The sequence below is a fragment of the Cygnus olor genome, assembly GCF_009769625.2.
Source record: "Cygnus olor isolate bCygOlo1 chromosome W unlocalized genomic scaffold, bCygOlo1.pri.v2 SUPER_W1, whole genome shotgun sequence".
NCBI classification, from domain to species: Eukaryota; Metazoa; Chordata; class Aves; order Anseriformes; family Anatidae; genus Cygnus; species Cygnus olor.
The window spans coordinates 126,513-197,300 of NW_024429070.1; the positions used below are offsets into that span (position 1 = coordinate 126,513).

Below are 70,788 nucleotides of genomic sequence, written 5' to 3' on the forward strand. Positions count from 1 at the left end.
CCAGGCCCGCTCTGCCCCCTCGTCACAGTTGAGCTAAACCGCAGAACGCACGTCTTCATTTTTATTTTCATCGGTATTTACTACCCTGTATCCACCTCTCCGCCAAACTGGCTTTTGAATTGTCAGCCCCTGTGCCTTGCCTGTATTTAAATACTATTCCTAAATATCATCAAGGTCTTCCCTCCTCAGGTGAACAGGCGCAGGTGGAGTAAGCACAGCATGACACCATCTCACTGTGTAACCGAGGTACCTACAGTCCCTGAAGGAAACCAAGCCAAATGTTATTTCTTTCCTCTCAGTATTCTCTCGTTATGTCAACTCCATGGGCTTTTTCCTTCAAACACTGGCCATATCTTCACCGGTTTGTCTGCAGTGAAGGGATTAGGTGAAAAAGCAGAAACACGGTCAACTTACTGGTGAGACAAGGGGATGGAGTTTTACTAATTTCAGCTCCCTTGCATCAGTAGGGAATTTGGACCTGAGACTCAACACACGTGAAAATTAAACTCACTTTTCTGAAAATGTTTCCATAGTCTTGGTGATGTGACCCAGCCCTTCCCATGTATTTCTACCTTCAGAACATTGTCAGGAATTAATTTGCCCATGAACAAGCAGTGTTATTTAGTACCACAATTACCACAACACCTTGAAGGCCTGGAAGACCATTGTATTGGGCACCATGCAGGGAGCAATGCTGAATCCATCACCAGCTGCTCGTGGCTCACTGACGCCCATTAGATTGAGAGCAGTTTATTCTTTCTGTCACAATTTCCCAGGTGAAACTATTCCTTTCTAACAGGAAGGGTTGTCCAGCCAGCCGCAGCAGGCTGGAGTAGTTGTGCCTCGGTGGGTACCAGGGCACGAATGCCGGCACAATGGCCTGTCGGAGCAGTCGAGGGCTGCTGTGTCTGAGTTTCTTCTGTTCGTGAAGAGAACGGACATCGGCAAGGCAGACACCTTCACACTTGCGCAAGGCTTCATGCTAGCTACACATGATGCTGCGAACGCATGGGATTACGTGAGCCCAGCCTTACACTGCTCATGGACTGGTGATTAGAGAAGTTGAGATAAAGGAGGAATAAAATGAAAACAGACCATTATGTACAGGACAGGAAACAGATGTATGGACAATATATTTCAAACAGGACATTGGAGGACAATATATCTCAAACTGGGCATTGGAACACAAGATAAAGAAATAATTAGCAAAAACCAGTCCTTGCGGTTAGGAAGAAAGCAAACTCAGCAGAATCCTGACCAAGGGTGAAAAGTACACTGTGAGGAAGACTTATGGCCTTCCTCTCTGAGACCACCACCCACAGCCCGACGACCACTGCCCAGAATTGATGAGAGGATCTGCGCAGACGCAGGACACAGAAAACTAATTAGCATGAGAAGCGAGAGTAGGCGGGGTTAGATAATGAATATGTATAGGCGTTAATAAAATATTCATCACTCTGCTGTATAAATTTGGGATGGCTTTTCACTTCAGGTATGCACGATAGGCGGAGAGATCCCCCGTGCGTCCGGCGCTGCAATAAAGAATATACCACTTAAAGAAATTGGACTATCGATCTTTGAATCACTGGCACTTCCCCTCGTGAGCTAGCCCAGCCTCTGCTGCCCGACGCTGCATCACAGCCCTCAAAACCCACCCACTGGCACTTCAAGTCCCCTTGCCATGTCATGACCTGCAAGGTTACATGGCCTGTGGGTACATAAAGATCATGACAGCGGGTTCATAGGAGTCTGTAATACACAAGGATGCAGATGTCTTATTTCTTAAATGCCTTTATTACAATTACTACAAATTACTATTAGGAAAGCAAGTATACTTACTATTAAAACTACAAGTGTACATCAAGTTACTCCAAGGTACTACCAGAAGGCAAATATGTATTTCAATAGTAGCAACAAGTATATATTTTAGTATTACAGGTTACCACAAAACTACCATTAGTAAAGCAACAAACACAATTACTTACATATACGCACATATTTATATATCTCAACATAGTACTGGTAGGGCACTCACCAAACCAATCCCAAGGGTGGGGCCAGTTGATAACAGTCTTTCTTAAGTCTAACTTTACAGATGGTCTGCTCCACCAAGTCTCGAGTCTGACAGGCACCCCCAACAAGCATCCCGTCTTGTCTAGATCTCATTAAAGAGTTCATGCACGTGGAGGTGTTTGTTTTTTTTTTTTTTTTTGGGGGGGGGAGGAGGGGGCGAGGCTCCATGTTGGGTAGAAAGCAAGTACTTTTTATAACACAGGGGGCATAGGACACCACTACCCAGAATTTTTAGGTACCTCAGCTGCATTTCAGAGATGCCTGTTGCACTTTTTAAGGATGCTGCTGGTTCCCAGGCCAGGCTTCCATGCTATCAGACATCTTCTGTCAGTGTTTTAGCAGACTATTTCTGTATTTTTCCCATTATAACAAGGTCACCTTTAAAGCTGCCCCCATCAGCCCCCACTTTGCAGACGAGAAGCAAAGATAAAGCTGTTTTCAAGACACTAGCAATTAAAGCAAGGACTTGGTGACAGCCCTGCATTACCTCACCGATGGAGCTTTAGGTTCACGATTCGTACCTCTGATAGCGTGGAAAATGAGCTTATAGTTGCAATTCAGCTGACAAAACAATCAGTTTATGCATCTTACCTTAACCAGAAAACAACGCAATTACAAATAAACATTCTCTCAGAGGTAGACCCAGTTCTGGCTGTTATCGGCATCGTTCCTCCACGTGCACGCAGCTGCTGGTCCCTGTTGTCCATGCCATTCCCAGGGACTAGCATCTGATTCATGCACAAAATTGATCTGTTTTTTTTTTCTTCTTTTTTTTTAATAGCAGAAGATAGCAACAGCACACAGTATACAAGTGCAGAATCACAGCAATAACTCGGCACTCCAAATCCCCAGTTATTTTAACGGGCTCACACAGAAGGTAAATGTCAGAGGTTTTCTGCGACATTTTTTATTTTTGCAAACACATATTTGAACTAGAATCTTGTCTCAGGTTTTGGCTAAAAGAAGAGACATAGGTTTATAATGCTGCATGTCCATTATCACATTATTTGCTCTTTGGATGAAGCAGGAGCCCTTTACATAATACCAGGCAGTGGCTGTATTAACAATGGCTAAGCAAATATGAGAACACCATCAAGAGAAAGTAAAAACTGCTATTAGGTACAATAAGGACTGGGTAACACATGAGGTGATATCTGCACGAGTCTGCCTTCCAAGCCACACATACTGAGGACCAACAACAACCACTGTCAAAAAGCACTCTCTCTTTTTTCTGTGTGAGTGCTAGAGAAGTCTTTCACTACCTAAAAGCAGGAACATAGTAAAAAAAGGGCTCAAGAGAGGAAAATGTCGGGGAAGACAGCACCGCAGACAAGTCAAGAGGACATCGCTGACTTCTGGCATCAGCCAGCAGCTGACGTGCTGAACCTCTCTTCCCCCCCTGTAGGAATGCCTACTGAGTGAGATTTGAACCCTCAGTTAGAGCGAGTGCTTCCCTGGGAAACCTAACATTCTCTATAGAGTTTCATAAGTTAACATATATGTAGTTGGTTGTGTTAGTCATATTCTTGGTATTTGCACGTGCTTTGCAGACGGGGTCTTTATCACCGGCAATCCAAAAGAACCTGTGCTCGTGTTGCTTCAATAAACTACACCAGTCATTTACTAGACTGAAAGTGTATTACACTATTCGTGCATCCATGATCACAATAATTTAATCTATTGAATACAACCGGACTTACAGTTCCAAATTGGGCATCGTTCAGAATCCAAGCCCAGCCGCCCCCAGTCCCTCTGATATCTGAGGACAAGTTGGAATGCAAGGGGGTTTAGGTCCTGCCAAACGTCCTTAGCCTTTAACGCAACATGCTATACTAAACGTCTGCTACAATGGAGCAAATTACTAATGGTCCGGCAGGTTCTATCACCTCAGCGCAACAGGAGGTCACATCCTTATCAGCAGGGGTAGTTCAGAACCATGAGGGGTTAGACTGCATACTAGCATCCCATGGAGCAGTAGGTACACTACTGCGTCGGAGTTGCTTGCTTCTCTGTAGGTGAAAATCAGGTGATCGCCAGTGATGCCGTTGTCTCAAATCCTTCGTGCCCCACGCTGGCTGCCTAAAGAGACTGCTGTGGCTGAACCCCAGTAGGCAGCTGAGCACCACACAGCTGTTCTCTTACTCCGTCCTTGCGCCGGGAGTAGGGAGAGAGCCGGAGGGTCCAAAGTGAGAAAAGTCATGCATTGAGGTAGTGCCCAAAGAGAGTGGGCTGGCTTCTCCTGCGATGTCAGCCATTGCTGCGATGAGCACTGAGCCAGGGCCAGGGAAGGCGCTGCAGCTGACATGCGGGACAATGGAGGGATCAGAAGCAGCCAGCGTGGGTTTCTGAAGGGCTGGTCCTAGGTCTTTGTGCCTAAAAGCAGGACTCCGCAGAACCACCAGCAGGGGACAGGTATCAACCCTTGGGCTACTGGGTCCTCAGGGTTCATCCCCGAGTACTTTCTAATTCTGACCCCGAGTCTCTCATATGATTTCTGTGTTGTGGGTTGTTACTGTTTCAGTTGGATAAGCGGATATTTCTGCTCTATCGGAATTACTCTTGGGCTGGGGGGGTGTTAGTTCTTTCCCATTCTTGCATAGCTGCCTGGCAAATCATTCCCCTCCTAAACATTCTTCTCCAGTGAATAATATACTCAGGATTGACATTTCCCTCTCAGGAATACAAATTAGGCCTTAGAAACGGATTTGACTGTTCTGCTAGGCCCTCAATTAAAGGCTTCATTTCCTTCTTAAAACTCCTAACCTCTCTGCTGGTAAGGGGGGAGTGGCACCGGCCCCGGGTTGGCTCTGCACGGACCCGAGGCCCCACCGGGACCCCCCCCCCCCCCCCCGGCTCCACTCCTGCCGCTCCTCGCTCCCTGGCGCGACTTCTCCAGGGACAGCATCAATTGCAGTCCCTCTCTCCCCTCCTGGAGCAGCTGCCGCTGCCTCCGGTGCACTATTAGGATGATAGGGAGCATAACTTGATTCCTCCTCTGAAAAAGGAACCTTATTGTTTACATATAAATTTCAAGCCTGAATTTTCATCAGACCCGTATTTTGGCCAAAATACTGAAGCTCCTTTTATTAGCTTTTTAGGCCAGACAATTACACAATATTTAACCATTTTTAAATTATATTTTTAAAAATCTTCTTCCCTAGTTTTTGGGTTGTTTTCCAAATCCTTATCATTCTCTCCAAAGGGCTATCTTTAGGTACAGTCCTGGGGTCTCCAACCCCACCCTGCTGTCTCTTGGAACCCTTAATCCCCAGCTCTTCCTGATGTGCTGCTGTGGACTTCACCACCCACAGGGTACCACACGCCTTCACCTAGGATTAGGACAGAGGTGGGGTGTACTGCCGAGCACCTCACTTCACTGTGCTCGGGGTACCCTACACCTAGGGGCCCAAACCCCCGAGACTCTCTTTCGCTCTTCTCTCTTTCGCTTCATCCCTCTCCAGCCGAGGGGACCTCGTTCATCCCCTCGCGGGACTACAGAACCTCGCGGATCGGGACTCCACACTCACTTCGCACTAAAAGTGTGTCTCATTCACACTCCACACAAGAGTCTCCCCGAACCCAGCTCGAGGCAAGATACGGGAAAGTTTCCCTTACCTCGGTCCGTGCACGGCTTCCCGGTCCGGGTTATCAGCAGTAATGCCTGTGCCTGTTCCCGATCTGGGCTGGACTATGTCTGGGCTGTGTCTGTGTATGTCAGTGCTGGCTTCCCTTCTCCCCAGAGCTTCGCAGAGCCTGACTTCAGATTAACAGTCTCAGTCCTTTGTAGGCCATACCTAGACAACCCCCCCACCCCCCACGGGACCGCTGAAATCAGCGGGGTGCACCTTCCTGTCTGTGGTGGCAAGAAATCTTTGGCAGGCGACAAGATCCCAGACAAGCCCCCAGATTGTGAGAAAAAAATCTCAAATAATTTTCTTCAGACAGGGTCTTCTGCGAAGCTATTTTATTTGTGATTGCAATGGCAGGCATCCTGTCAATTAGGAGCACATTTTAGTAAACAAATCATAACCTTTTATTCCCTATTACCCGACGCCTGATCACCTCCCCTGTTTCCTCATTGGCTGAGTACTGCAGGTTCACGAGCTACCCGACGCTCCTCTATACCATATATGTACAATTTTTCTTTTTTTTCAACCCTTTAATTTCTCCTTTCTTATGTTTTGAGAACTTGTGATCTTTGTTTTACTGTTCTCACACTGCTCATCCTGTTTTTCTCAAGCTTCTACCTTATTTTGGAACAGTGATCTACTGTCCACTTATCTACTTAGCATTTCTCCTTATTATGACTACACAGCTACCTTTGAATACAGAAAATTAGTTCTCTACTGCAAAAACACAACTTAGTTTCTTACACGTTTGGAGAGAGAGAAAGTGCTGACTCCCTTGTGGAATGGGGATGTGAAAGGTTTGACAAAGGAGGCTGAGGGCTTCCAAAAGATTTCCATTGTGAACACTATTTCCTGGGAGCCATAGATGGGGTGGGTGTTGGACGTAGGGTCATGGTTAGGGTTAGGGTAAGAGTTGGGTTTGGAGAGAGAGAAAGTGCAGACTCCCTTTATTAGTGGGGTTTTGAAAGGGCTTCTAAAGAAAGTTGAGAGCTAACAGAAGTTTTCCCGTGTGAGTACTGTTTCATGGGAGGCCTAGGGTGGGGTGGGTGTTGGAACTGGGTGCTCTCCAGGGTTAGACTTAGAGGCAGGGGTAGGGTTTGGAGAAAAATAAAGCTCATACTACTCTTGTGAGTTTGGAGAAAGCTAAAGTACAGACTACCCTTATGCATGGGGCTGTGAAAGGGCTGAAAATGAAGTCGAGCTCTACTAAAAGACTTCCGTTGTGAGCAATTTTTCATGTAAGCCTTAGGTGGGGTTGGAATAATACCTGGGTGTTGACTAGGATTAGGTTTAATGTTAAGGTCAGGGTTTCTGGTATGGTTAGGGTTATGGTTTGGAGAGAGAGAAAGCTTGGGCTCCCTTTGTAAGTGGGGCTGTGAAATGGCAGCTAAAGGAATTTGTGGACTATGAAAAGCCTTCTGTTGGGAGCACTGTTAACTGCCATTTAACACTCACTCGCCCGAGGCGATCGGCTCCGGGGCAGATGTATTCTGCAGTGGAGTGGAGATCACAGCGTGCAACCCTCAAAGCAGCTGAGGGAGCCACCAGAAGCCAGCAGCCCTCACCAGGGGGCTTTGCTGGAGCCAGGAGTGCCCCCCTCTGTCATACAAAGGCAGCCCCTGAGGGGGGGTGGAGGGGTGGGAAGGCTGAGCTGTCCGGACACCAGCCCAGCGGTCAGAACAGCGCTGGGGGTTCTGTGCAAAGGGGAGGGTGGGACCGGCCTCTGTGGGCACAGAGCGGCCTGGCCCGTGCCCCCCCCGGTCTTGACGCCAATGCTGGCATAGTGACAGCGGCGCTCTGCCTACCTTGCAGATCGGTGCCAGCCCCTGGCAGCTTCTCATGATTATTTTCAGTAACATAGCTATGCTAGTAAGATGCCTGTTAAGCAGTTTGTTTTGTTAACTGCATGGATACAACTGCTGTGCCAAAGAAGTGTGTTTTTTTTTAACAAGTGCTTTTTTTTATTGGCCTAGCTAAGAAAGTAACTTAACTGTAGGCGAAAGAGAAGTCATTGTTCACAGCTAGCAGTTCCCTCCACAGATGACTGTTTTTAAATGCTGCTATAAATGATTGAGTCCCAAATAGGATTACAATCAAAGTTTACAATTTATTAAACAAATAGAGGCAAGCAAACAGCGCTGGGTGCGCCGGGAGTCTCTGCTCCACCAGGACGCACACCTGTTACGTAAGGTGGCTGGTTTTTATGCTCCTAGGCTAATACATATTCATTACTACTTCTAGAAGAGGCAGGGTTATTGTAATTGGTTTCTGGAATCCGAAACCCTCCCAGGGGCACCTGTGTATCAGTCTCTGGTGGTCTCTCGGGGGTCACTTGGGCTGAAGGCTGGTGGTCTTCCTCCCAGGCTTTTGTCCTTCAGTTGTTCTTCAGCTCCCCCTTCCTCCTTATTTGGTAGCCTCTGGGCCGGATTTCAGAAACTCTCGCAACATCCCCTGCAGTAGTCAGCAGTTTTCTCTAAAAACCCTCTTTGTTCTCTTATCACCTAGACTCGGGCCTCAATGTTAACCCTTCAAATCCCTTAGTGACACGAATTGCTGCACCATTCCTTACAATCCCTACTGTGTCAATAAATATTTCCCATGTATCTTGCAGTGCAACATATAGCATGATTTTATTTAGTAAATTCTATATTTTTTTTTAAGCCTGCACATCTGATTTGAGACTGTTTAAAAATCTGTAGCTAGCCAGAAGCACTAGAAGTTTGGACTATAGATGTTCCATTCCCTTTGTTATTTTCTGACTTGCAGACTCTAGCTGGTCAACACAATGTCTTGCCCGGAATTTCCTTACATTCTAAAATTAGAGAAGGATCTAAGAAACAATAGCAAATCAAGTCTCTAAATGTCCTGCTCTGGCTTGAGGCTTGGCTGTCATTTAGACTTTCACCTACTTCCTTTTTTCTTAAACTGATTTTACATTAGATAAACTGAATTAAAAAGAGCTCATGCTGCTCAAGATCAAACTGAATTTACTCTTCTCCTGATAAAGCTTTTAATACTCACAATGAAGTGATACACATATGATTTCTGTTAAGCTTGAATAAATCTTAGACAGCAACCTTTGCCAAGCGTCACAGCCTAAAGGTTTACCTGGCCTGCGTATGTGCAGAGACTGCAGCGGTGAGTTTTCAGGATTCTGTAGTACACAAGCACAGGGGAGCTTTCTTTCCTAAGCTTCCTTACTTCATTACAAGTTACTACAAATCACGAGCATACTAATGATTAAGAAAGCAGGTATACATCAACCTCTTATGAATTATTAACAGGGAAGCACACATATACATCTCTATTATCAATAGAAGCAGCAATCAATGGTAGCAGCAATCAGTAGTAATACACGAGAAAATACTCAAGGATCAATATTAAAGGTTACTACAAACCTATCCTTAGTAAAGAAGCGAATGTACTTATGATTGGCTACCTATACGTGCATATGGAATATACGTGCATGGAATACATGTATTCCAAATGTTACCGGTATCAGGTGTGATCAAACTGATCCCTCAAACCGACCTCAAAAACAGCCTAATTGAGAAAAACAACCACAGAAAAGGGTCAATGAAGAAAATGGACTTCAGAAGTGTTGTGGTTTAGCCCGGCTGGCAGTCAAACACCACACAGCCGTTCGCTCACCCTCCCCCCTCCCTCTCCGGGATGGGGGAGAGAAACGGGAAAGTGAAGTCTGTGAGTTGAGATAAAGACAGTTTATTAAGACAGGGAAAAGAATAACAACAATAATAATAATAATAATAGTATTAATAGTAATAACGTGTACGAAAAAAGTGATGCACAATGCAATTGCTCACCACCCGTTGACCGATGCCCAGCCTATCCCCGAGCAGCCGGCCCCTCCCTCCACCCCGGCTAGCCACCCCTATATATTGTTCAGCATGACGTCAGATGGTATGGAATACCCCTTTGGCCAGTTTGGGTCAGCTGTCCTGGGTCTGTCCCCTCCCAGCTCCTGCTGCATCCCTAGCCTGCTCGCTAGCAGGACAGAGCGAGAAGCTGAAAAGTCCTTGGCTTGGTGTAAGCACTGCTCTACAACAATTAAAACATCAGCATGTTATCAGCGCTCTTCTCATTCTAATCCAAAACATAGCACCCTGCCAGCTACTAGGAGGAAAATTAACTCTGTCCTAACTGAAACCAGGACAAGAAGGCACAACCCTTTTCCCCCCCCCCCCCCCCCCCCCCCCGAAGAGGGCCCAGGTGTGGCCCTCTTAAAATAACAAGTCTCATTTTGAAGATGACCTGCCTTAGGGAGTTCAGAGTCAGCCAGGTGTCCCTAGCGAAGGTCTAGTTTGTTTAGGAAGTCCTGGAGGAAAAGGGAAAGTTTGTGTGGCACGAGAAGTTCTTATAGAGAGAGAGGCTTCCTTTTTGGTCCAGACCAGGTCATTTTTGTGTCACAGAGATGTAAGAGGGTTTAGGACACCTCCTATTAGATCAGCCAAGAGATGCTGCTAATTTCTGTGATTTTTCACTGGCGACAACCAGTGATGTTTCCTATTCTCTCAGATAAAAATCTTACATTTGCCAAACTGCTTTCTCTTCTTGCAGCTTAAAGAGCCAATAGGGGCTGACATTTCCCCCTTTCCCAAAGTATTTTTCACTTTTTCAGACAATAAACTGCTGTTAGAGTTCCTCCTTTTTGCCCTTATCAGCTGGGGAGGTTTCTGCTTCTTAGGTACGCAGCTAAAGTTCCAAGAGGCCACTTGGGCCTTCTCAAGGATTAGCAGTTTGCAGGCTGCCTGGCAGTTGCATCTGCTGGTGTTTTAGCAGACCTTTTCTGTCAGAATGTCTCCCAGGATTGCCAGGTTACCTCCATGGCTGCTCTGGCCACTGAGAAGGAGAGGCAAGGCTCTGGCGTGCCCTTGAAGACAAAGGGAGGTCCTTCAGGCACACTGGCACTCTGGGACACACCACAGAGCCACAGGGAGGTCCCAAGAGGGTGTGAGGGCACACAGAGGCCTTGGGGCATCCAAGAGGACTCAGGTGCCCGGGCCTCACGCCCTCTGCCCTGGAGACGCCTTCCCCCTTCTGGCCCAGGTGACAAGTCACAGCAGGGCCCTTTGTGACTCGCCCCTGGGACAGCCATGACTACCCAGCACCAGCAGGGCAGCCCCACAGTGCCCAGGAGGATCACAATGGGACAAGGCAAGAGTTGTGAGGCTCCTGAAGATGCCCCAAAGGGCATTGAAGATCTTGCCCTGGCGGGGATGCTATTACTTGCCCCCAGGATCCTGATGGCTGAGAAGGGTGGCAGGTCTCCTGCAGATTCTTTGGGGGAAACCCATCTGCTCCAGGAGGGTAAGTACGCAGGCACCACTGGGCCCGTCCAGCCTGGCCCCAGTTGCCAAGGCTCCCCAGTAGGCTGGAGTCGGGGCTTCGCCAGGGACGAGTGCCGCAGCATGGCACTGCCATGCCACTGCCACAACTGAGGAAGCCAAGCGAGCAAGGGTCCGCAGCAGGCCGGACGGGACCAAAGTCAGCGAGTACACCCTGTTCTGCAGCACGAGGCCGTTTCCCTGGAACATCAGCAGTAGGGTACAGCCGGCGGGGGGCATGCCGGTTCCTGAAGGGCAGGGCGGCTGTGAGCCAGGAGCCAGCCCCAGCACAGCCTCCCCTGGCAGGAGGGGAGGCTCCCAGCGGGAGAGAGTGGAGGGGACCCAGCTCCTGATGCGGGGACAGGCAGCAGAAGGCTGCTCACCTGGCAGGAGGCTGCGGTGCTGCAGGACAGGGACCTTTCCTGCTCTGCTGCCAGCGGCAACCTTGAGGAGAGGGGGCACCGGTGCTCCGACCCAGGGCTTGCAGTTGGCAGGGCAGTGGGCACAGGGCTGAAGAGAGGGCACGGCTCTTCCCTATGCCTCCTGCCCCGCCTACAGCTCTGCCCACTCTTTCTTAATCAGACGCTGCTTCTGCTGCCTCCAGCAGGCCGCTGGAGGCCAAGGACAAGGAAGCCTGTGACTACTTCTGGGCTTTTCTCACTGGCACCCAAATGGTAACTGCAGACTTTGTCAGTGCATGAGGCTCAGCCTGCTGCTCCCAGCTGGGGGCCGCCGTGTTTGCTGCCCATGCACAGGCTCTTGGAGGGCTGCTGGCTGTGCTGAGCTGCTGCCCTCCTGGCCCCTCGTGCCATCACTGCACGCCCCACGGTGCAGTGGCCCTGCTGGCCATGTTGCCGCCCTCTCACCCTCCCTGTTTGTCTCTCTGCTCCCTGACTGTCAGGAAGAGGACTCAAAGCTGAAGTTTCTGGCCTCGATCTGCACCCTCTGCGGCGCCAGGCTGGAGGGGAGGTACCTGCCCAATGGCAAACTGGGAGCGGAGAAGAAGGTGAGGGGACACCCAGTAGGGTTGGGGGGGGGGGGGTGTGGTGGGGGAAAGGCTGAGCTGTCCGGGCACCAGCCCAGCGGTCAGAACAGCACTGGGGGTTCTGTGCAAAGGGGAGGGTGGGACCGGCCTCTGTGGGCACAGAGCGGCCTGGCCCATGCCCCCCCCGGTCTTGACGCCAATGCTGGCATAGTGACAGCGGCGCTCTGCCTGCCCTGCAGATCGGTGCCACCCCCTGGCAGCTTCCCGTGTCCCATCCTGACCATGCTGTCTCTCTCCAGATGCAACTGCCTAAGTCATCCTCTGCCCACCTGCACGCCGTGATGTTCCTGGGCTGGCAAGCTGCGTACGCCATCACTGAAAGGAGGTACCTTCCCCAGACCTTGGCTTGGCCAGGGCCTCTCCACAGCATGGGCCTGACAGCAGCAGGCTTCCCCCGTCCCGGCAGGACTTTGGTGCTCTGTCTTAGGGCCTCTGCTCTCCCCTGCACTCTGCCCATCAGTGGGACAGATGGGAGGGCAGAGGGTGCCGTGCCCAGGGGCTCTCCATTGTCTCCCTTTCCGGCTTTTTTCCCTGAAGGGAGAGGCAGGAGCTGGAAAGGGCTTTGGGCACTGCGTGTCATGACTGCCCTCTGTCCCTGGCTCAGCAGCACGGGAGAGGGAGAAGATGCTTCCACACAAGCCTTGCCCACCCAGTACGGGTCCCACCTGGTGACTTCAGGCCCTGACATCTACGGTCACCCTTCCAGGGCATCCGGGCACTGCTCCTAGTGCCAGCGTCCAACGGGCACCTTCTCTCCTCTCCTTGCAGCAAAGAGAACCTAGCAGTGCTGTCACAGCACCTCGGCCCCTGCATCAACACCATCTGCTCTCTTGCTCCAGAGAGGGAGAGGGGCAAGTTGGACACTTCAGTTTATGCTCAGGTAAGCACTGAGTGAGCTATAGAGAGCCTGCTGCCAGTCAGTTCCTGCGCACTTTTTCCTAGTTAGCTTTGGCTGCTGGAAGACCACAGGAGAAACAGAAAGACAACAGAGATCCTGAAACACCACCGGGCAGGTTGCTGGCACCACTGGGCAGCTGAGGCCTGCCTCAGGCAGCAGGCATTCAAGCCAGCTTCCCATGAGGAAAGACCAGCAAGAGAGCACCACCCGCTGTATCCTCCTTACAGATTCTGAAATCTCTGGACAGCGTGCTGGAAGTGCTGGTGTGTGCTTCGCCAGGCTACACTGCCACCACCTTGGAGATCATCTTGCAGGTCTGTCCCCAAGGCCGCGACGGGTCAGACCCGCTTTCCAGGCTCTTCTCTTGTTCAGGAGAAGCCTGGGCACATTGTGTAAACTCTGCCCGGCGTTTGGCAGAACTGCCGCTACGGGAGCTGCCACCGCATCCCAAGGCAGACCAGCAGCTTTTCTCTTCTCAGGCCCTGCTGCCCTTCACAGAATCCCAGAAAGCGGCAGTGCGTCGGTGTGCCGTGGGGAGGATTGTCAGACTGAGCGAGGTCCTGGTCCCCGCTTCTCTGGTGCAGGTAAGGAGCTGGTGGTTCAGGTAAACTCTAAGCATCCCCTCACCCTTTCCTGGTGTCTCAAGTGCACTAGCTCAGCCAAGCTACCGCTGTCCATCCTCTCACCCCCAGGACTTGTCCAGACACAGAGCGGGCACGGTCAACCTTTGCCCCTTCCAGACGAAGCCTGTGCCACTCCTGGGGCAGCTGATGGGGTGCCTCACCCTGTGCTGTGCTGAGGAGGACCACAACATCAGCTGTGCGTCTGCAGAGGCTCTGCATGCCATCCACAGGATCATGATGGTGCGACAGAGTAAGAGAGGCTGGGGTGGGCTGGCACCTTCCAGACACAAGGGCCCAGTCAAGACCAGGCATGGTGCTATGCCGCTTTGTCCGCCCTCCCCAGCTAGAGGAAGGAGCAGCACATTCCTCCAAGGGTGGAGCAGGGGAGCAGCCGTGCTGCGCCAACCCTAGGGGGCTCCCACAGCCCCTGTAAGAGCAGCAGGATGTCCCTTGGGGCAGTGGCTTAGTAGCACTCCTGAGAACCAGTGGACTGGAGAGCAGTAGCAGCATCGCAGGGCTTCTCTCCTGCTTCAGAGCAGAAAGCCGGACCAAACTCTCTGGCCTTTCTGCAGACTACGAGGCAGTTTGCCCTTCTTCCCCTTGCAACAGAAGACCCACTTCCTCCCTGGCATGTCTCCTGTCCCCACCCCCACGCCCCCACCCAACACAGAGTGCCCCTCTTTGCCAGACACAGGGCCCTGCCACAAACAGAGCTCTCCTTGATGTTCTCAGCTGTCTTCTCCAAGCAGCAGCTTCTCCATCATTCCTACCACTCACCCACCCTCTGTTTCCCTTGCTGCCCAGGCTACATGATGATACCTGCCCATCCAAAGCTCAGGCTGGAGGAGGAATGCCCAAGCACCTTCCTGCCCAAGGAGACTGCTAACGAGATGACGGTAATCAGCCCCTCCCTTGCTGGGATTCTTGGCTGTGAGGTTGACAGGAGACCTGGATGAACCAGTGCCCCAAGAATTGTAGGCAGGAGGCAGGGTCCGTCACGGCCTACCAACAAGCCGGCTGCAGGGTCCCACCATGTCTCAGCAGGGAGTAGCCAAAGGCTAGGGTCAGTGGCCAGCATCAGCACTGCAGCTCCAGCTGTCCTGGACACCCGCAAGGCCTGGCTGCCCACACACAGCCAAGTGTGCCCTGACCCTGACCACCACCTGCCTTCACCCTGCGGGACAGTTCCCTCTCCGCAGCCACTGAGGCTACAGTCACCCCAGCCCAGGCCAGCCCTTGCTCCTGCCTGTGCTGGGGGCACAGTGCCAGCACTGCCCTGGCTCCCTCTCCAGAGCTGCCCCCACTGCTCAGCTGCGCCCTGCCACCAAGGCAGGCTGTGTGACGTGTCTTCCCTCCCACAGGTATTTGGCAGCTTCCTCCTCCCCATCGAGAGGAGGGCCTTCATCCTCACCGTCTTGGAGGGCTGGGAGGGGACAGACCCAGGACAGCTGACCCAAACTGGCCAAAGGGGTATTCCATACCATCTGACGTCATGCTGAACAATATATAGGGGTGGCTAGCCGGGGTGGGGGGGTGGCCGGCTGCTCGGGGATAGGCTGGGCATCGGTCAACGGGTGGTGAGCAATTGCATTGTGCATCACTTATTTCGTACACATTATTACTATTAATACTATTATTATTATTATTATTGTTGTTATTCTTTTCCCTGTCTTAATAAACTGTCTTTATCTCAACTCACAGGCTTCACTTTCCCGTTTCTCTCCCCCATCCCGGAGAGGGAGGGGGGAGGGTGAGCGAACGGCTGTGTGGTGTTTGGCTGCCAGCCGGGCTAAACCACAACAGAGGGCATGACACACCCCAGGGTCGCTGACACAAAGGTGGTTGCCCGTGTGTTGGATATGATCACAGACTCACAGATGGAGGAGGTTAGCAGTTTGCAGACGGATTGCCCTGTGCTTTTGCCCTCCTGGGGGCTGTTCCCCCTGGCCTGTGTGCAGGGCTTGGGAGCCCCCGACAGCCATTCGGGCTGGCAAAGAGCCACAGGAGGGAAGCATCTGCTGGTGGCAGCTGGGGCCATGGCTGTGCTCCGCTCCATTCTCCCTCGTCTCTCCTCCAGGTGCCATGGGTCATGCAGATCATCCATGACTGCCTGGTGTCGGTCAGCAAGGAGTCACTCCTAGACAGCCTGAACAGGACCCTTTTCCAGATCACCTCCTTGGACCCTGAGCATGCGGTCCAGGGCCTGCTGGAGGCCTTCCCGTGGTGCGATAGGTATGGGGCCCACCCATCCACCTCTGGCACAGCTCAGGACGCCCAGGGCCGGCACAGGCCGAGGGGCGGTGGCTGGGGTGGCCCCACCGACAGCATACTTTGTCTCTGCAGGGTTGCCACGGCCATGTGGCAGACAATGGTCTCTGAGCCCCGTGTTGCAGAGGACGTGCTGAGAAGCCTGCTGATGCAACGCACAGGGCCTGAGCACGATGGCTTCGGCCCACACCACAGCTGCGTCCGTTCCTGGGCTGTGAGTTCCTGGACCAGGCCTCGCTCACCCCCAGTGGGGCTGCACTCCCCTCCCCATCCCCTCCTCCACTCTTCCCCTGGTCCCGAACGACAGCCTCCCCTGGGGCTCCCCAGTCAGGAGGCCCGGGAGCCAGAGCCCAGCAGGGCCACATGCACTGCTGGGGCCCCACTGCGCACAGGCACGCAGCCCGCCCCTGCACTGCCACTCTCCGTCCTCCTCCCTCCCCACCTGCTCCTGCCTTGCTGGGCAGCCCGGGGCACGGCGGCTCCCTGGCCCAAGCAGGCTGCAAGGTGTGGCCCAGGGAGCCGAGGGCAGCTGGCAAGACCCCCGGCGACTGCTGGGGCCTTTGCTCTGGATACGAAAAGCTGGCTTGCCCATGACACAAAGCAGAGCCGAACCCAGAGAGTCGCTGGGGCTGGGCCCCAGGCCAGGCAGCCAGGCAGCAGGCTCTGCCCTGGTGTCTCCGTCAGCTCAGAGCGGCGCCTCACCCTCACCTCCCCCACCCCCCAACCCGCAAGCTCTGACAGTGCTGCAGGGACATCCGTGCACTGAGAGCTGCGCCTGGCTGTTTTCTGCAGGTAACCAGTGCCATGCACAAGATCTTCCAGCTGCCCTCCAGCAAAGGCGTTGTGCAGTCCCTGTTCCACAAGTTCTACATTGCCGTGCTCTTCCAGATCTCCTTCATCCACGAGTGCACACTGCAGGACTTCAGCATGAGCAGCAGTCAGACGGGGGAGCGCATGTGGCCTCCAGGCAGCTTTCTCAGGTGCTCCATCCCCACTGCCAGGTCTGTGCCCCAGGCCAGAGCCCGGGCCGGGGCTCCACATGTGACGCACGCTGTGCTCTGCATGCAGGACTGCTGTGATGACCATGAGAGCGCTTTTCCAACACCTGAAGGGTGCCACTTTGGTTGAAGACATCCAGACGCAGGGTGGCTGGGACATGCTTTTAAGCCCTGAGACCTTCCACACAGGTGTCGCTGTGCTGACTAGGTGAGCGCCTCATCAGTTGCCCTTGTCTCCCCTGGCATTCTTCTCCTGGAGGTGGAGGGCCCCACACGATCCACTTCCTCGTGGCTGCTGGGGTGTCCCCAGGGGTCCGAGGGACAACGCTGACCCTCAGTGCTGGTGACTGAGGGATCTCAGAAGAGACCGACGGGGGAGTGGCCGCTTTGATCTTTAAGGTCCCTTCCAACCCGAGCCATTCTATGGTCCATTCTGTGATTTCCATGCCGCTGCCTCTGAGAGTTCCTGGGAGAAGGGCTGCTGTTGCCCGGTGCAAGAGGAGGACTCGCAGGACCTGTCACCTTCCAAAGCGCCCCTTCCTCGGGGACCAGCGGGACGGGAGAGTGCTGGGGCTGGCTCTGCAGGCAGTGCCACAGCCTGCACTGGCGCTGTGTGGCAGAGCAGCCGGAAGGGTGGCCAGCGAGCATGGGAAGGCCCGGGGGCCCGGGGATCCAAAGTGGTCAGGAAATGGCATCTGTTGGAAGGCCACAACTTGCGTGTAGGCAGGGTGTCTCTCAGTAAACCGAGCACATCTATGCTCGTCACCCTCCATGTTTGCAAAGGCAAGGTGTATGGCGAAGGGCGGGCGGCCTCTCCTCAAGCGAATAGCACCAGCTGCTGAAGCAGAGCGCAGAAATGCAAGCCTTGCCCTGGCCTGGCCCATGGGATAACAGCTAGCGCTGGCAGCGCAGTCCCAAGGAGGTTTGTTTGCCCAGCTTGGTGCTACCAACGCGTTCTTCCCCTGGCCAGGGCTCTGCGAAGCAAAGCACCACTCTACTGTGCCTCGATGTTTGAAGAGGCAGTCACGGGTCTCTGCCAAAGATGGAAGCACAAGGAGATCGTCGCCATGGCTGTCTTCACGGAGGTAGGGCCTAGCGGCAAGTGGTGCCTCTCCAAGGTGCCTTGAAACTCTGGGCTCTCTGGCAGACGGGAGGGGCCAAGTTGCCAGTCTGATGGAGCTGGGCTGGTGACTGCGCTCTCCTCCCAGTCACTGAGGCCTTTTCCACTGAGGGACCGGGCCTGAAGCATTTGCATTTTGTCCGTCCTGGTGGACAGCTCCCTGCACACAAGCTCTTCCGAAAGTCCAGGGAGCAAAAGGCTGCAAGTGGTTCAGCGGGCAGAAGCAGCAGGCGAGGGAGCTGCGCTGCGTGCCGCGAGGCAGAGCTGTGACTGGCTCCGGGGCCCTTGCCCCGAGCTGTGTGGGAGGGGTGATTCAGCGTACTGCCAGGAGTCCTGCCGGCTGGGCCAGGCTCTCACTGGGCTGCTGGGTGTCTTTCAGTTGCTGGACTGCGTAGACTTTGAGCAGCACATCGATGACTGCATCCTGAACCTTCTTGAGTCACACATGCACAGTCAGTCCTCGGTGCTGCGTAGGATGGCGGTCACAAGCCTCGTCCTGCTGTCTACGAGACCCAAGACAGTGAGTGGGGGCATCTGGGCCAAGTGGCGGCATCCACCTGGGGCTGGGCTGCAGGCGCTGTTGCCCGCAGAGGCTTGCTTGGACTTTGCCAGGAATCGGGAGGGGCGGTAGTGGCTCCACTGCTCTCACTGCCTTCTTCATCGGCCCCTGAGCGCTTCTGGCCAGCCCCTGGACTGTGCAGCACGAGGAGAGCGGCACCGGTGTCCGCTCAAAGGCACCTCCTGCTGTGCCAGGAAGAGGTCAATGCCAGGCCCCAGGCCAGCCAGCGCGGGGCTGCCTCAGCTGCAGGGGCACTCTACCCAGAGCAGTCATCCTGCTGAGGTTGGGAAGATGAGCCCCCACACGGGGCCAGGCTGACACAAGTGGCTGCTTCTGCAACCCAAGGCAGCAGCCTTCTGTCCCGAGGGGCCTCAGCATGCTCCGTGCTGGCCTGGAGACAGACCTCTGCCCTGGGCTGTGCCCGCTGTAAGCAAAGGGCTTCTGCTGGAGTGGTCCTCGGTGTTTCTGAAAAAGAACTGCTCTGTTTCATGTAGGCAGTAACTCTGCAAGGCCTGCTGCCAGAGGTCATGCAGCAACTGCAGGATGCCGACAGCGACATCAGTATGAAGGCCCTGACTGTCCTCCGCAACACACTCCGCCTGGCAGATGGGCAGGTGGCTGGCCCCATCGCTCTGCAGCTGCCTGAGAGGCTCCTGCCTCTCTTTGAAAACGTAAGGCTGGTGGGCAAGCGGGAGGTTTGGCTAGCGTGGCCACGGGGCACGTGAACGTGGCCTGGGGGTGGTGCGTCCCTCTCCGCGTGTCTCACTGGCCTGCGAATTCTCCTCCCACCACGACCCCTGGGCACGTGCTGGAAACGTTTTGCTTGGTGCTTCTTGGGCACTCCTGCTGGGGCAGTCCCTCCCTGTGCAGAGCCCTGCAGATGTGTGCTCCACAATGGCAACTTCTCCTCGGCCCCTTGCTGCCCATGGCAGCTTCTCCCCTTGCCATGTGTCCCCTTGCCAGCCCCAGGGTGGACCATCTGCAACCCACTGCCTTGCCCTTCCTGCGTCTTGAGCCATTTTGCACTGCCTGCACGGCCGGCCTACCTACCACAGCTCACTGCAGAGTGAGAGCCAGGAGCGTCTCCCTATCAGCCACACCGACCCCTTGCTCACTGCGAGCTCGGAAGAGCCTGGACTGAGGTCCTCACGTGTTCTGTCTCACCAGGAGTCCAGCTGCGTGAGAGAGCTCTCCATCCTTCTCTGCAAGGATGCCATGGAGGTGGCAGAGGGCACCCATGAAGTGGAGATGAAGAAGCAAGTGCAGAGCACCCTCCTCCCCCTCTTCTTCCACCTGCATGACCAGAACCAGTGTGTGGCTCAGGTGGGGATTTCTAAGCTGAGCAGTCACTTGAGGGGGCAACACCCCTCAGGAGGGCCTGAGCATCAGGGGCACGGGCTGTTAGCAAGGCTCCCTCTGAATGTGCCTCACCTTGGGGCCGAAGCTCCCGAATCCAAAAGAAAGGTGCAGAGCCCCTCCGTACCTGCACCAGGCCCACCACAGCCGTTTTGCCCTTGCTGCGCCTCCACCCACACAAAGGGCCAGAGCGGAGGGGCCTCTCCCTGCCCCACATCCAGCCCCACATGCAGCCCTCCACAGAACAGCCCATTGGGAGGCTTCCTGCAGCCCTAGAGCTGTCAGGGGCCGAGAAGGTGGGCACGGGCGTTTTCCAGACCTGCCCTGCCTGCTCCCAGCAGTGCTCAGCAGTGGTGCGTAGCCACGGATACCTAGGCACTAGAGTTTTCACGGGCATCCCAGCTGTGCCTGCAGGTGTCTGAGGCCAGTGGTGAGGTGCCCAACAGTTGTCGACCCCATGTTACACACAGGGACCCGCCAGATGTCTAGGCTGAATGCTCCCTTGCTCTCTTGGGCATGAGCACCCTGGAGCTGCCAGCGTGCTCACTGCAGAAACCCTGGCCCGCACAGTGCCCTGGGCCATGCGGAGGGGTGCAGCCCCTGCCAGGGCTTGCAGGAACCAGCACGGCCTCCAGCCTCACCAGCCTGGGAAGGGAGCTGCAGCCAGGGCAGGGGTCTGGCCCTGTGTCCGCGGTGGCGGGCTCTGGAGCCCAGGCCCTAGGGAACAGCCTGCTGGGGTCCCCGTGGGTGGTGCCCCCGGCTGCCTCCTGCCCCGGCGCCTCGGTGACCGCAGCGCTTCAGCTGCCTCCTGGCCTTGGCTGCAGATGAGCAGCTCTGGGGGACCTCTGTCCTGCAGCCCCAGCAGCACAAACTGCCAAACCCGGTGGTTGCCCCACACCTCTGCTCGAGCACTGAACCCTCTGGCAGATGCCTTCCCCAGCTGCTGCACCTCCCCAGCAAGGGCCAGGAAAGCCCCCAAGCCTTGCCAAGGTGCGGGACAACCAGGTCCTGTCCCATGCGCAGTTGTTTCATCTCCCACTCTCTGCTGCTCTGCAGGCCTCTCGGGAAGCCCTCCTTGGTGCTGCCAAGCTCCTGAAGTGGAAGCAGCTCAGGAACCTGCTGGAGACAGCGCAGCCACAGAGGGTTGGCAAGTGCCTGGTAAGGACAACTGCCCGAGGGCTCCCAAAAGCTGGCCCAGGTAAGGCCTGCCAGCCCTGGCCCAGGGTGTGGGGTGGCTACCCTTGCCTCTAGCCGCTGCTGCAGGCCAGAGCCCCCAGCTTGCAGCCATACACGCGCCCCCACCCCCACCCCCCAGCACATAGCAGTACAGGCTCTTCGACAGCCTCGTCGCTCTCCCAGGTCCCAGGCATGCCGACAGCTGACCCTTGGCAGCGGGGTGGCACCTCAGCACCCTGCCCCCTGCTCCCTCCAAAGCCCGCCCCAGCACCAGCTGGCTGCTGGCTGGGCACCAGGGTGTCCCGGCAGGGGAAGCCAGTCCCGGGCACAGGGCCTGCCTGGCCAAGGGGAGAGGCTGCACCAGCCCCATCCACATGTACTACTCTCTTCCAGCTGGTGAGGCACAGCAGCAGAGTGGATGATTACCTGTGCCAGAGCCTGCCATACCTGTGGAGCCCCCAGGAGCCCCTGCAAGAGGCGGCCGTCAGGTTCATTGGTGAGTCACAACCCCATGGGCCCTCTGTGCCCCACAGCAGCTCGGCCCCAGCCCCAGCTGCTGCTGAATCAGCCACGTGGCTGCAGAGCACTGCCTGCCCAGAGTGGGCCTGGAGTGCCTGTGGGGCTCCCTGCTGCCCTCGCCCACCCCCTGCCCACGCAGTGGTTGTGGTGGGAAGCTTAGCGGGTGCCTCGCAGCCTCCTTGGGTGTCGTCACACTTGGGCACACATGGCCAAGCCGGCAGGGATGTTGAGGGGGGACTGTGTCTGGGCCGAGCTGGCCAGCGGGATCTGTGATGGGCTGTGTGTACCTAGGGCTTGCCGGGCAGCACTTGATGGATGGGCGCGAGGAGAAGCTGGAGAACATCATCGAGGGTGAGTGAGGGCAGTGGGGTATCAGCAGGAACTGGCTGGGAGGCGAAAAGACCCTGGGCAGTGAGCTGCGAGCCCTGCCCCAGCCGAGGAGGTGGGGTGGCCTTGGCAGGAGGGGTTCCTGGGCTTACTTCCCACTGATACGGGCTCTGACCTCCACTCTGTTCCTTTCCATGTCAGCACTCAGAAGCATGGAGGGCTACAGCAGCCCTTCGGTCTCCTCCCTGGTGACTGAAACCATCCTGGTCCTGAGAACACCCTCTGAATTCAGCCTGCAAGCGCTACGTTACTGGCTCCGGAGAGAGTGGGAGAGGAGGCCCCGTGTCCCGAGAGCTGGCTGGCTGTGCTGCTGCAGCTGTGCTCAGTGCTGACCCCAGCTCCAGCCCTCGGGCCCTGCCTGCCCCTTCGTGTGCTCCCTTGGTGTAAGCCCTCTGCTGGGCTTTCCCCAAAGAAACAGCCCTCTTTCTTCACCGCTTGAACGTGTCATTTTTTTTGTGAAAACCGAACGGTTAGAAAACTCCACGGCACCAAGCTGCTCTGCTAGGCTGCGAAACCAAGAAGAAAGGAGAAGGAAAGCTTTTGCTTCCCTGGCCACAGCGTGTTAGAGCAACCCACCGCCTCGGCGTTCCTGGGCCTCGGGCCATTTTGCTAGGAACAGCACAAGTTTAGAGCGAGCCTGATGGTACGGAACTGATAGATTGCATGGCCAGCCCTGAGTCTAACTGACAACCTACTCACGTCCCCTGGATGAACTTTGCTCATTATAATCTCAATAAAATGCCAAAATACACCTCCATTCCAAAGGCTACCCGCCTCCAAGGCGCAACTACCTCTCACTGAGCACGCGCTCCGAATTTCCCTGAGCGAAAACAAAAGCGAGAAAAATTTATACCAATCACAACGAAGACACATATGACTAGAGTCACTCACTACCTAGAAGCAGGAACGTAGGCTGAGCTGTCACCCCCCAGGAGAACACACCGGGCTGTGACACGCCTTACGCGGGCCAAAGCGACAGTGACGACGGGGTCAGTCGCTGCACAGCGACCGAGGCAGCCGCCCGGCGGCGCAGGACTACAGTTCCCAGCATGCCTCGGGACGGAGCAGCCCACCTGACCCCACGGGAACTCCGGAACGCCCCCCCCGTGCCGTTCCTCTCCCTCTCCCTCTCCCTCTCCCTCTCCCTCTCCCTCTCCCTCTCCCTCTCCCTCTCCCTCTCCCTCTCCCTCTCCCTCTCCCTCTCTCCCTCCCGAGCCGACGCAGCTTCTGCCCCGGAGCAGGGCACCGCCATTTCGCCGCGGGCAGGGGCACTAATGAGAATGTCGGCGGCGCAGGCGCCACCGCGCATGCGCGGGGCCGCTTAGCCTGCAGTACCGGCTTTTGGCCAGCAGGGGGCGGCAGGGAGGCGCAACTGCGCTGGTCCCGAGGACGCCAGGCGCGGCTTCCCAAACCGTTTTCCCGGAAACCCACAAACGAAAACGGCAGAAAAGTGCACCCCACGCCGTCTCGGGGAGGAAACACCTGCCCTGAGCAAGGCTGGAGGGGAGGTACCTGCCCAATGGCAAACTGGGAGCGGAGAAGAAGGGGAGGGGACACCCAGTGGGGCGGGGAGGGGGGGAAGGCTGAGCTGTCCGGGCACCAGCCCAGCGGTCGGAACAGCACTGGGGGTTCTGTGCACAGGGGAGGGTGGGACGGGCCTCTGTGGGCACAGAGCGGCCTGGCCCGTGGCCCCCCCCCCCGGTCTTGACGCCAGTGCTGGCATAGTGGCAGCAGCGCTCTGCAGATCAGTGCCAGCCCCTGGCAGCTTCCCGTGTCCCATCCTGACCATGCTGTCTCTCTCCAGGTGCCCATGTGATAAATTAGCGGGTGTTTGTTCATTGTCTCTAAAAGGAATGCAGAGAATATACTGAGAAGATAAGGTTTCACAATTTATGGCCTTGTTAAGGGGGAGGATTAAGAAAGTAGATAGTGGGGAAGGGGATGCTGGGCAAACATCCTTGATGAAATAAAGACTCTGTGATCGCAAGGCATCACTTCACTACCCCCTTTCCTGAGCACGAGCATAACGCATGAACACTGAGAGAGGAGCGACGACCCCCCAACAACGGACTGCACAGCCTCAAGAGATTCAACAGGAACTTGGATGCTATAAAACAGCGATGCGAGAAAAGGAAAGTTGCGTGCCATGGCGGAGCGGAGACTCCCTGGCCGCCCAGCGCTGTTTTGCTTGTGCCTGCTTACTTAATTAATAAAATATTTTTGATAGACCAGAAAATTGCGTGGTCTCACTTATGACAATTTTGGTGCCGTGACTCGGATGAAGGCGGATTGACTGGGGATCCTTTCGGGGGAGGCGCCCCGCCGGTTTCGGCGGCCCCTGGAACGGAAAGCCTCACTCGAGCCCTTCACTGACGAATCCTAAAATTAGGCACAAGCAAATAAAAACCGGTAACCCCAAGCAATCTTTGTGCACAAAGACCGAACGAAGACCCATGGGGTGGGTAAGTATAGGCCGGTGATCCGTTCGGTTGGGGTTGGGAATCCCGGAACACGACATACGAGACGTCCAAGTGCGGACGAAGCGAGTATGGACCCCTCGGTAGTGCGGTTCCCATATCCCGCGAGGGACTGGGCCACGAAAAGGGGGAAGCGTTTTGTGTGTGTGTGAGTGAAGGTGTTCCGGAAGATGGGGCAGAAGAAAAGTAAGCCTTCTGGCCTCATGGGCAGGGAATCTAGTGGTATAGGTATACCCTCTATTCCCTCTGATAGTCCGTTAGGAGTAATGATTAAACATTGGAGTGATTCCCCTTCTAGGCGGGGAAAGAGCAAAGTTAAAATGATTTATTATTGTATTGAAGTATGGGGCAATAAGCCCATAAAAAGGGACAGCGTTTTCTGGCCCCCATTTGGCTCTTTCGAGGATTGGATATGCCAAGCCTTAAATATTTACGTAAACTCCAAGGAGCCCTTTAGCCCGGAGGAAAGTGAGTATGCGCACCTCTGGATAAATTCAGATACAAGGATGCAATTATACCCTCTAAAAGAAAAAGGAGGGCGGGATAAAAAGAGGAAAGACTTAGAAGTTCCAGCACCACCCCCGCCCTATGTTCCACCGCCTGCACCGACGGCCCCCGTCCTTAATGGACCCTCTGAGTCAACAGTATCAGGAGAATCAGAATCAGATCATGAAGCACAAGGGCCAGTAACAAGAAGCAGGACAAGAAGTCAAAAATCTGACCTAAAGGAAGGATTATATCCCCTGCGGGAAATAGCAATGGGAGGACCCCAGCCAGGAATGGGGTATGTGGCTGTTCCCCTTAATTCAGGGGATGTCAGAGATTTTAAGAAGGAGATGGGAAATTTATTAGAGGACCCACTGGGAGTAGCCGAGAAAGTGGATCAATTCTTGGGTCCAAACATATATACCTGGGAAGAATTACAATCTATCCTGGGAATCCTCTTTACATCAGAGGAGAGAGGAATGGTTAGGCGTGCTGGTATGCGAATTTGGGATCAGCAGCACCAACAAGGCCCGGCTGCAGATATTAAATGGCCAGTGCAGCCGCCAAATTGGAATAATCAAGATCCTGTACATAGAGGTCATATGCAAGACCTGAGAACTATCATAATTCAAGGAATACGGGAATCGGTCCCTAGAGGACAAAATATAAATAAAGCCTTCAATGAGCAACAAAAGAAGGATGAAACCCCGACAGAATGGTTAGAAAGACTGCGAAAAAACTTGCAGTTATACAGTGGCTTAGATCCTGGAACCCCGGTTGGGGAGGCGTTGCTCAAGGCCCAGTTTGTAGCAAAATCATAGATAGACATTAGGAGAAAATTAGAAAAAAATAGAGGATTGGCAGGACAAAGGGTTGGATGAACTCCTGAGGGAAGCACAGAAGGCATATGTTCGTAGGGAGGATGAGAAGGAGCGGAAACGAGTATGTATGATGGTGGCAGTGGTATGAGAGGGACAGAGAGGAGTCGGGCCGAATCGAGGGTTCGGTCCCACGAATGGAAAATTCAGAAAGGAAGAGAAGAGTGGCCAGGAACAAAGAAATGTGATCTGCTTTTACTGTAATAAAAGGGGTCACATGAAAAGGGAGTGCAGACAAAGAAAGGAAGATGAGAAGATGTTTAAGAGTGAATAGGGGTGTCAGGGGCTCTATTTGCTGGGGACCCGAGATAAAAGCGAGCCCTTGATAAAACTGAAAGTAGGTCCCCAGCGTGAGGAAGTAGAATTCCTCATAGATACAGGGGCTGAAAGATCAACAGTCCAAACCTTACCCACTGGATGTAGGGCCTCTGCAGAAAAAGTACAAGTGATTGGAGCAAAGGGGGAGCCTTTTGGGGTCCCTGTTATAAAAGAAGTAACCATCGAATCTGATTCTAAAGTGAGTGAGGGATCTCTGCTCCTAGTACCAGAGGCCGAATATAATTTGTTAGGTAGGGACTTAATAATAGAGTTAGGGATAGGGTTAGAAGTGATAAGTAGAAGGTTAGAAATTAAGCTGTGCCCGCTTCGAGTGGAAGACAAAGCAAATATTGATCCTGGGGTCTGGTATACCTCAGAGAGCGTGGGAAAATTAAATATTAGACCTTTCAAAGTGACCATAAACAAACCAGAAATACCAGTTAGGGTGAAACAATACCCCCTTTCAGAAGAAGGTAGGAGAGGGTTAAAACCCGAAATCCAAAGGTTATTACAGCAAGGGCTATTGGAGCCCTGTATGTCCTCTTTCAACACTCCCATCTTACCAGTAAAGAAGAAAGACGGTAAATATAGATTAGTACATGACTTAAGGGAAATTAATAAAAGAACCGTTACCAGGTTCCCAGTGGTGGCAAACCCACACACCCTGTCAAGCCAACTGCATCCAGACGACCGATGGTATAGCGTAATCGATCTGAAAGATGCATTTTGGGCGTGCCCCCTGGATGAAAAATCTAGGGACTATTTTGCATTCAAATGGGAAGACCCAGATACACATAGAAAACAACAATTAAGGTGGACAGTTTTGCCTCAGGGTTTTACGGAATCTCCAAACCTGTTTGGGCAGGCCCTGGAGCAAATTTTACAAGAGTTTAACAGGACACCTGGCACAACAATGATTCAATATGTGGACGATCTGCTACTAGCAGGAAAAGATGAGGATGCTGTAAGACAAGCAAGTATCAGCTTGCTGAATTTTCTGGGGTCACAAGGATTAAAGGTTTCAAAGTCAAAGTTGCAGTTTGTAGAAGAGGAAGTAAAATACTTAGGTCATTTATTAAATAAAGGGACGAAGAAATTAGATCCTGAAAGGGTTAAAGGAATTCTAGGAATAAAAGCCCCAACTACTAAAAGACAGGTACGACAATTGCTAGGGCTGACCGGATACTGTAGACAATGGATAGAAGATTATAGTGGGAAGGTTAAATTTTTGTACAATAAGCTCAATATGTACATGTATAATATTGTACATGTATATATATATATATATATATACATGTACATGTATAATAATGTACAATAAGGACGGATTACTCAAATGGACAAAAGATGATGAGGAGCAATTAGAGAAATTAAAGGAAGAACTTATGCATCCACCAGTTTTGAGTTTTCCAGAGTTAAAGAAACCATTTTTCCTGTTTGTGAATAGCACCGAAGGGACTGCCTACGGTGTGCTTGCCCAAGAGTGGGCAGACAGTAAAAAACCGGTGGCCTATTTATCCAAACTGCTAGACCCCGTTAGTAGAGGTTGGCCTAGCTGTTTGCAAGTTGTGGTGGCAGCTGCCCTATTAGTGGAGGAAGCTCAAAAGATTACGTTTGGGGGAGAAATCAGGGTTATATCCCCCCACAATATACGTGGAGTGCTGCAACAAAAAGCTGAAAAGTGGATCATAGATGCAAGGCTGCTGAAATATGAAGGAATTTTGATATCTTCACCCAAATTAACACTAGAAACAACCTCAGTACAGAACCCTGCTCAATTTCTTTATGGTGAATCGAGAGAGAAGCTCGAACATGATTGTCTTAGAAATATAGAAGAACAGGTAAAATTAAGACCTGACTTAGAAGATGTGGAATTACCCTCAGGGGAGCAGATATACGTGGATGGATCCTCAAGGGTAATTAAAGGTAAAAGAAAATCGGGATACGCATTGGTTAATGGAAAAACATTCGAGGTAATAGAATCAGGCCCTTTGAGTCCGAGTTGGTCAGCACAGGCCTGCGAGTTGTACGCTATGTTAAGGGCTCTAAAGTTGTTAAAAAATAAAAGCGGAACAATATATACAGATTCAAAATATGCATATGGAATAATCCATACATTTGGAAAAATATGGGAAGAAAGGGGACTAATTAATTCTCAAGGAAAAGGACTGATTCACGAGGAACTAATTATCCAAGTTTTACAAGCTGTAAGGGAACCAAAAAGCATTGCTGTGGTACATGTCAAGGGACATCAGAAGGGAACAAACCCTCAAATTAGGGGAAATAATTTGGCAGACCAGGAGGCAAAACGAGCAGCACTCATGTGTGTATATGAAATAGCTAAGAGGGCGGACTGTCCGAGTTGCGGCAGGGGAAAGGATTTAAAGAAATTCCCCTGCTATGATTGCTGGAGTGAGTGGGGAGTCGAGGGAATAGAGTGCAACTGCTCTGAAAAAGAAACACCTCCTTATAAAAATTGTTACAAGTGTGGACCGGCTCAATCGCTGTGGTCGAATGGGCCTATTCCGCTCCCATTGCTCTGCTTTACTGCTGTAGAAAAGCAGAAAATGAAACAGATGGGAATAAGGAAAACTGAAAAAGGAGAATGGGTCCTTACCGATGGGCGTAAGGTAATACCGAAAGCAATGGCTCTGAGGGTGCTACGGAGACTACATGAGCGTACACACTGGGGTACTCAGGCGTTGGTAGATCAATTTGCTACAAATTACATGTGTATAGGGGTATATAACATAGCAAAAAGAATTGTGAATGACTGCATAACTTGCCGGAGGGTAAATGCTCAGCACATGCGGAGAAGAGTTCCCGGTGGATGGGAATTGGCTCACCGACCTTTTGCAAAAATTCAATTGGACTTCACTGAACTTCCAAAAACAGGAAGATATAAATATTTATTGGTCATTATAGACCACTTCACTAATTTTGTTGAAGCATTTCCTGCGGTAAGAGCTACTGCGCAAACCGTGGTGAGAATATTGTTAGAAAATATAATTCCCCGATATGGGATTGTGGAAACAATTGACTCTGACAGGGGACCACATTTTGTATCTAAGATATCCCGTGATACTATGAAAGCTTTGGGAATCAATTGGGAATATCATACTCCCTGGCACCCTCAAAGTTCAGGAAAAGTAGAACGAATGAATGGGGAAATTAAACGGCAACTGACTAAGCTGATGCTAGAAACAAAGGCTTCCTGGATAAAATGCTTGCCACTAGCTTTGCTAAATATACGCACCCAACCCAGGACCGATCTGGGAATCTCGCCCTTTGAAATGCTGTATGGCATGCCTTATGATTTGGAAGTATCCCCTGATCACCCCCATTTGCAAGATGCCCAATTAAAACCCTATCTAATACAATTAATGAATAGGCGCAAGGAACTGCAGAAAAAGGGCCTAGTTGCACAGCGTCCCCCGCTGGACATGACAATACAGAAAATACGACCGGGAGATAAAGTCCTGGTACAGACATGGAAAGAAGTTTCACTGATACCACAATGGGAAGGTCCCTATGTTGTTCTGCTCACTACAGAAACTGCTGTTCGAACTGCGGAAAAGGGATGGACACACGCCAGCCGCATTAAGGGACCCATCCGCGATGAAAAGTGGGAGGTTACTCCGGGAACTGAGGACCTGAAGCTCACCTTGCGACGGACCCGGTAAGTATTGTGGGTTAAGGCAAAGGCCCTCCCCTGAAGAACACTACTGCTGCCGAGAAGAACTAAGACCTCGTAGTTGGTTGCAACCCAACTGACGAGCAAGGCAGAGGAGTGAATTAGTGGGGAAAAATGGGTCTCGGCCATTCCTATTGGTATTTCGGGGTCCTCGCAGTGATCACCTCCTGCATAGCGACTCAACACCACCCACACCAGCCTTTCCAGTGGAGTCTGATAAGAGGGGAAGACACCACTATGGTACAACAAATCATTACGGCTGGTGCCCCCAGTTTTAAGACAGACCTTTGCAAAATAACAACCGTAGAACCGTGCAATAATCGATCAGATTTCTATCTTTGTCCAGCCTCCCATCCAGGAAAAGGTTACTGTAATGCCCCAGCTCAGTATTTTTGCGCTTCCTGGGGATGTGAGACTATTGCCTCAGCATGGAATCCAGGTGGGGAAAAAGACAAATATTTAGCCGTCCAATTTGGACCTAAGGGCTGTATAAACCGCAGAGTAGCAAGGGGGATTCGTGGGGCTCCCCTCGTTGGGGGAAATTGCACATTTTTATAGATAAATGTAACTAACCCTATGGATCAGGGATGGATTTTTGGAAGAACTTGGGGAATACGATATTATGAGCATGGGGGCGACAGAGGAGGATTTATTCTAATTAAGAAAAATAGGCTACCAGAGGCACCGCGACCCGTGGGGTCCAACCGAAGTTTGGGACCACTTTATACGGTGCCCCACCCCACACAATCTAGCAAAAGCATGAGTGTGACCGAAACAACATCCTCTCTGACCCAATTCCCTAGTGTTACAGAGGGAGATATGGTTGCCCCTATAAGTGGCATGTGGAAAGTCATAAATGCTAGTTTCCAAGTGCTTAATCAAACCAACCCGGACGTAACAAGAGGGTGTTGGCTATGTGTTAGTATTAGGCCTCCGTACTACGAAGCAATAGGGGATATGGGGACCCCTGAGTATTCGAACGAAACTAGTCCCTACAAACGTAGCTGGGGACAGGAGGTTGGGATAACGCTAACTCAGGTTACGGGAAAAGGTAGATGTGTAGGGACAGTTCCAAAAGGGAAAAAGGATTTATGTAATATTACTGAAAATGGGTATCAGTCACATAACTGGTTAATTCCTGCAAAGAACACTAGATGGGTATGTTCGTCTTTAGGGGTAACACCATGTCTATCTTTAAAATTGTTTAACTCTTCACATGATTTTTGTGTACAGGTAGTAATTATACCTAGGATTCTTTACCATTCTGAGGAGTATATGTACATCCAACATGCTATGGCAAAAAATCACTTAAGGAGGAGAGAGCCTATTACAGCTGTTACTTTAGCCACTCTGATGATTCTGGGGGCTGCAGGAGCCGGAACTGGAATTACCCCTCTGGTAAAACAAAGCCAAGAATTTACTTCTCTACGCATTGCTGTAGATGAGGATTTGGCCCGTATCGAGCAATCTATATCAGCTTTAGAGAAATCTGTGCGATCCTTATCTGAAGTAGTATTACAAAATCGTAGAGGATTAGATCTGATTTTCCTACAGCAAGGAGGATTGTGTGCAGCCCTACGAGAGGAGTGTTGTGTATATGCTGATCACACTGGAGTAGTGAGGGACACAATGACCAAATTGAGAGAAGGGTTGGAAAAACGAAAAAGGGAAAATGAAGCCCGCCAGAATTAGTACGAATCCTGGTTTAATTACTCACCTTGGCTTACCACACTACCATCGACTTTAACAGGTATGCTTATATTAGCTTTTTTTTTTTTTTTTTTGCTGCTGCTTATATTAGCATTAACTTTTGGACCATGCATATTTAATCGAGTAATCGCGATTGTAAAAAGCCGATTAGAGGCAGCTCACCTTATGCTTATACGCACCAAATATGAATCTCTTGAACAAGAGGAAGATGACACAGAAACCTTAATGTTGAGCAAACTAGTGCTTCAGAAATTCAATGAACAAAATTTGTTAGAAAAAGAAAAAGGAGGGATTGTGATAAATTAGCGGGTGTTTGTTCATTGTCTCTAAAAGGAATGCAGAGAATATACTGAGAAGATAAGGTTTCACAATTTATGGCCTTGTTAAGGGGGAGGATTAAGAAAGTAGATAGTGGGGAAGGGGGTGCTGGGCAAACATCCTTGATGAAATAAAGACTCTGTGATCGCAAGGCATCGCTTCACTACCCCCTTTCCTGAGCACGAGCATAACGCATGAACACTGAGAGAGGAGCGACGAACCCCCAACAACGGACTGCGCAGCCTCAAGAGATTCAACAGGAACTTGGATGCTATAAAACAGCGATGCGAAAAAAGGAAAGTTGCGTGCCGTGGCGGAGCGGAGACTCCCTGGCCGCCCAGCGCTGTTTTGCTTGTGTCTGCTTACTTAATAAAATATTTTTGATAGACCAGAAAATTGCGTGGTCTCACTTATGACAGGGTACAGATGACCTGCAGGGTTGTCTGCCGTTCCCACAATAGGGATAGCTGCAGAGAGGGTACTGAGCGGGAAGGAGAACCGAGCGGCAGCTAATGTCGCCATCCAGAGCATGGTGGGATGGGAGCAGCCAGGGACAGGATGCGAAAGGAGAACTCGATGAGAAGGAGCTGCTCTGGAAGGTGGAGGCGGGCAGCGAACCGAGAGGACCAAAGTCAGCAGGGGAAGGTGGGATCAGGGAGGTGGGGGGATGTTAGGAATGTTAAGAGAGGAGGAGCAGCCGACAGGAGCGACTTTTCCCTTTCCTGCGGAGGCAGATGATGATGGAAAACCTGCCCCGAGGAAACGCTTGCCATTTCCCATTCAGGCTGTAAAGCCACGCGTGTGTCTTCCTGAGAATGGCTGCACGAGCGTGGCGTCGCAGGCCGTGAGCTGCTTGGGCAGGGATCTCTCCGTGTGGGGCGGTGAGTCCCCGGGAAAGCCATCGTCTGGCGGAAGAAAGCCCGGGGGGAACTTCTCAGAGGTAAGAAGCCTTCAAATGTACGGGGACCCCTAACTCGTGCACCGAGCGTGCGGGACAAACGTCTGTGGCACGAAGATCGAGGACGACTTCTCAGAGGTGAGCAGCTTTCCTTTGTTCCCCCGTCCTCTCAGGAGCCCTCCTTACGCTCTTTGCGCACGCTTGAGGCCCACAACGCTCATTTTCTCCTCTACTTAGCATTCCTAGTCCCTGCCTTGGGGAATAATTGCCTCAGGTTGTAATGGGTAAAGCCTTGTTTGTTCATTAAATGTTGCTGATAGGGGGGTTTCAACGGTTGACTGCTTATATCCCCAATATCCTGTTGAAGGAAAAAAAAACAAGTATGGGAACTTCCTGTTATGTTAACAATTGCAATAGAAACCAGCTCCAAATAAGGGCAAAATGGCATTCCTCCTTGCATGGGAACACACACACCGCAGCAAAGTCACGACCCCAACGCAGAGGAAGACGATGATCTTCATCCTCACGACCACCAGAGGACTGACGAAGACCCCCTAGCAACAGGCCTTGCAGTGTAAGAAGACACCAGGATGTGCCACTAAAAACCCGGAACCACAAGACTATAAATCGAGACTCTGGTGGGCTTAGGTGCGCACCGTTGGCGGAGCAGGAGACTCCCCGGCTGCCCAGCGCTGTTTTACTTATTGCTGCTTGCTGAATTGCTCAAATAAATTGAAATTCGATCTACCCTACCCACGATGTGTCGGGAATGATTTCTACCAAAACTAATTTATAACAAATTGGTGCCGTGACTCGGATAGTGGTAGCTTGGCTGGATCCCTCCCAGGGGAGGCGCGCCCCGCTGATTTTGCGGTCCCTGTCTGGAGGTCCCCAAGCCAACGCACCCCTACCGACGAACCTAAAGTTCCAGCGATTAGTAAATAAACAACCGGTAACCCCTTAATCTTTGTGCACGAAGCTCCGAACGAAGACTCAGGAGTGAGTAAGTATAGGCCGGTTATCCGTTCGGTTGGGGTTGGGAAGCCCAGAGTGTGCCTGTGTGAGACGTCCAATCGAGGACGAAGCGAGTGCGGACTCCCTGGTAGTGCGGTTCCCACCTCCCGCGAGGGACTGGGCCACGAACGGGAGGTGAAGACTGTGTGTGTGTGTGAAGGCACTCTGGAAGATGGGACAGAAGAAGAGCAAGTCTTCTGGTCCCATGGGTGGGTCGGAACCCAAGGCTAGGTTGCCCCCGATACCACCGGAAAGCCCGTTAGGGTTAATGATTAAAAATTGGAACAATTACCCCTCTAGGCGGGGTAAGGATAAAGTTAAGATGATACATTATTGCATGGAAGTCTGGGGTGGGAAGCAAATTAGGGGCTCACCCGTTATATTGGCCCGTGTTTGGGTCCTTTGAGGAATGTATCTGTCAGGCTCTAAACCTTTATGTGAATTCAAAGGAGCCTTTCAGCCTAGAGGAGAGTGAGTATGCACACCTATGGATAGGATCTGAGACCCGAGCCAACTTATACCCATTAAGAGAAAAAGGGGGGAGGAAAAAGAATGAACGGAATGAGGAAGAAGTCCCACTTTCACCCCCCCCCCCCTTATATACCCCCTCCTCCCTCACCTCCAGCCCCCCCCCACGGCTCCGGGCTACCATAGTGACTCTGATTCGGCCACGGACACCCCTCGGGGAACTAGACAGGTAACTCGGAGCCAAACTAGAAATCGAGAGGGTGAGGGTAGACTATATCCCCTAAGAGAGGTTGCAATGGGAGGGCCCCAACCCGGTATGGGATACGTCTCCATCCCCCTAAATACGGGAGACGTCAGAGAATTCAAGAAGGAAATGGGAAATCTCTTAGAAGATCCTCTTGGAGTCTCTGAGCGAGTAGACCAATTTTTGGGGTCTAATGTTTACACCTGGGAAGAACTCCAGGCCATTTTAGGTATATTATTCACTGCAGAAGAAAGGAATATGATCCGGAGGGCTGGAATGCGAATCTGGGACCAGTAACACCAGCAGGGTCCTGCGGGAGATCTTAAATGGCCCCTACAGAGGCCTAACTGGAATAACCAAAATGAACAAGATAGGGGTCATATGCAGGATTTAAGGACTATTATTGTACAAGGTATAAGGGAGTCAGTCCCTAGAGGACAAAATATAAATAAGGTCTTTAGTGAACATCAGAAGAAGGATGAAACTCCCACAGAATGGCTGGAGAGATTAAGGAAGAACCTCCAGCTTTATTCGGGACTGGACCCCGGTACACCAGTGGGACAGGCCTTGTTAAAAACGCAATTTGTGGCAAAATCATGGGGGGGATATCAGGCGGAAATTAGAAAAATTAGAGGATTGGCAGGATAGAGGGATGGATGAACTGCTGAGAGAAGCTCAGAAGGTATATGTGCGAAGAGAAGAAGAGACTCAGAAAAGGCAGGCCAGGATTCTAGTGGCAGCGGTCCGGGAAGGACAAAAAGGGCCCCCCCCTCGCCCGAAGGGTGTTCCGCTACCACGAAAAAGACCTCCGAGGAGCCAGAGTGATCAGAGGGATCTAAGACAGATAGAATGTTTTTATTGCCAAAAGAAGGGACACATGAAAAAGGACTGCAGAAAACGCTTACAAGATGAGCGAATGTTTAAAGAAGATTAGGGGAGTCAGGGGCTCCATCTACTGGGGACTTCTGGTATAACGGAGCCCTTGATAAAATTGAAGTTAGGTTCCCAGCATCAAGAAGTGGAGTTCCTTGTGGACTCTGGGGCAGAAAGATCGACTGTCCAAATGGTACCCTGGGGATGTCAACCTTCCTCGGAGAAATTACAGGTGATAGGAGCCAAAGGAGAGCCCTTTAGGGTCTCAGTAATAAAGGGGGTGAAAATAGAGACCCCAGCCCAAAGTTGCACAGGATCCGTCTTATTAGTACCAGAAGCTGAATATAACCTGTTGGGAAGAGACTTAATGGTTAAGCTAAAAATTAATTTGGAGGTGAAAAATAAAGGAATTGAGGTTAAATTATACGCCCTCACTGTAGAGGACGAGGCAAAAATAAACCCTGAGGTGTGGTATTCTCCCAAATCAGTAGGCCGTTTAGATATTAGTCCCTTTGAAGTCACTATCAGGAATCCCGAGACTCCTATCAGGGTAAAACAATACCCAATGTCTCAAGAAGGCAGGGAGGGGCTGCAACCAGTAATCGAGAGGCTACTGCAACAGGGATTACTGGAGACTTGCATGTCACCTCATAACACTCCTATATTACCTATCAAGAAATCTGATGGCTCTTATCGGCTAGTCCAAGACTTGAGGAAGGTCAACAAAAGAACAATAACCAGATTTCCTGTAGTAGCTAACCCACATACCTTGCTAAGTCAGCTGTTCCCAGCGCAGAAATGGTATAGTGTCATAGACCTAAAAGATGTGTTTTGGGCATGTCCTTTAAAAAAGGAATGCAGGGATTATTTCGCCTTCGAGTGGGAAGATCCTGCAACCCATCAGAAACAACAATTAAGATGGACCGTGCTTCCCCAAGGATTCACGGAATCACCATATCTATTCGGTCAGGCATTAGAACAAGTATTAGAGAACTATGAACCAAATCCTGAAGTAACCTTAGTCCAATATGTGGATGATTTGCTGTTAGCAGGAGAGAGTCAGGAGGCAGTCAGGACAGAAAGTATCAAGATACTAAACTTCTTGAGCTTAAAGGGACTAAAAGTATCAAAGTCAAAATTACAGTTCACGGAGGAAGAGGTGAAATATTTAGGACATTGGCTAAGTAAGGGCACTAAGAAACTAGACCCCGAACGAGTGAATGGGATTTTGTCACTACAAGCGTCAAAAAGCAGAAGACAAGTTAGTTAGGCAGCTGCTGGAGTTGTTAGGATACTGTCGACAATGGATTGAAAATTATAGTAGCAAAGTGAAGTTTTTGTATCAGAAACTGGTTGGGGAAGGATTAATGAAATGGAGCCAAAGTGATGAGCAAAGCCTGATAGACTTAAAAATGGATTTAGTGAACGCTCCTGTGTTAAATTTACCCAATGTGAAGAGACCCTTTTATCTATTTATCAACATAAAGGAGGGGACAGCGTTCGGGGTCTTAACTCAAGACTGGGCAGGGAAAAAGAAACCCGTGGGATATCTTTCTAAACTTTTGGACCCCGTGAGTAGGGGATGGCCCACCTGTCTCCAGGCAGTGGTCGCAGCTGCGCTCTTGGTGGAAGAAACGCATAAAATCACCTTTGAGGGCGAACTGAGGGTATTGTCACCTCACAATATAAGGGGGATCCTGCAGCAAAAGGAGTAGTACAATGCCCCCCCCCCCTCTAGAGATGGCCATACACGGGATCAAACCAGGAGACCAGGTTCTGATAAAATCCTGGAAAGAGACCTCTTTAACTCCTCGTTGGGAAGGACCCTACCTTGTTCTACTTACCACAGACACAGCTGTCTGGACAGCCGAGAAAGGATGGACTCACGCCAGCTGAGTTAAAGGACCAATACCGGAGGAACGGTGGAGAGTGACCAGCCAACCCGGAGACTTGAGGCTGACCATGCGAAAAGGGACTGATGAGTGAATTCGTAATCGTATGATCGGTAACCTTCTCTAAGGAATAATAGGTTCACTGTAAACGAAACCGGGAAGTAGGGGAAGGGAAATTCTTTAATGTACCCAGACCCATACATCAGAAGGGTAACGCGCCTAAGGAGGAGTGAGTAACTGGGACTGGGAGTGGCTGGAACAGGGAAATCGGTACCTAGGCCCCTGAAGATTACCCTTGCTGCCGTGAAGAAAGTGAACCCTGCTGCTTGAGGCAACCAAGTAGGCGGGCGAGGCAGAGGAGTACAACAGTGGGGAGAGTTATTTGGTACCCACCCCTATTTGAGATGATGGAGTCCGGCCGAATAAACCGCCCTAGTACCCACCATAACTCGAAGCCGCCTCCCCAGAATTATAAAAGGACGTTGCCCTTCTGGTGTATGTTGGCGCTACCTCTCCTATTGACTATCCCCTGTCCGGCTGGGGCCGACCAGGGATATTCGCACCAGCCCTTTAGGTGGAGTTTAATTAGGTGGGAGGACCAAGTTATCATTAACCAAGTAACTACGGCGGGTGCACCAAGTTTTCTCACATCCCTTTGTCAACTGGCACCCATAAGCCCGTGTCTGAACCAAATAGGTTTCTACCTCTGCCCCAGCTCAAACCCAGGAAGGGGCCCTGTGGAAATTGATGCAAGTAAGCTACCAGCTGTTAAATGCTACCAACCCTAACCTGACTGAGCGGTGCTGGCTTTGTTATGGGGTAAGGCCGCCCTTTTACGAAGCTGTGGGGGTCAATGAGAAGGCCCGGCGGGTAAATGGATCCAATCCCTCACAATGTACGTGGGGGAAAGAGGGTCAGGGCATAACGCTGACCCAAGTGACTGGGAAGGGGAGATGCGTGGGACAAGTCCCACCCGATAAAATGCACTTGTGTGCAAATCAAACTAACATCGGAAGTATAAAGAAACCGGCGGAACGGTTATTACCAGCGAAGGATGCTAGGTGGGTATGTTCAAAGATAGGAGTTACCCCTTGTTTATCCCTGGACTTGTTCAATGGGTCTGTAGAATTCTGTGTTCAAGTAATAATCATCCCAAAGATAGTCTACCACCCAGAGAATTTTATGTATGACAATCAGATCAATCAAGAACACCATTTGACAAAACGGGAACCAATTTCCACACTGACAGTGGCTACCCTAATGGTTTTGGGGGGGGGTGCAGGGGTAGGCACAGGAGTTGCTTCTCTAATCAAACAAGGAAGAGAGATCACCTCCCTGAGAGCAGCTGTGGATGAAGATTTAGCCAGAATTGAAAAATCTATCAGTGCTTTAGAAAAGTCTGTAAGATCGTTATCCGAAGTAGTATTACAGAATCGCAGAGGACTAGATTTATTGTATTTACAACAAGGAGGATTGTGCGCCGCACTCAGGGAGGAATGTTGTGTATATGCTGATCATACTGGGATTGTGAGGGATACCATGACCAAACTTAGAGAAGGATTGGAAAGGAGAAAAAGAGAGCGGGAGGCCCAGCAAAGCTGGTACGAGTCCTGGTATAATCACTCGCCATGGCTCACCACTCTGTTGTCAACAATAGTTGGCCCGCTGATTTTATTAACCCTAGGACTGACGTTTGGTCCTTGTATCCTTAACAAAGTCATAACCATTGTTAAAGGTAGATTGGAGGCTGCTCATCAGATGCTTATGAGGACAAAGTACAAATCGATAAATGATAGACCCATACTAGAGGAAACATTAATCCTGAGTCAATTAGAACTAATTAGATTTAATGAACAAAATGATACAGAGAAAAAGGGGGGATTGTAATGGGTAAAGCCTTGTTTGTTCATTAAATGTTGCTGATAGGGGGGTTTCAACGGTTGACTGCTTATATCCCCAATATCCTGTTGAAGGAAAAAAACAAGTATGGGAACTTCCTGTTATGTTAACAATTGCAATAGAAACCAGCTCCAAATAAGGGCAAAATGGCATTCCTCCTTGCATGGGAACACACACACCGCAGCAAAGTCACGACCCCAACGCAGAGGAAGACGATGATCTTCATCCTCACGACCACCAGAGGACTGACGAAGACCCCCTAGCAACAGGCCTTGCAGTGTAAGAAGACACCAGGATGTGCCACTAAAAACCCGGAACCACAAGACTATAAATCGAGACTCTGGTGGGCTTAGGTGTGCGCCGTTGGCGGAGCAGGAGACTCCCCGGCCGCCCAGCGCTGTTTTACTTATTGCTGCTTGCTGAATTGCTCAAATAAATTGAAATTCGATCTACCCTACCCACGATATGTCGGGAATGATTTCTACCAAAACTAATTTATAACAGTCCTTGGCTTGGTGTAAGCACTGCTCTGCAACAATTAAAACATCAGCGTGTTATCAGCGCTCTTCTCATCCTAATCCAAAACATAGCATCCTACCAGCTACTAGGAGGGAAATTAACTCTATCCTAGCTGAAACCAGGACAGAAAGAAAGGAAAATAATAATAATAATGTTAATAGTAGTACTAATAATAGTGTGTACAAAAGAAGTGATGCACAATGCAACTGCTCACCACCCGTTGACCGATGCCCAGCCTATCCCCGAGAAGCCGGTTCCCCCACCCTGGCCAGCCGCCCCATATTAATTTTTCAGCATGACGTCAGATGGTATGGAATACCCCTTTGGCCAGTTTGGGTCAGCTGTCCTGGGTCTGTCCCCTCCCAGCTCCTGCTGCACCCCCAGCCTGCCTGCTAGCAGGACAGAGCGAGAAGCTGAAAAGTCCTTGGCTTGGTGTAAGCACTGCTCTGCAACAATTAAAACATCAGAGTGTTATCGACATTATTCTCATCCTAAATCCCAAACACAGCACCCTACCAGCTACTAGGAGGAAAATTAACTCTATTCTAGCCGAAACCAGGACATGTTGAGCTTCTCATTCACCAACATCCGCAGGTCCTTCTCCTCAGGGCTGCTTTCAATCCATTCTCCACCCAGCCTGTATTTGTGCCACTCCCACTCTCCCACTCTCCATGCCACCGATAAAGATGTTAAACAACACTGGTCCCTGAGGAACACTACTCATTACTGATCTCCACTTGGACATTAAGCTGTTGACCACAGGAGACTGGGCAAGGTAGACAACTGTTTAATGTCCTCTGTCTCTAAGGCAGCTATGCCAAAAGCCCACCGGAACCCTTTTGGGTCCTTGAAATATCCTCTCCTGAGACAGTCTATGCCAAAGATGAATGGAGCATCCGGGCCAGTCACAATACGGTGCTTTTGCCACTCATTTCTGGTTAGACTCACTTCAGCTTCCAATACAGTTAGCTGCTGGGATCCCCCTGTCACCCCATAAATACAGATGGGTTCTGGCCCTTTATAGCTTGATGGCATTAGAGTACATTGTGCTGCAGTGTAAAGTATGTTTTTGCACAGCTGGTCCGGTACGGACAGGCCCAAGGGCTACTGCACGAGCTATTTCTTGTTTGATTTGTTCAAACGCCTGTTGTTGCTCGGGGCCCCACTCAAAATAGTTCCTCTTTCGAGTCACTCGATATAGAGGACTCCCAAGCTGACTATAGCCTGGAACATGCATTCTCCAGAACCCCACAAGGCCTAGGAAAGCTTGTGTTTCTTTTTTGCTAGTTGGCAGAGACATAGCTGTTATTTTATTGATCACATCCATCGGAATATGGCGATGTCCATCCTGCCATTTTACCCTCAAGAACTGGATTTCCTGTGCAGGTCCCTTGACCTTACTCTGTTGAATGGCAAAACCAGCTTTCAGGAGACTTTGGATTACTTTCTTCCCTTTCTCAAAAACTTCTGCTGTGTTGCCCCACACGAGGATGTCATCAATGCACTGCAGGTGTTCAGGAGCTCACCCTTGTTCCAGTGCAGACTGGATCAGTCCATGGCAAATAGTAGGGCTGTTTCCACCCCTGGGGCAGTCGATTCCAGGTGTATTGGATGCCCCTCCAAGTGAAGGCAAACTGAGGTCTGCATGCTGCTGCCAGAGGGATGGAGAAAAATGCATTAGCAATATCAATTGTGGCATACCACTTGGCTGCCTTCAACTCTAGTTCGTACTGGAGTTCTAGCATGTCCGGCACTGCAGCACTCAGTGGTGGCGTGACTTCGTTCAGGCCACGATAGTCCCCTGTTAGTCTCCACTCGCCATTAGACTTTCGCACTGGCCATATAGGACTATTAAAGGGCGAGCGAGTCTTGCTGATCACTCCTTGACTCTCCAGCCAATGAACCAACTCATGGATGGGAATCAGGGAATCTCGGTTGGTGCGATATTGCCTTCGGTGCACCGTTGTGGTAGCGATTGGTACCTGCTGTTCTTCAAGCTTCAGCAATCCTACAACGGAAGGGTCTTCTGAAAGGCCCGGCAGGGTAGACAGCTGCCTAATCTTCTCTGTGCTCAAAGCAGCTATGCCAAAAGCCCACCGGTTCCCTTTGGGATCCTTGAAGTACCCTCTCTTCAGGTAGTCTATGCCAAGGATGCATGGAGCCTCTGGGCCAGTCACAATGGGATGCTTTTGCCACTCATTCCCAGTTAGACTCACTTCAGCTTCCAATACAGTTAGCTGTTGGGATCCCCCTGTCACTCCAGAGATGCAGACGAGTTCTGTCCCTTGGTAGCCTGATGGCATTAAGGTACATTGTGCGCCTGTGTCCACTAGAGCTTTGTATTCCTGCAGTTCCAATGTGCCAGGCCATCGGATCGACATAGTCCAATAAATCTGGTTATCCCTCTCCTCTGCCTGGCTAGAGGCAGGGCCCCTCTAGTCCTGGTTGGAGTGTCTGCCACTTAATTCTTGCAAATGCGAAGCAGAGGTCCCTTCATCAGGGTCAAGAATAACATCAGCTCTTCTACTGCCTCTGGGGAACTGCCCAGCAGAAACCAGGAGCTCCTCTTCTTGCTGCTGTATTACCTTGCAGTTCACGTACCTGAGCGGGCAGATTCAAGGTAGGTTCACCATCCCATTTTCTCATATCTTCCCTGTGGTCAAGCAGATAAAACCACAGGGTGACACGTGGTGTGTGTCCCTGGTACTCCCTCCCTCGAGCAGGGAAATACCGATTCTTAATGGCTGAAATATTATTCCATCTGGATGTGGAGGGATATGCTCGTTCTACGAGGTCGTCAAGCTTTTGGGACAGTTTCTCCACAGCCGAGACACAAGCCCGTAGCGGAACAGAGAGATTGTCTTCATATTTTTGAAGCTGGCAGGACAGATTATACACTGCTGGTCCCATCCCCTCATCCCAATGAGTTCCTGCCGGTGCACTGGCATGTGATGATGGTGCACTCTGCATCAATTTACGCCACATGGATGCTGTGCATTGGACTTCATCGGGATCTTGAGGTGTCTGGGCATTGTCCAAATCACTATAAACCATCTCCAGCACAGCTAATTCCTGCAGATGCTGGAGACCTTTATCCATAGTGGTCCACTTGCCTAGTATCCTTATGGGGATACCTTTCTTTCACATCTACCAGGAGTTGCCTCCAGAGGCTGAGAACCTGTGTTTCTCTCACAATTCCTTTGTCAATTGCCATTTCTCTAGAGAGGGATCCCAGCTGTTTGGCTTCATTGGCTTCTAGTTCCTGGCTACTGGCCCCAGTGTCCCAGCATCGAAGCAGCCAGGTGAGGATGTGTTCACCTGGGTGTCAACTGAAATCCTTTCACATTTCTCGCAACTCGCTCAGGGATAGGGATCGGGTGGTTTCTGATTCCTTTATGATTTCCATCTCTTCTTCCTGCTGTTTTTGTGATGGCTCTGCTTTAGAGGTGCCTGCCTTTTCCCCTTCTCCCTCCTTCTTAGGAGAGGCTTCTTCCCTTACTAAACGAGTTGACTTCCGTTTCTACTGTTTTGACTTGACTATGGGGGCGACTGATACCACAGTTGGTTGATCATCTGGGTCAGCCACAGTGTGTGTTACCTGGTCATCAGATTCAGAGACCTTCTCCTCCCATTGTGCTGGGTAGTGTTAATTACCGTTTGATAGGCATAAGCCAGGACCCAGCACAATGCTGCAAGCTGTCGTTCTCCGGCATTATCAGGGTCAGGGCATACGACTCTCAAACATTCTATCAGGCTTTTAGGATTTTGCACTTGTTCAGGGGTGAAGTTCAAAACTATTGGAGGAGGCACCCGTGACAGGTACCTGCCGATATCCTCCCACACACCTTGCCACCTGCCACAAGACTGTTTCGGGACAGATTCCTGGGTAAGCTTTCTAAACAATCGACTAATCTTAGAGAGAAGAGGAAACCCGTTATTCAGAATTAGAAATAGTAATATATGGGTTACACATGGATGTTCAAAATACTCAAACTGTTGGAATTAGCCCACTGTGAAAGAAGGAGGAGGTACCATTCCTGATATTATTCATAAACTGACTTCCAGATGAGGAAAGGAAGGCAGTGTAATTCTGAGTATTCTCTAAAAGATAGCTTCCATGAGACCCAAATGTTAACAGTGCAGAGCCTGAATGACAGATTAAACTCAAGGCCAGTGCTTGGCAGCACAGCGAATTAAAAACCAACACAGATTGTAGCACACTCTTGGATCGGATATAGAGGAGAAAGGAGAACATGACATGGATTACATGACACATGATCAAACAAGCCAATATTAACAGGACACTGAACATGGTGACTAGCAAATAAGTGTGTTAGTTGTAAGCGTTTTAATCAATTCTACTGTTATCTCAGCCCTTCGAGCCCCACGTTGGGCGCCAGAAAGGACTGTGGTGGTTTTACCGTGCTAGGCAGCTGAACACCACAACCGCTCTCTCACTCCCCCTCCTTAGAAGAGGAGGGGAAGAAGTAAAGGAAAAAAACAACTCAGTACAGCTATCTGGGCTTTTTTTCTGGAATACCCGGTATCCAGCCGTTCCCAGGTAATTTAACAAGCTAATAGTCAACTGTAAACATTTTTCTTTGGTTGGGGCTCCTAGCAGCAAGTCATCAACATACTGTAATAAGGTTCCTTCATTCTTGCTTTCCCAATTGTTTAAATCTGCCCCTAAGGCCGTCCCGAATAATGTGGGGCTATTCCTGAATCCTTGTGGTAGTACTGTCCAGCATATTTGAGTCTTTTTCCCTGTTGTGGGATTTTCCCATTCAAAAGCACATACAGTCTGGCTATCAGGCTCCAGGGGTATACAAAAGAAGGCGTCTTTAAGATCCAATACTGTGAAATAAGAATACCTTTTGGACAGCGTTGTTAGAAGGAACCCGTGGGAATGGTGTCAAGCTGAGGCAGGGGAGGTTTAGGCTAGACATCAGGAAGAGGTTCTTCACTGAGAGGGTGGTCGCACACTGGAACAGGCTCCCCAGGGAAGTAGTCACTGCACCAAGCCTGTCTGAATTTAAGAAACATTTTGACTGTGCACTTAGTCACATGGTCTAAAATTTTGGGTAGACCTTTGTAGTGCCAGGAGTTGGACTCAATGGTCCTTATGGGTCCCTTCCAACTGGGGATATTCTATGGTAAGGGTATATGGGTTTGGCACTACAGGGTGGATGTCCTCGGTTATTTTGTTTATAGCTCGCAAATCTTGCACAAGCCTGTATTCATTGCTATTTGTTTTATTTACTGGCAGTATTGGGGTGTTGAAGCTAGATTGGCATTCACAGATTAATCCATAAGATAAGAAATTGTTTATCAGAGGCTCCAGCCCCTTCCTTGCAGTAAGGCTAATTGTATATTGTGGTACCTGTACAGGTACAGCTCCTGGTTTTAGCTCAATACGAATTGGAAGTGAGTTTTTCGCTCTCCCAGGCTGTTTTCCTGCCCATATGAAAGGAGTCACTGCATTCAACGCCTCTTCAGGGATCTGTAGCCTTTCTTCTGCCTTTGATTCTGTCAATAAACAAATTCGTGCCTTCCATGCACTCTCAGATGGAATTTTAACTGTTATCCCATTTGTGGAGAAGGTTACCTGTGCATGCAGTTTGCAAAGCAGATCTCGTCCCAACAAAGGGAGAGGACATTCAGGCATTTATAAGAATTGGTGTGTCAAAACCTTCCGTATGATCTCACAATCCATAGGCTATAAAAAGGGTCTTTAAGTCCGTTTCCCAGTTGCTCCTATAATTGGAACTTTTGTTTTACTTAAGGGTCCTTTGCAATCTGTTACTACTGAATGAGTTGCTCCACTGTCTAAAAGAAAATCAATTATTTCCCCCCCCCCAGCTTAACTGGAACAAGGGGATCTGCTGGGGAAATCAGAAATTCATCCCCCAGTCTCCTTCAGTCTGAGTCCTCTAGCATAATCAAAGCCTGCTCTTGTTTCTCACTGCCTGCTGTTTTCTTCCTCGGCGGACATTCTTTCTTCCAGTGCCCCTCCTTCCTGCAGATAGCACACTGGTTGGGGCCCAAGTGAGTTTTTTGCTGTGCCTCCCTTGCCTTTTCTCGTCCTTGCCTCCCCGAAAATTCCTCTCGTTCACCCCTACTCCTACCTCCTTCTCACATAGCCACTGCTATCAGTGACGCCTGTACTTTTATTCTTTCTCTGTCTCTCTTTGTTTCCCGTTTGTTATAAACCTTATAGGCTTTGTTGATCAGCTGTGATACTGACATTCTTCCATCCACCTCCTCTATCTTTTGCAGCTTTTTCCTGATGTCTGGGGCTGTTTGCCCTATGAACAGCATGACAAATAGTCAGTCATTCACCTGCTCATCTGGGTCTAAATCTGTCCTCTTTCTGTCTGTTTTACAGAGGTGTTCATAAAAAGCAGATGGATTCTCATCCAGGCCCTGACAGACCTCGTATAATTTAGAAAGGTCTTTTGTCTTTGGTACTCCGTGTTGAATCCCATATAGGATTAATTTCCAATATTGTTCTATTAATCACTGACCCCTGCCAGTATTTGGGTCCCACTTGGGATCTTTCTTAATAGGTAACAATTCCTCTACCTCCTCTTTCGGGTACAAGTTCTTCGTTTCTGCCTGAGCATAGACCATTCTAAGACCATTCTCTTTTCTTCTACAGTCAACAATGTGCTTAACAGGGCTTGCATATCCCCCCTAGTTAGGGTTATGGAAAATCATAATAGTTTCTAACAACTGATGCATTTCTGCCGGGTTCTCCCTATAAGGTCCAACAGAGTGTTTCCAGTTTAACAAATCTGATGTTGTAAACGGAACATGAACAAAAAGAGATTCTCCTCCTGGTCCCACTGCCTGTCTTAATGGAGCTTGGATAACTGGCCATACCCTTTGTTGGGTTCGAAGTGCTATTGGGCTATAATTAGAATCATCCTGGGCCTCAGGAGGGGCCTTTGATGTCCCTGCAGAAACATCTGCAGGTTGAGCCTCAGGGGAGGACTCCGATGTTTCCATGGGAACCTCTGTAGCTCGAGTCCCAGGAGTGATCTCTGTCCCTGTGGGGACCTCTACAGTCTGAGCCCCAGGAATGATCCTTGATGTCCCTGCCGAAACGTCTGCCAAAATACCTGCTGCAGAAACACCCACAGAGATACTCACAGCCCGAGCTTCAGAAGAAACCTCTGTCCCTGCAGAAACCTCTGCAGAACCATCTGCAGTCTGAGTTTTGGGGAAGATTTCCGATGTCCTAGTAGAGACCTCAGAAATCCAACTCCCAGTGGAAGTCTCTGGCGTCCCCACGGAAGTCCCAGAGATAGGGGAAGCCTCTAGTCCATACTGCGGTGGTGGTGCTGAGGGTACCAAAAACTGAACTTCTTGTTCTGGACTCGGATAAATTTTAGGGAGTTTATCATTCTCTTTTTTCCCTTTCTTTTCAGTGCATAACATAACACTATCTTCCCACAATCCATACTATGTCTGACTTTGCAAGTCCCGATACAGCGACATGAAAGCATGTCCTGGTTTCAGCTAGGATAGAGTTAATTTTCCTCCTAGTAGCTGGTAGGGTGCTATGTTTTGGATTTAGGATGAGAAGAGCGCTGATAACATGCTGATGTTTCGATTGTTGCAGAGCAGTGCTTACACCAAGCTAAGGACTTTTCAGCTTCTTGCTCTGTCCTGCCAGCGAGCAGGCTAGGGGTGCAGCAGGAGCTGGGAGGGGACAGACCCAGGACAGCTGACCCAAACTGGCCAAAGGGGTATTCCATACCATCTGACGTCATGCTGAACAATATATACAGGTGGCTAGCTGGGGTAGGGGGACTGGCTGCTCAGGGATAGGCTGGGCATCAGTCAGCGGGTGATGAGCAATTGCATTGTGCATCACTTGTTTCGTACACAGTAGTAGTAGTAGTACTATTATTATTATTATTATTATTTTCCTGTCTTAAGAAACTGTCTTTATCTCAACCCACAGGCTTCACTTTCCCATTTCTCTCCCCCCTCCCGGAGAGGGAGGGGGGAGGGTGAGCGAATGGCTGTGTGGTGTTTAGCTGCCGGCTGGGTTAAACCACAACAAAGCACTAACATCCATCACTTCCTCCCATTTTCCTTCCCGCCGGCAAAAAAACAGCAATTGCCATATGGTATCATACTTAAAGGATCCCTTTTCTGGCCATTATTCTCCACCATCTAATTCCTACTGATTCCACTCCTGGTTACATTAGCGCCTCATTTTATCCTTTATCAAATAATCACCACCAAATTTAGATGCCTTTCTGAGGAGGCATCCAAGGGAGTGTACTGGGTCTAGCTGGGATGTTAACTTTCCACGCAGCAGCCCATACAGTGCTGTGCTCTGCACTTGTAGCTAGAACAGCAGTGGTATCACACCAGTGTTGTGTCCACTGCTGAGCAGTGCTGGCACAGCATCAGGACTCTCTAACCCTCTGAGGGGGTGGGCATTAAAATTGAGAAAGGAATATCACCAGGGCAGCTGACCTAAACCAACCAAAGGGATATTCCACACCATATGATGTCACACTCAGCAATAAAAGGTGGAAAAAGAAGGAAGAGGGGAGGGGTGGACTCTCGTTGTGAAAACGTCTGTCCTCCTCCCGAACACCGGCTACATGCGTTGAGGCCCTGCTTCAAGGATGTGGTCAAGCATCGCTCGTTGGTGGGAAGTAGAGAGTAATTTCTTTCCTCTGCACTTCTGCATGGCCTTTGCTTGTTGTTTTTGTTGTTGTTTGTTTTTCCCCTTTTCCCCTTTTCCCTTTAGTATTATTATTTAATAATAATAGTTATTTAATAATAATTTTCCCTTAATTCCTATTAATAATTATTTTTCCGTTAATTAAATTATCCTTATCTCAACCCGTGAGTTGTTTCCTTTTCTTTTTCCCCTTATCTTTTGAGGAGGGGTAGTGAGAGAGAGGTTGTGGTGAAGTTCAGCTTCCTAGCAAGGTGAAAGCACCACAGGGCGGAAGAAGGGGGCGGTTCTGGACTGACTACTTCCCAGTTCCTCACTGTTGTGAATTGAAAAGCAAACTTGTGAAAACAATCTCTTTGGCTACTTTTGATTGGCTATTACAGCTCATCTAACTTATCTCTACAGAGTTTGCTTATTACAGAGGACCGGGGGGGGGGGGGGGGGGGGGGGGGGGGGGGGCACAACAAATCCCACATTAGCATTTTTATGGGTGTGATTTTAATATGTTAATGACCCTTAATGAGAAAAAGGTTACTATAGGTCAATCTGGAGCTGTTTTTCTCCTTTGTTTTTTACCTTTTATCCCTTATCTTCCTTGCTTCTGTTAGCTCAAGGCTACCTGTCTCTCTCTTTCCTTATTTTCTCAGCTAAAAGACTACACAAGATACAGGCCTCTCTATTTTCTTCAAGGTTTTCTTATTTTTTCCCAGCTTTGGGACTACAAAATTGTCCTGAAAGCTGGTTTTGCCATTACAGTAAGGTCAAGGGAACTGCACAGGAAATCCAGTTCTTGGCGGTAAAACGGCAGGACGGATATCACCATATTCCAACGGATGTGATCAACAAAATAATGGCTATGACTCCACCAACTAGCAAAAAGGAAACACAAGCTTTCCTAGGCCTTGTGGGGTTCTGGAGAATGCATGTTCCAGGCTACAGTCAGCTTGGGAGTCCTCTGTATTGAGAGACTCGAAAGAGGAACTATTTTGAGTGGGGCCCCGAGCAACAACAGGCCTTTGAACAAATCAAACAAGAAATAGCTCGTGCAGTAGCCCTTGGGCCTGTTTGTACAGGACCAGCTGTGCAAAACATACTTTACACTGCAGCTGGGGAGCATGGCCTAACCTGGAGCCTCTGGCAGAAAACCTCAGAAGAAACTCGAGGTTGACCTCTGGGATTCTGGAACCAGGGCTATTGAGGATCAGAAGCCAAATACACCCCAACTGAAAAGGAGATACTAACAGCATATGAGGGGGGTTTGAGCTGCTTCAGAATTTGTTGGTACAGAAGCACAGCTCCTCTTGGCACCACGGCTACCTGTGTTATATTGGATGTTCAAAGGGAAAATCCCCGCTCCACACCATGCAATCGACACTATGTCAAGTGTGTAGTGTTAATTACGCAGTGGGCTCAAATGGGGAAACGCAACCACCCAGGAATCCTGGAAGAGATCATGGACTGGCCGGAAGACAGAGATTTTGGAGTATTAATCGAAGAGGTAACCCATGCTGAAGAGGGACCACCATATAATGAGTTGCCAGAAGACAGAGAGCAGTATGTGTTGCTCACTGATGGATCCTGTCGCGTGGTAGGGAGCTATCGGAAATGGAAAGCTGCTGTGTGGAGTCCCACATGACAAGCTGTGGAGGCCATGGAAGGGGAAGGTGAGTCGAGTCAGTATGCAGAAGTGAAAGCCATACAACTGGCCCTAGAAATTGATGAAAGAGAAAAGTGGCCAGTACCGTATCTCTACGCTGACTCATGGATTTTTAGTTACAAAAGATGAGGAAAAGGATTCAATACCTGAATCAGTGATCAGAAGTTTTTAAACTGGCAATAATTTATATTAAGTAAAAATTCCCCAAGTCAAAACTGTTTTGCCCATGACAAGGTAATAAGTAAACATTTTTCCACATGGTAGCTAACTAGAAATTGAAAAGGATATCATGGACATTAATTTTATAACTTGCCTCCTAACTTTTCTTCAGACATTTCATTGGCTTCCCCCTCACTTTCTCACACACTTTCAACTACAAACTTGCTAAAAAATAAATAAATTCCTAATTAGTGACTTACTGAATAATTTGTTAGGATAACTCATCACTTGAATTTCTTTCCCCTTATTTTCTTATTTCTGGCCCTATTTTAGATCGTCAGTAATGTTTAAATGAAATATGAATAATAATATAGAGTTCATCTTAGCAGATAATAGCATTGGCTTTATACAGACTTTGCATTTGGATTTGTATAGACAGGAAAAAAGCAAATGGACACTGTGGCAGATGAGTCTTGCTGTTAAGGTCACTGATAGATGTGACAGAAAAGGGCTGGGGGATGTTGTCACTGCTGTCACTGTTGAAGATAGTAGGGAAAAACCTCTGAGTTGTCCCATAGGATCATCTGAGGGCTCCTCAGAGAAGGTAATATTCCCGATACCCTGTCCGGAATCTTCTTCTTGCGTCCCTCTAGGAGTAATTGCACCTGCTGCTTCCCTAAAGTGCCTGTATACCAATGCGCGTAGCATGGGAAATAAACAGGATGAGCTCGAGATCTGTGTACAGTCGCGGGGCCATGATCTCATTGCAATCACTGAAACTTGGTGGGACAGCTCGCATGACTGGAATGCTGTCATGGAGGGCTATGTCCTTTTTAGGAAAGACAGGCTGGGGAAGCGAGGGGGAGGAGTTGCCCTTTATGTGGGAGAGCAATTAGAGTGTACCCAGCTCCACCTGGGGGAGGGTGAAGAACCAGTGGAGAGCTTGTGGGTGAGAATTAAGGGGTGGGCTGGTATGGGGGACACTGTTGAGGGGGTGTACTACAGGTCACCAGATCAGGAGGAGAAGGTCAATGAGGCATTCTACAAGCAGCTGGTAGTAGCCTCATGATCCCGGATGCTGGTTCTCATGGGGGACTTCAATTATCCAGACATCTGTTGGGTAAGCAACTCGGCCAGGCACGCGCAGTCCAAACAGTTCCTACAATGCGTTGAAGATAATTTTCTGACGCAGGTGGTGGAGGAGCCGACGAGGCGGGGGGTGCTTCTGGACTTTGTCCTTACCAACAGGGATGGGCTTGTTAGGGATGTGAGGGGTTGAGGGCAGCTTGGGATGCAGCGACCATGAGATGGTGGAGTTCAAGATGGAACTTGGTGGAAGAAGTAAGGCTAGTAGCAGGATTGATACCCTGGACTTTCGAAGAGCCAACTTCGACCTCTTCCAGGACCTGCTTGGGAATATTTCATGGGCTAGGTTGCTAGAAGGCAAGAGTGCTTGTGAGAGCTGGGCTACATTTAAACAGCACTTCTTCCAAGCTCAGGATCGGTGCATCCCTAAGAGTAGGAAATCAGGGAAGGGGGGCAGGAAACCTGCGTGGATGAGCAAGGAGCTCATGGACAAGATCAAAAGGAAGAGGAAGGTCTATGAAATGTGGAAAAAGGGCCTGTCCTCTTGGGAGGAGTATAGGAGTGTTGTCAGGGCCTGAAGGGATGCAACGAGGAAGGCTAAAGCCCACCTGGAGATGAAGCTGGCAAAGGAAATAATGGATAATAAGAAGGCTTTTTTTTTAAGTATGTAAACAGTAAAAGGAAGACTAGGGATAATGTGGGTCCCCTGCTGAATGAGGGGGGTGTCCTGGTAACGGGGGACACGGAGAAGATGGAGATACTGAATGCCTTCTTTGCTTTGGTCTTTGCTTCAAAGACTTCCCCCTGGGACTCCTGGACACTGGAGGAAGAAAGAGTCTGGGAAAGGAAGACCTCCCCTCTGGTTGAGGAGGGAGTGGTTCAGGAGCGTCTGGGTGGGATCAACGCACACAAATCCATGGGCCCCGATGGGATGCATCCACGTGTGCTGAGGGAGTTAGCAGAGGTGATCGCCAAACTGCTCTCTATCATCTTTGAAAGGTCTCGGAGAACAGGAGAGGTGCCTGAAGACTGGAGGATAGCCAATGTCACTCCGGTCTTCAAGAAGGGCAAGAAGGAGGATCCGGGAAACTACAGGCCAGTCAGTCTCACCTCTGTCCCTGGAAAGGTGATGGAACAGCTTGTTCTGGATGCCATCTCCAAGCAATTGGAGGAGAAGAAGGTTACGAGGAGTAGTCAGCATGGATTCACCAAGGGGAAATCATGCTCGACCAACATCGTTGCCTTCTATGATGACATCACCAGCTGAGTAGATGGGGTGAGAGCAGTGGATGTCATCTACCTTGACTTTAGCAAGGCTTTTGATACTGTCAGCAGTGTGCCCTGGTGGCCAAGAAGGCCAATGGGATCCTGGTGTGCATTAAAAGGAGTGTGGCCAGCAGGTCAAGGGAGGTGATCCTCCCCCTCTACTCTGCCCTGGTCAGGCTTCACCTGGAGTACTGTATCCAGTTCTGGGCTCCCTGGTACAAAAAAGACAGGGATCTCCTGGAAAGAGTCCAGTGGAGGGCCACAAAGATGATACAGGGCCTGGAGCATCTTCCCTATGAGGAAAGGCTGAGAGATCTGGGTCTGTTCAGCCTTGAGAAAAGAAGACTGAGAGGGGATCTTACCAATATTTATAAATACCTTAAGTGTGGGAGACAGAGCAATATGGCCAACCTCTTTTCAGTGGTCTGTGGGGACAGGACAAGGGGCAATGGTCAAAAAATGGATCACAGGAAGTTCCGCACCAACATGCGAAAGAACTTTTTCACGGTGAGGGTGACGGAGCACTGGAACAGGCTGCCCAGGGAGGTTGTGGAGTCTCCTTCTCTGGAGATATTCATGGCCCGTCTGGACACCTACCTGGGCAACCTGCTCTAGGGAACCTGCTTTGGCAGGGGGGTTGGACCCAATGATCTCTTGAGGTCCCTTCCAACCCCTACAATTCTGTGATCATAAAGAAGAACTAGAGGCCACTGAAGTATGCGAATACTTATGCCCTCAGTCAGCAGAGCAGTGGTCTCCAGGTACGTATCAGGACCCAGTCTCCTGCACGGAATGAATGTACTGGGAATTCCAAAGGTGGGGTTTGAGCCAACAGTCCATGAAGCCTGAGAGATGCCAAGGAAGAAGATAATCCAAGTATACAGTTATTAAGAAAAATATCTTTAGTTTCAAAAGTAGGTATCTCACCGCTTCTACCCAGGTATGGTAGTCCAAACAACATCTCATATGGTGAAACTCCTATATCTTTTCTAGAAGCAGTTTGAATTCTGAGAAGTGTTAAAGGTAAACATTTTGTCCAGGGAAGCTTAGTCTCTAAAACCAGTTTTGACAGATGTTTCTTTAATATCTGGTTCATTCACTCCACCTTCCCAGAAGAGGAGGGGTGCCAGGGGGTGTGAAAATCCCACTCAGTCTCTAAGGCCTGCATTAACCCTTGCAGTACTTGTGAAGTGAAATGACTTCCTTGATCTGAATCAATGTTTTCAACTATCCCATATCTAGGGACTATTTGCTCCAGTGATACCTTAGCCACCGTGTTCGCAGTGGCAGATACCGAGGGGAAAGCTTCCACCCATCCAGTCAGATGGTCAATTAGGACAAACAAGTACTTAAGTCTCCCTACTTTAGGTAACTCAGTAAAGTCTACCTGTATACTTTGGAAAGGTCGAATCCCTGGCTCCCGTCCCCCTCTAGGTGAGTTACGAATTACCTTTTTATTTACCTTTTGACATATGGTACATCCTCTGCATTTTTGCTTCACTAAAGTGTACATTCCTACACAGACATACTTTCTTAGCACAACATCACACATTGCTTGCACCTCCCAATGACTCTCTTGATGTAAAACAGTTAATATTTGCCTCACTGGTGCTTTATTCAGCATTTCTCTCCCATCAGGGAGTACCCATTTTCCTTCAGACTTCGTGGCTCTGGATTCCTTAAAAAAACCTTTCTCTTAAAACTTTTTAGTTCTTTCTTAGTTTTGGGTAGGGGTAGCCCAACAGTTCCCTGAATCCTCTTGATTCGTGGAAGAACTCTACAACTCAAAGCAAATGAGTTATATAGTAGGTATGTGGTTTATTTAGGCGCCGGGCGCATGCGGGATAGCTCCCAAAGGCATGCGCACCCTAATGCGGCAACTTGCTTTGGTTATATGCAGTAAAGAGTTACATATGCATGAAGTTTCCCAATACGCCTATACATATTCATAACCTATCCCTGCTTTGTATTAAAATTAGCTCCAAGAAGTCATTTCCATAAACTCCTCCCATCTGCGCCTGCGCAGTGCCTTCTGGTGGTGGTCGTCGGGGGGTCGTGGGGATGAAGTCCGATAACTCCTCTTCATCACCACTAGTTGACCCCCTGCCTTTGTACAGACTCAGCTACTCCTTGGCTCTTGTCCAAACCACAAGGTCGGTCTCAGCTGGTTTTTGAGACAGGTTCCCCATTTTTGTCAGGAAACATCTTCTGTGAGGGGCCCCGAGACTCCTTGTTTCGGTTAATTTGCACAGTAGTAAGCAAAGACACTCAGCAACATCTATTTTAATGCGATTAAGAAAGCCCCCATTCTTCTATCCCTGGCTTCACTCTCTGGGTTTATTCTTCGTTTTCCCTCAGACATTAGATGCCTTAAATACTTGACTTCTCTTTCTACATATTGTAATTTATTTTTCAATACTTCCAAGCCCTGTTTTCCCAGAAAGTTGAATAGCTTGTTAGTAGCTTCCTTCACAACTGTTTTCTCCTGTCCTGACAATAAAAGATCATCCACATATTGTAACAGTAACACCTCCTCGGGAGGTTGGAATTGCTCCAAAATCTGTTCTAGAACTTTGCCCAAATAAATTGGTGGCCCTGTAAACCCTTGAGGTAAAATTGTCCATCTGTATTGTTGCTTCCGCCCCATTTCAAGGTCTTTCCAGTCAAAGGTGAATATATCTTTGCTCCCAGGGCCTGAGAGCACTCCATTAATAACACTGTTATTCCAGTCTAAAAATTTACTATTTGAATGCCGAATTTCATCATCAAATTCCTCCCTAACAAGTTAATTCCTGCCTTGGGTACATAGAATAATTGCCCAGTGATCATTTTATCCCTAGTCTCAGCTTGGTGTCCCCAAAAAGTGGCATTATTATCCCAGCCTCTTCTACCCCCTTCACATTTAGGGTTTCATCAGTTAATTTAAGCCCTGATACTTTACAGGCCAGTAATGACCTAGCTGCCCCAGTGTATTGGGTTCACATGGCAAGGTTCTGGTAGTGGAGGGGGCTGCAGTGGTAGCCCCTGTGAGAAGAATACAGCAGCTGCCCCGTGGCAGATAAGGGCCAGTTTTAGCCGGCTCCAAAGGGGCCCACCGCTGCCCAGAGCCAAGCCATGAGCAATGCAATGCAATTTGTGCCTCTGTAAGAGCACATCCAAGAAAAGGAAACAAAGAAACAAACAAACAAAACCTGCTGCTCAACAGCAGCTGGGAGAGTGAAGAGTGGGAAACCTCCCTGCAGACACCAAAGTCAGCACAGAAGGAGGGGGAGGAGGCGCTCCAGGTGCCAGAGCCGAAGCCCCCCTGTGGCCTGGCCTGTGGAAAGGCCCCTGGTGGAGCAGGCTGTCGTCATGTCACGACACAGACCCACACCTGGAGCAGCTCCCAAAGAGCCGCTGCCCGTGGAGAAACCCACACAGGACCAGCCCAGGAAGGTCGGCACCGTGCGGGAGGGACCCCACACCAGAGCAGGGGAGAGAGTGACCGTGAAGGAGCGGTGGAAACGAAGCACCATGGGCCGACTGCGGTCCCCACTCCTGACCCCCCCTCACCACTCAGGGCAGGGAAGATGTGGAAGAGAGTGGATGGGGGAAGGTGCCCCCAGCTTGTTTCTTTATTTCTCATTGCTCCAGCCTGTCAGCAATAGGTAATAAATTTTATTAATCTTCCTATGCTAAGTCTGTTTTGCCCGCGACAATAATTTTAGAGTGATCCCCATGTCCTTATCTTAACCCCTGAGCCCGTTTTCATTTATCAGGGGCTCTCAGTGGGAGTAGCTTTCTGAGAAGCCCAGACTCCCCTGTTCTGAATGTATAACGGCTCTCTCTCCTCCTTCTTCCACTCTGGATATTCCTATTTGGAAGTGGCCAGCCTGGCCACACTTAAAACATCTTCTCAAAGCCTGTCCCTGCTAGGATTCAGGCTGCAACACAGGTAGCTTTCCTTGCCTGCCATTCCTTCATCTCTCTTCCTCTCCTTTCCATCCTGGCCCTGACTCCTCCTGAAGATTTTCTTCCTCTTTCTCCAGCCCTCTGCCTCACTACCTGCTACACTCTCAATACCATTAGTTTTGCTCTCTGCTTTTCCTTCTCATCTCCCCTCCTGACATACACCTTCAGGGCCTCCTGCAGGAGGGCCCCCCAGTGACTGTTCACTACATCCTCCCACCTTCTGGAGCTTTTTCTGTGTAGGCCAGGCTTTAATCACAAAATGAACTTTCAAGAGCCCTTGCGATAAGTCAATGAACTTTCAAGAGCCCTTGCGATAAGCCCTTGCGACCGGGTCCTCTGGATTCATCCCCGAGTACTTTCTCTTTCTGACCCCAAGTCTCTCATATGATTTCTGTGTTGCGCATTATTATTATTCCAGCCAGGGTCAGCAAGTGGGTATTTCTGCCCTGCCAGTATTACCCCTGGTCCTGGAGGATGACCTCTTTCCCATTCTTGTATAGCAGCTCTCCTCCTGATCATTCCCCTTTCTTCCCCTGTAAACAACATACTTAGTATAGACATCATTTCCCCCCCAAGAGTATAAGTTAGGCCCTAGGAACTGGTCTAATTGTTCAGCTAGCCTGATGGGGTCCTTAATTAAAGACTTCATCTCCTTCTTAAAACTCCTAATCTCTCTGCTGGTAAGGAAGGGGTGGGAGGGGTTCACCTAAGAGGATACACAGTTAGTGTTAGTATCAGGGAAGGCGAAATTCTCAATATCTCTTCTACCTTGTTCTAATTCTTGCCAGAGCCTAGAGTATGCTCCTTCTCTAGGGACAGTGTTAATTGCAGTCCCTGTCTCCCTTCCTGGAGCGGCTCCTGCTGCCACCGGTGCAATATTAGGATTATAGGGAGCATAACTTGGCTCCTTCTCCGAAAAAGGAATCTTATTGTTTACATATAAACTTAAAGCCTGAATTTTCATCAGACCCGTATTTTCGCCAAAATGCTGCTGTTTCCTTAATTGGTTCTTTTGTCCAGACTGATACACAATATTTAACCATTTTCTTCTTTTATCATCTCCTCTAATTTTGGGATTATTTTTCCAATTTCTTATCATTCTTCAGGAAGAACTGTCGGTAGGCACTCCCCCAGGGATATCTCCCTGTCCCCTGGAACCCATATTTTCCCGTTTTTCCTAGCCTTTGTCAGTGTGCTGCTACAGAAATTTACTTCCTGCAGGGTACCATACACTGATGTTCCGATTCTGGAAAATGGGGGTGTATTGCCAAGCACTTTACCGTGCAAGGGGTACCGCACACCTATGGGTTTACCAGATTCCCTGGTGTACTGCCAAGCACTTCACCGTGCAAGGGCTTACCGTACACCAAATTTCCCGAGACCCTTCCTTTCTCTCTCTTATCTCACGCTTTGTCCGTCTCCGGCAGCGCTCCTCGCGGAGCTACGGAACCGCGGATCAGGACTCCACACTCGCTTCGTACAAAAGTATGTCTCAATCACACGTCACACAGAGTCTCACCCGACCCCCAAGGCAATACTTAATATTTCTTACCTTGGTCTGTGCACAGAGTTACCGGATCAATTCTCAAACCCGGAGTGCCTACCTTCTTCCCTTCCCCACTACTTCATGTATCCTGCCTTTTTAATCAGTCTCGGGCCCTTTGTCAGCCCTCTGAAGAACCGCCACCGTCGATGCACAGGACCGCTGAAATCAGCGGGGCATGCCTTCCTGCTGCTGCGGCAGTGGGGCTCCCTGGTAGGTGAGTGGCTCCTGCAAGAGCCCCCGAAGTGTGAGAAACACTCTGTAGCCAATAACATAGGCTCAGGCAAGGATCTCAATGAAGTAGCAATTTTATTCGCGATTGCAATGGCAGGCGTCCCACAAGCAGGAGCGCACCTACTAGTCACATAGTACAGTTTATATACTTTATGTCTCAATGACCGTGACCCTCCCCTGTTTCCCCATTGACTGGGTAATCCAGGTTCACAACCGATCTGATGCTTCACAGACAACACATGGCTTTCAGTAGCCATCCTGTTATTTTTCGTATTTCTTTTGACTTTTTTACTCTGTGAGGTGGTAATGTTTCTTCACTTATCTGACTTGACTTGATACTGTGAATTTCACCTAATTTGCACTAAGGAGTCTGGTTGTCTGCTAAGCTTTCTTATCACTGCAAGCATATCTCAATACCACATTCCTTACCTTTAAACAAAGTAACTCTGTGCAAAAACAACATTTTTGTTCCCACAGAGAGGAATGGAAACAGGTCCCTGCTCGGCATCGCAGGCAAGCCACCTCCCTACCCACCTCGCCTCCCCAGGTGCCTTTACACAACAGGCCCTGGAGCTTGAGGGGTGGGTTGGTGAGGATGTGGAGGAAGGTCCACACAGGAGGATGTCTAGGGCAAGGAAGTCAAGTCCATGCCTCAAGACTTCCTCCACCAAGAAGGAAAGAAGGGTAATTGTCGTAGGCGACTCCCTTCTGTTGATGATTTGGGTGAGGGAATTGAGTGCACCCCCAGTAAGTTTGCAGATGACACCAATTTGGGGAGAAGTGTCGATGTGCTGGAGGGTAGGAAGGCCCTGCACAGAGGGACCTGGACAGGATGGATCAGTGAGCAGATGAGGTTCAACATGGCTAAGTGCCGGGTGCTGCACTTTGGCCACAACAACCCCATGCAAAGCTACAGGCTTTGGGCAGAGTGGCTGGAAAGCTGTGCAGAGGAAAAGGATCTGGGGGTATTGGTCGACGCTCGCCTGAACATGAGCCGGCAGTGTGCCCAGGTGGTCAAGAAGGCCAATGGCATCCTGGCTTGTATCAGGAATAGGGTAGCCAGCAGGACCAGGGAGGTGATCATCCCCCTGTACTCTGCTCTGGTGAGGCCGCACCTTTTGTACTGTGTTCAGCTTTGGGCCCCTCGCTACAAGAAGGACATGGAGGTGCTCGAGAGAGTCCAGAGAAGGGCAAAGAAGCTGGTGAGGGGTCTGGAGAACAAGTCTTACGAGGAGCAGCTGAGGGAGCTGGGATTGTTCAGCCTGGAGAAGAGGAGGCTCAGGGGCGACCTTGTCACTCTCTATAGGTACCTTAAAGGAGGCTGTAGCAAGGTAGGGGTTGGTCTATTCTCCCACGTGCCTGGTGACAGGATGAGGGGGAATGGGCTAAAGCTGCGCCAGGGGAGGTTTAGGTTGGATATTAGGAAGAACTTATTTACTGAAAGGGTTGTTAGGCATTGGAATGGGCTACCCAGAGTCCTGGTTTCACTTAGGACAGAGTTAATTTTCCTCCTAGTAGCTGGTAAGGTGCTATGTTTTGGATTAGGATGAGAAGAGCGCTGATAACATGCTGATGTTTTAATTGTTGTAGAGCAGTGCTTACACCAAGCCAAGGACTTTTCAGCTTCTCGCTCTGTCCTGCCCGCGAACAGGCTAGGGGTGCAGCAGGAGCTGGGAGGGGACAGACCCAGGACAGCTGACCCAAACTGGCCAAAGGGGTATTCCATACCATCTGACGTCATGCTAAACAAGATATAGGGGTGGCTGGCTGGGGTGGGGGGGCCAGCTGCTCAGGGATAGGCTGGGCATCGGTCAGCGGGTGGTGAGCAATTGCACTGTGCATCACTTTTTTCGTACACATTATTAGTAGTAGTACTATTATCATTATTATTATTATTATTATTGTTATTATTTTCCTGTCTTAATAAACTGTCTTTATCTCAACTCACAGGCTTCACTTTCCCATTTCTCTCCCCCATCCCAGAGAGGGAGGGGGGAGGGTGAGCGAACAGCTGTGTGTTGTTTAGCTGCCGGCTGGGTTAAACCACAACACCCAGGGAAGTGGTTGAGTCACCATCCCTGGAGGTCTTTAAGAGACGTTTAGACGTAGTCCTTAGTGATATGGTTTAGTGAAGGACTTGTTAGTGTTAGGTCAGAGGTTGGACTAGGTGATCTTGGAGGTCTCTTCCAACCTAGACGATTCTGTGATTCTGTGATTCTGAGTGGCTGAGGGAACTGGGGTTGTTTAGTCTGGGGAAGAAGAGGCTCAGGGGAGACCTTATTGCTCTCTGCAGCTACCTAAAAGGAAGGTGTGGGGATCTGGGGGTCGGCCTCTTCTTGCAGATAACTAGTGATAGGACTAGAGGGAATGGCCTCAAGTTGCACCAGGGGAGGTTTAGGTTGGAAATTAGAAGACGTTTCTTCTCAAAAGGAGTGATTAGGCATAGGAATGGGTTGCCCAGGGAGGTGGTGGAGTCACCGTCCCTGGGGGTGTTTAAGGAAAGGTTGGATGTGGTACTTAGGGACATGGTTTAGTGGGTAATATTGGTGTTAGGGAGACAGTTGGACCAGATGATCTTGGAGGTCTTTTCCAACCTTAATGATTCTATGGTTATATCAATAAATATATTGATGCTTCTCGCTTACAAGTGAGGTATATAATTTCATCTGAGATAGACTGTGACCTATTAGTCTACACAGGAAGACTCATATAATAACCCCTGAGAATGCAGTATGGTTCTGTACTCCAACTTTTCCCCTTATTCTACATCCTCTGTTAATATCAGATTCTTGAGTTCTTGTATTTCAGTTATCTTTGACAAATAACTGAGCCTTATCTTGGGGAGATAGCATTGGAATGATGTTATTTGTGTCACAAACCCAACATTGAATTGAAGTTTGATCTGAAAATGTGCAAGCCATAGTGCTTGCCATAGCAAATGGAGGGACTGTGTTTATATTCCTGAGGCAATACTTGAAAAATATATTGCTTTTGTTGCCATGTAAAGGCAAACTGGTCTCGGCTTTCTGAAGCAATGGCTATTGAAAAGAAAACATTATCAAGATCTATCACCACTTTCCATGGTTGTAAGTTTTTGCTATTTTTTTCTGTGAGAATAACTATGTCTGGTACCGTAACTGCCAGTGGGCTTGGGGAGGTGGGGTGACTTTATTCAGTTCTCTATAATCTACAGCCATTCTCCAAGTGCCATCTAATTTTTGAACAGGCCAAATAAGATTATTTGGCACTGGGACTTGCAATGCATAGTTAGTCAACTGATCGGCCCGGGCATTTCCTTCTGCAAAGAATCCCGGGAGTGTTGTATGACTTCTAATGTGGATCACGCAATAAGGGTGGGTACGGTGCTCTACAAGAAATAATAACTCTTTAAATTTTAAGAATAGTGCCTTGTTCTGGATGTGTTTGATCTGAGATCTTTCAAAGCGTTGTGCTACTCCTACTGCATACTGTGAATCAGAGACAATATTTAGTGGAGCCTGGTCCCATTGCTTGAATGCCATTGCTACCGCATGTAATTCTACTATCTGAGGGGAGCCCTGTATTGTTTCTATGACATGTTGCCAGTGGCCTCCTTGTTCCCACGTGACTACAGCTTTTCCCATTCTCCCTGACCCGTCTGTGAATACTGTTTGTCCTTGGACTGGGTGCCATCGATATAGTGGCTTGTCCTCAACGTGTACATTCTTATAAAAAGGTAAGCATTTTATGAGACGGGAGATGTATATCAAGTTGACCATTGAAACCCGAAAGGGCTGATTGTAGCTCTAAGCTATTCTGGAGGCACCAATCAAGATAGTCTTTAACTATCGGAATGATAATGGATTTTGGCTCTTCTCTGGCCATTTCTATAATTCGTTCTCTTCCCTCCTAATCAAATCTGAAAACATTTCAAAGCGAGTGGCAAGTGTCTTTGTCGGTTGGTGGGGTAGAAACACCCATTCTAATAGCAGCAACGGGTCTGTTGCGTTGGAGTCCCATTGCGCAATAATAGCTAAAGGTTGTGGATTCTGGTTGCATATGTAGAGCTGAATGGGTAAATTTTCTGCTCGCCGCTGGCATTGTTGGGCAGAGATCTTCTCCTCTATACGGTGTAGCGCCGCCCTGGCTTCATTAGTCAGCCCACGGGGCACATTAATATTAGTGTCCCCTTTTAACAACTCGAACAGGGGTGCTAGTGTATGGTTGTCAATTCCGCATTGCGTCCTTATCCAATTGATATTGCCTATAAGCTTCTGGACATCATGGAGCATGCGAATTTCCATTGCAATGGCTACATTTTGGGGTTGAATACTTTGCTGCAGTATCTTCCAGCCTAAATATTTCCAAGGCGCCTCCATTTGAATTTTCTCCGGTGCGATTTGTAATCCCCATATCTGGAACTCCTGCCGTAGAACAGGCAGTCCTTCTTGCATTAAGTTGTCTGTCGGACTGGAGAGCAATATGTCGTCCATATAATGATAGATGTATACGTGCGGGAATCGTTTGCGTACGGGGCGTAGTGCTCCTGCTACGTATGTTTGGCAAATTGTTGGGGAATTTTTCATCCCTTGAGGCAGCACAGTCCAATGATACCTATCCATTGGTTCAGTCTTATTGATTTTTGGGACTGAGAACGTGAATCGAGGAGCATCAGCAGGGTGAAGCGGAATAGTAAAGAAGCAGTCCTTTAAATTGATAATTACTATATTCCAATTTCGAGGGATCATAGCGGGAGAAGGTAATCCGGGCTGGGGAGCTCCCATGTCTTCCATTGCATTGTTTATTTGACGTAAATCGTGAAGTAATTGCCATTTTCTGCTTTTCTTTTTAATAACAAACATGGGTGAATTCCAGGGGCTGGTTGTGGGGCTAATGTGTCCCAATTGGAACTGTTCTTGGACAAGTTCTTGGAGAGCAGCGACCTTTTCCGCAGGGAGCAGCCATTGATTCACCCACACAGGATTATTAGTCCTCCAGGTGAGTCTCATGCGCGGTCGCTCGTCAATGGCCACTATCGAAAATTTTCCAGAAAGCTCAGGGGGAACTCGCCCTGCCCCATCACATCCCTCCCCAGGAGACTGACAGGTATGAGGGCAGCATACGGCCGGATGTTATACAGCAAGCCTTCATGAGTCTTAATGGTAAGCATATACCAGCTCTGAAAAGTACCGGAGACACCACCGACTCCCACAAGGCCTTTTGTGGTGGAATCTAAAGGCCAACTTTTGGGCCAATCGTGAAGAGAAATCACTGTAACATCCACCCCGGTATCCATTAATACGGTTATTTGTGCGCTGAAGGGGTCAGCCTGCGGGTGATGAAGTGTTAGGGTCAGTGTAGGCCTCTTGATGGTGATGGCCGAGGCCCAAAAAGCTGATGGGGGTCCCGTTGATCCAAACCTCGCGTCGTGTCAGTCGCGTGTCTCTGCTTGTGGAACTATGGCTTTAAATAGTATTAACTGTGCAATTCTAGTCCCCTTGGGTATGAGCATCGGAGGGGAGGGAGTCCATGCCATTGCTTGTATTATGCCTTCATAATCAGCGTCAAAGACTTCAGGCAGTACAAAAAGACCCGTTAGTGTGGTGCTAGACCGCCCTAGCAAGAGGGCGCTGCATCCCTTCCCTATTGGTCCCTGTACATTCAGAGGTATTTTGCGGACCCGAGTGTCCCAAAGGGTGCAGCTCGTTACTGTGGAGACATCCAATCCGGCGCTTCCTCGGGTTTTGGCTGTGAGGGAATCCACGGTGACGTAGTGGGTGGGATCGCTGGAGCAGTGGGCGGCTGCGGTCGCAGCCCGGTAGTCATCATCGCCCAGGGCGGTGACTTCCGCGAGGACGGCCCGCCCACGACGGAGGGCTGGGGCACTTGTGTCGTCGCGCGGCCCCGCCCCGCGCTCCGCTTCCCGTTTCCCTGCCACGGTTGTAAAGGTCGTCCCTCTGCATTATGCGTCGAACGGCACTGGCTAGCCCAGTGCCATCCCTTGCCGCACCGTGGGCAAACAGTGGGAGGAGCAGGGTTACCACGTTCCCCCCCCGCTCCTCGCTGTGGGTATTCGGTGGCAAAATGCCCCGTGGCTCGACAGCGAAAACACCGTTTACGCCCGGTTTTAAGCGCAGTAGCAAAAGCTCCGGCCAAAGCGGCAGCGTGATGTTCTATGGATCCGACTCGATTGCAAGCCTCTATCATTTGTACCAGTGTAGTATTAGCAGGCAGGGCTTGGAGTATTTTCTTACACTCTGTGTTTGCATTTTCCACTGCCAGTTTTAGTATAAGGGCCTCTTTGGCCTCGCGGTTGTCAATTTGTTTGTCCAAAGCGTCTCGCAATCTATCAATGAATTGCATATAAGGCTCGGTAACTTGTTGCCTAATGCTGGTAAATGATGGCTCGACTTTTCCAACTTCAGGCAACTTCAACATAGCCTGGAAGGCCAGAGACGCGGACTGCCGCAAGATGGCATCGTTGAGCCTAGCCTGCAATCTCGGATCAAATAACGGCTCAGTCCCCATCAACTGTGGGATCCCGGCTCCCAGGAGGGGGTCGCCAGGCTGCCGGTCCATGTTACCCAGGGTGGCTAATTCGCACCCTTCTTTCCATTTTTGCTCCCAGAGTAATTTTTGTGTTGGCGTTAAAATCATCGCGGCTATCTGACGGCAATCGTACGGCACCAACAATTGACCAGTCATAACATTTTCTAACAATGACTGAGGAAATGGTGCGTGTAATCCACATGTAGTCACAGTCTTTCTTAATTCTTTAATTAGGTCCCAGTGGAAGGCATTATATTCATTTGGACCATTGGGTCGCACCTGCACCGGGAAAGCCATTCCTACCGGGTCCCCGTCCTTTAGCGCTTCCCAGCGCACTAGCTCCCATCGTTCCCGCGGGTCGAAAGCTCGGGCCCCCAGGGAGGCATTATCGGGGGTAGGCAAGGCGGGAGCCGAGGGGGTCAGCGGGGAGGGGCTCTGCAGCAGCGGTCCGCGGCCCTCTTCCTTGTCATCCCCCCAGGTCTATCAAATTGCACTGCTCTGGTGACCTTGCAGGCCCTGATCTCGGTTCGGCTGCTGTTATTGCCTGGGCAGCGGCGTTCTGTACTTCCTTTTCTGCCTGCCACGATCTTAAAGTCTCTGTCACCAGCTGCCACATAGTCATCACCTCAGCAGCATTAGTATCCCCATGGGACGCTGCTTCCCATATTGTTTCCCCCGCTTGGTCCCAAGCTTTTACATCAAATACTGTGGAAGCCATTGAGGGGAACCCTTGTTTTTGCAAAATTTTCAATAATAGCTTTATCTTAAACGGATCATATTTTACTCCCCTTTCTATTAGGAGTTGCTTTAGTAATTTCACTATAGCCTCTTCCTCTGCCGAAAGGCTAGCTCCCATGATCAATGCCCAGCCGCTCACCTGTCCTTCAGGTGATGTCCCAGGGTTGAAGCTGCAGTCTAGCTGTGAGCTTGATTCATTCAGCTGGGTTCCGTTCAGACTCTCGTGCAGCGCTGCTCCTCCCTGATCACGTCGGGGTCACCATTTGAAGGGATGCACGACACAGACTCCTGATGGCTCTTGAACAGGAGAACCTTTTTTGCCATTTTTCACCACTACATATACTTTCCCCGTAGCCCCACGCGCTGTCCATGTGCCTGAATCTGTCTTACAATTGGTTAGAGACCCTCAGACACGTGCCTTGAGCCAGCCAGCAATTGGCCACTGCCCAAAGCTCATCTTTAACACTGTAGCCAATTTACTTTATCTCGACCTTGCTCAAATTTTTGGTTCTACCGCTGTTTTCCTCATTATCTCTAACTCAAGGACGTGTGAAACAGCACAAAGCTCCCTACGAATTCCTTTTCCACAGAGGGGGATTTTTTTTCCTCCACATGGGTGCTAACTTTTGCCATTGGTGAAACATGTTGTGATCCCATCTATTTCTGATTGTGGGATACCAGCTTGCACAAGATCATTCCACATCTGTTTCCTTGTTACCCATGATGCAACTCCTTTTGGTTTTGCTGGCTGTCCTTTATTCACCACCTGCACAGATCCTCCCGAAGTTAGATCCCAAATTTCCCTCTAGGTATTTGCTAGGGTGCCTACATTACCAGTAGCACTCATGAGTGTTGGTATAATCAAAGGTTTCAGTGAAGCAGGCATCCCTCTCAAAAGCTGCATTTTGATACTTCTTCTTACTGCTACCCTATCTGGATTGGATCCTGTAATTTAACGCATGAGCCATCCCCATCTGCCGCACTAAATTAATAACTTCTTCCATTGTATATCAATTTCTGAGGGACGATGCTAATACAACAGGATCTGCATATGCTGTTAAAATTGCTGCACACAACCATTGATATAGCTTACTGAACGTAAGCTATAATAACCTGCCCATTGGGATCTCTGATATTTTGTAATTGAGCATATCCTCTGTGTATCTGATCATCACCAGCTATAGGGCTTAATAGATCTTTTTCATCCATTAATAAACAGATAGATGCAGCACCACTATCCCAAGCTCACAAAACCCATGCCAATATACCTTCCCCACTGCTTTGCTGACACATTTCTAAAAATTCCCTTAACTCTTTTGGGGTATAAGCGTGTGATCTGTACCCCTTCATCTGCCAGCTCCTGCTGCCCCTTCATTTGTATGAGGAGTTGTGCTTCTACCACCTCCCTACCTTCTAAGTCTGGCTCAAATTCAATCTCAGAGTCTGAAGACTCACTCCAGATATTTCCATCCCATTTCCTGGGATCCCATGAAGGTTACATAGTAAGAGCATGAACTTGGGAAGGCAAAACCCCACTTTTCCCATATCAGCGCCTTTGTTCATTAGCAATATGCACCACCAGCTGTTTTACAGTGCACTGCTGCTCATAGCACAGCTCTGCTTGAGCAGTACTTACTTCTTGCACAATCACCTTTGCATCTTGTAAAGTCCCGACCTCCTTTTCCAGCTCTCTCACTTTACTACATAATGTTACAAATTCACAGTCAAGAGCTCTAAAACCAGTAGCTCATAGCCATCCCAATCTTGCTGCCAGCTTGCAAGAAGACTCTGATGCCACTTTCCATGGCAATCTGCACATAGCCATCTCAATTGTCTAGGGGGTAACCACTGCCCCGTCAACTAGCTCAGGCCATGCTTCCAGCAGAGCCATCATAGCTAGGAAAGCAGACACAGGGGTCCAGCACTCAGTACTGGGCCATCCCAGAATGTGGGGAGTCACCACCACAGCCTCCCCAGTCTCCGACTTTTTTGCTAGCCATGGCATAACTGTTCCTGGATCCTGCTGACTATGCCAAATGTGCGAGTCAGCGCAGGCAGCAGGAACAACCACAGACCCATGACTGAAACACAAAGGGTACATTTATTTTCATTACCTTGCCAATGGGGGATCCCTGAAGCAAGCAACACTCAGGCAGAGGCACACAAATGGGGACACAGGCACTGCTGAACTCAGTCCATGCTAGAGGATTGCTGACCTATTGTTTACACCTGTTTATCAAGGGTTCACACAGGCATAGTTTACCACCATGCTTTGATCTTCACTGTGCTTTGATCTTCTTCATACCAAGGCAGGGAGCTCAAGCATGTCTAATAGGGCAACTCCAAGTCTATACAAAGACGTTCTACTTGTCACTCAGAGGATAAAAAGCAATAGATATGTTTTCCTGCATTACTACTCTCCAGGCTTTAGTCCATCCCAGCTGCAATGTCACTTGAGTGTATTTATAATCATGCTCACCTTCTCAATTCATGCTTCCCTTCTCAACCTATTGTCCTCGCCAGTTTTCCACTTTTAACCCATTCCTACACACACACAACGTTTTAGTTGTTGCAGAGCAGTACTTACATAGAGGTAAGGACTTTTCAGCTTCTTGTGCTGCCCTGCCAGCAAGGAGGCTGGTGGTGCACAAGAAGCTGGGAGGGGACACAACCAGGACAGCTGACCCAAATGGACCAAAGGGATATTCTATACCATATGATGTCAAGCTGAAAAATTAATATGTGTGGAGTTGGCTGGGGGGAGCAGCAGATGCTCGGGGTCTGGCTAGGCATCGGTCAGTGGGTGGCGAGCAACCGTGTTGTGCCTCACTTCTTTTGTATATTCTTTTATTATTTTCCCTTCCTTTTCTGTCCTATAAAAATGTTTTTATAGAATCATAGAATGGTTTGCATTGGAAAGGACCTTAAAGATCATCTAATTCCAACCCTCCTACCATTGGCAGGGACACCTCCCACTAGACTGGGTTGCTCAAAGCCCCATCCAACCTGGCCTTAAGCACTATTTTCCTAGCTATTCCTAGCTACTTCACTACTTCACTACATCACTACTGGGATCACCACACGGCTGACACGAGCAAGTCCAGGAGGTTCATAAAGCACCTAGATAATAACTTCTTGGTGCAGGTGCTAAGGGAGCTAACTAGGAAAGGTGCCCTCCTAGATCTGTTGCTGGAGAACAGAGAGGATTTTGTGGGGGATGTGGCAATTGGCGGCCATCTTGGTCATAGTGACCATGAAGCGGTTAAGTTTAGAATTTATGGTGACAGAAGGAAAACTGTCACCCAAACTTCAACCCTGGATATGGGGAGAGCAGACTTCAGGCTGCTCAGGGAACTAGTCAGCAAGGTCCCCTGGGAAACTGCTTTTGAAGGCATTGGCGTCCATCAGTGCTGGTCAATCTTTAAGTACTGCCTCCTAAAAGCACAAGATCAGGCGATTCCAAAATATCGGAAGTCAGGCAAGTGGGGCAGAAGGCCAGACTCGCTGACCAGGGAACTTCTTCTGGAGCTTAGGCAAAAAAAGAAAGTGTACGGCTGCTGGAAGGAGGGTCAGGCGACGAGGAAGGAATACAGGGACGCTGTTTGTATTTGTAGGGAGAAAATTTGTGTGGCCAAAGCCCAACTAGAGTTGAAGCTGGCCATGTCTGTGGGAGACAATAAAAAAGTTTTTTTTTAGATATGTGAACAGAAAAAGGAGAACCAAAGAAAACATAGGTCCGCTACTAGATGGGGAGGGTCTCCTCACAGACAAGGACATAGGCAAAGCAGAGACGTTTAATGCTTTCTTTGCCTCTATCTTCAACACTGATGATGGGCTTTGGGACCCAGGGTATCCTGAGCTGGAGGACCATGACGGTGGGAATGACAAACTCCCAACCGACCCTGAACATGTGCCGGATTTGCTGCTCCACCTGGATCCATACAAGTCCATGGGTGTTGTGGTTTAACCCAGCCGGCAGCTAAACACCACACAGCCGTTCGCTCACCCTCCCCCCTCCCTCTCTGGGACGGGGGAGAGAAACGGGAAAGTGAAGCCTGTGAGTTGAGATAAAGACAGTTTATTAAGACAGGAAAATAATAATAATAATAACAATAATAATAATAATAATAATAATAATAGTATTACTAATAATAATGTGTACGAAACAAGTGATGCACAATGCAATTGCTCACCACCCGCTGACCGATGCCCAGCCTATCCCCGAGCAGCCGGCCCCCCACCCCGGCCAGCCACCCCTATATCTTGTTCAGCATGACGTCAGATGGTATGGAATACCCCTTTGGCCAGTTTGGGTCAGCTGTCCTGGGTCTGTCCCCTCCCAGCTCCTGCTGCACCCCTAGCCTGTTCGCGGGCAGGACAGAGCGAGAAGCTGAAAAGTCCTTGGCTTGGTGTAAGCACTGCTCTGCAACAATTAAAACATCAGCATGTTATCAGCACTCTTCTCATCCTAATCCAAAACATAGCACCCTACCAGCTACTAGGAGGAAATTTAACTCTGTCCTAACTGAAACCAGGACAATGGGTCCAGATGGGATTCATCCCAGGGTGCTTAAAGAGCTGGCTGACGTCATCGCGGGACCTCTCTCAATTATTTTTCAATGATCTTGGGAATCTGGAGAGGTCCCAGTTGACTGGAAGCTGGCAAATGTTGTGCCAATTTTCAAGAAGGGCAAGAAAGAAAACCCTAGCAATTACAGGCCTGTCAGTCTCACGTCAGTGCCTGGTAAAATTATGGAAAAGATGATCCTTGAAGTTATTGAAGCTGGGGGACAATGCAGTCATTGGTCCCAGCCAGAATGGGTTCATGAGGGGTAGGTCCTGCCTAACAAATTTGATTTCTTTTTATGATAAGATCACCCACCTAGTCGATCAAGGGAAAACAGCTGATGTGATCTGTTTGGACTTCAGCAAAGCTTTTGACACAGTTTCCCATAGGATCCTACTGGACAAAATGTCCAGCATACAGCTAGATAAAAACATCATACGATGGGTGAGCAATTGGCTGATGGGCAGGGCTCAAAGGGTTGTGGTAAATGGGGCCACATCTGGCTGGCGGATGGTCACTAGTGGGTTCCCCCAGGGCTCCATTTTAGGGCCAGTCCTCTTCAATGTTTTTAGATGATTTGGATGTAGGACTAGAAGGTGTTTTGAGCAAATTTGCCGACGACACCAAACTTGGAGGAGTTGTGGACTCAGATGAGGGTGGAAAGGCCCTGC

General features: G+C 49.8%; 1 protein-coding gene and 1 long non-coding RNA gene across 7 annotated transcripts; both read left to right on the plus strand.

Annotated features, from left to right (window-relative positions):
- The first annotated feature begins 8,441 nt into the window (after positions 1-8,441).
- Positions 8,442-23,076, plus strand: LOC121062887 (maestro heat-like repeat-containing protein family member 7). Of its 6 annotated transcripts, XM_040543176.1 has the most exons (22): positions 8,442-9,302; positions 9,880-11,030; positions 11,630-11,721; positions 11,949-12,053; positions 12,332-12,417; positions 12,861-12,972; positions 13,218-13,574; positions 13,683-13,863; positions 14,418-14,509; positions 14,975-15,034; positions 15,419-15,499; positions 15,691-16,095; positions 16,674-16,861; positions 16,950-17,087; positions 17,850-17,964; positions 18,379-18,519; positions 19,053-19,229; positions 19,726-19,881; positions 20,971-21,072; positions 21,484-21,586; positions 21,901-21,960; positions 22,138-23,076. In XM_040543176.1, exons 2-22 carry the CDS (start codon positions 10,817-10,819, stop codon positions 22,326-22,328), a joined length of 3,156 nt encoding a protein of 1,051 aa, XP_040399110.1. In that variant the 5' UTR covers positions 8,442-9,302; positions 9,880-10,816; the 3' UTR covers positions 22,329-23,076. The 6 variants fall into 6 exon arrangements, 5 of the variants coding, with proteins under 5 accessions (XP_040399110.1, XP_040399111.1, XP_040399112.1 ...); XR_005815720.1 differs by having other exon boundaries at positions 21,484-21,960; positions 22,138-22,220; XM_040543177.1 differs by having other exon boundaries at positions 15,691-15,845; positions 15,957-16,095; positions 21,484-22,279.
- A 3,839-nt stretch (positions 23,077-26,915) lies between these two features.
- Positions 26,916-53,418, plus strand: LOC121062898. Its single transcript, XR_005815724.1, has 3 exons — positions 26,916-27,043; positions 47,206-47,215; positions 53,409-53,418. It is a non-coding gene; the product is annotated as an uncharacterized LOC121062898 (long non-coding RNA).
- The last annotated feature ends 17,370 nt before the right edge of the window (positions 53,419-70,788 follow it).

What these genes read in the sequence shown, in the direction of transcription:
- LOC121062887 (XM_040543175.1), top strand. Translation starts at nt 10,817, where the DNA reads ATGACTACCCAGCACCAGCAGGGCAGCCCCACAGTGCCCAGGAGGATC. An exon ending in TACGCCATCACTGAAAGGAG is followed by an intron (nt 12,418 to 12,860) that starts GTACCTTCCCCA and finishes CTCTCCTTGCAG; the next exon opens with CAAAGAGAACCTAGCAGTGC. An exon ending in GATCATGATGGTGCGACAGA is followed by an intron (nt 13,864 to 14,417) that starts GTAAGAGAGGCT and finishes CTTGCTGCCCAG; the next exon opens with GCTACATGATGATACCTGCC.